The sequence below is a fragment of the Notamacropus eugenii genome, chromosome 1 (assembly GCF_028372415.1).
Source record: "Notamacropus eugenii isolate mMacEug1 chromosome 1, mMacEug1.pri_v2, whole genome shotgun sequence".
Taxonomy (NCBI): Eukaryota; Metazoa; Chordata; class Mammalia; order Diprotodontia; family Macropodidae; genus Notamacropus; species Notamacropus eugenii.
This window is the reverse complement of record NC_092872.1, coordinates 250,074,942-250,147,030: the sequence shown is the minus strand read 5'-3', so window position 1 is coordinate 250,147,030 and position 72,089 is coordinate 250,074,942. Positions and strand designations below refer to the sequence as shown.

General features: G+C 38.9%; 1 protein-coding gene and 1 long non-coding RNA gene across 3 annotated transcripts; both read left to right on the top strand.

The window, feature by feature from the left end:
- The first annotated feature begins 834 nt into the window (after window positions 1-834).
- On the top strand, window positions 835-10,601 carry LOC140525008 (uncharacterized). The gene is made up of 3 exons (XR_011973890.1): window positions 835-903; window positions 8,710-8,791; window positions 10,509-10,601. It is a non-coding gene; the product is annotated as an uncharacterized lncRNA (long non-coding RNA).
- A 26,616-nt stretch (window positions 10,602-37,217) lies between these two features.
- LOC140517353 (beta-microseminoprotein-like) lies at window positions 37,218-63,862 on the top strand. Of its 2 annotated transcripts, none has more exons than XM_072628527.1 (4): window positions 37,218-37,284; window positions 61,194-61,299; window positions 62,137-62,242; window positions 63,390-63,862. In XM_072628527.1, the coding sequence occupies exons 2-4, from the start codon at window positions 61,200-61,202 to the stop codon at window positions 63,517-63,519; spliced, it is 336 nt and encodes a 111-aa protein (XP_072484628.1). In that variant the 5' UTR covers window positions 37,218-37,284; window positions 61,194-61,199; the 3' UTR covers window positions 63,520-63,862. The 2 variants fall into 2 exon arrangements, 1 of the variants encoding a protein (XP_072484628.1); XR_011971553.1 differs by lacking the exon at window positions 37,218-37,284 and adding an exon at window positions 53,297-53,539.
- The last annotated feature ends 8,227 nt before the right edge of the window (window positions 63,863-72,089 follow it).

Below are 72,089 nucleotides of genomic sequence, written 5' to 3'. Positions count from 1 at the left end.
AGCTATGTACAAACAACACATGTATAAGATAAACTAGAGATAATCAACAGAGGAAAGCATGAGCATTACTGAGGACCTATTAAGTTAAATGTAAATTAATGAATTAGGATCTCTTTGTCACCTTGCTTATTACTCATACTTTGTTAAATTATGTCCATCTGAGGCCATATGCATTTTTACTGGTACTTTTCTTGCTTTTGTCACTTGTGAATTTCTGGGTGTCTCTAATATTCCTCTTCTTATAGTACGGCTATGCTTTATGGTATCTTTATGGTGGATATTTACTGAGAGGACTGTGTGAACTGCCTGAACCAAACTGACTCCATCTTGTAAAACTGACACCATTTTGAGACTTAGATGTCAATTTTCCTGTAAATTCCACCTGCTTGCTAATCAGGAATTGAGTGATATACTGTTTCACATCCTGGAACATCCACCTGATCATTCTCCCACCTCTCAGCTCCTCAAACTCTGCAAGTGCCCCTCCCAACTCAGAAAGTACCTAATCTTTCTTCCAATTACAGATCAGATTGCCTAATCTTGTATCCTGGTTGACATCCTGTTAATTGGTCACTTTTAATCCATAAACATGTATCTTCCCCTGCATATGGGGTCTTGTGCCAAGCTGAGGAGGCCTGGTCCCAAGTTGTTATACAATTGGCATGTACTGCTTAATAAATTGATATGCTTGGAAGCTTGAGCCTTTGTTTCCTTGGTTATTAGAGATTTCACCCATCACAGTTTTTGGCAAAGTCATCTAGGATGAGTAAGAACTCCAAAAGGAAGACCTTATAAAAAAAAAACTGCCTTGAGCACTCTGGACATTTCTCTGGGGGATTTCTTCAAGGAAGACTGTCCTCAGAGATTTAACTCCCCTCAATCTCAATTTCTCACTGAGCAAAGGTAAGCCTTCATTTTGTTGAGGCCAGGAAGCCTTTCTAAAGGAAGTGCCTAGAAGGAAATAGGTTAAAGTAAGCTTTCTTAATGTAGGCATTATCACCTTAGTGGAATAAGCTAGGTTAAGCTCCTACATTGTTGGGGAAGTTGCCTTGGGAAAATTATAGGATCTTAGAGTAGCATCAAAATGGGAACAGATCTGGAAAATTTTCTTTTATTCTGGGACCAAGGGAAGAACACACTAGCTAAAACTGACATTAAAGAAATTCAGATTGCTCTTAAATATATAAACATAAAAGTGGATCCCAAATTTGGCCTGAAGAAGGGACTTTTAATTACAACATATTAAAGGCCTTGAGATTAGACTTTCAGTAGGAGATAAGTAGGCTAACAAGTATGTATTTCTCTTATTGTTTTGTCCAGGTTTTTGTTTCTTTGTAAAATGCACAGAAAAAAATCTGCATCTTGGGTCACGTTTATTAATGTTTGTAGATTCTGCTACCTTGAAAAAATTCTAAAGAGAAAATGCAACTAGCCATAAAGAATATTATAAAAACAGGCTGCTAAAGAGTTTAGAAAGATTAGGTAGAAAGATGAATGAAGATCCATAGTTTTATAATTGAAACAGTTCTCCCAGCTTTCTGCAATTTTATGCTCAGCTCTCTGTCTAAGTAAATAGAAATGATTCCCACTTTAGTCTTTTAACAGGAGATTTATGTTAAAAAGAAGATAGTTTCTCTCTGTCATTTCAGCCCTAGCCAGCCTGAGTTTGCAGAAATTAAACTTAGAAACGAAAGAAACAAAACCTTTTTCCTGTTTGGTAAAACATTTGTGGCATTATAAATATATGAGAGATGGAATTTATCACTTTAAATAATATCGGTACTTGTAAGTTTCCAAACTGTGGAAACTGCTAAGAACATTTTAGTAAATTCTGAAGGTTTACAGATCAAGCTTAAGTACCTGTCTCCCCTCTATGGACAGAAGGATTTGAAGTTGGGAAAGAGGTCTGAGATGGTTTGATTCCATTAGGATAAGTAGATTTGAGGCAAGATTACTCATTTGCCCTCAGGGCAAACAACTGAATCCTTCATCCCAGTTCCACATCTCATGCCAAAATCTTCCCTATCACTCAAGTACTGGAATGACTGTATGATGAACACATCCAACCCCAACTGAGCTAACAATGCCACAAGCATTATTCCTACCTGTTGAACTGAAAGCTGGTTCACTTTCAGAAAGACATACAGTTTGGTGACTGGAAAGAGTGACTCCAGGTACACTTAGTCTCCATATTCCTGGCATGTATTCTCTTCCAGGGTATATCCTACCTGAATCTGAGGAGTCAACCCCAACTATAGCTTCTAATTTGGGGAAATTTTCCCCTTTAGACCACAAACGTGGATGCTATGAAATTTGCTTATTCTCTATTTTATGAACTTTGAAGGTGATTTTTCTGAATTCTTTTTTTGGGCTTTGATACCTTTTATGATTCCCCTAACAAAGACATAGAAATCTAAGAATTTAATATTGTTGGAAGCACACATGTGACTCATGTCCTTCTTTTCCCTGAAAATAGTGGGGGAGAAAGAAGGAAGATCCTGAGGCCTCTACCCTCAAGGGGGAATAATAATAATGATACCCTATAGTTGAACAGTGATTCATAATTTTCAAAGTACTTTCATATGTATCATCTCAACCAAATTATAATTAGGCAGGTATTTTTACTCCCATTTTATAAATGAAGAAACAGAATCTCAGATAATTTAAGTGAGACCACCAAGCAAATTTAAAGCAGAGCCATGGTGGGCTAGTGGCAACTGACCATTAGCCAATGGTACTGAACCATAACACCACTATGATATCTGCATGATACAAGTAAACAAAACTGCCCCATCGCTATACAATTACCATTGTCATGTAGGGTATAAGAACAGACAGATGTTATCATTAAGACTCATAGATACTGTGAAGGATGTTCTGGAGCCAAGGTAAACCACCGTTGAAGTCCTGTTCTTAAAGATTCAGTGTGGATATTTACGCCTTGGAAATTGGCAAACACTACAAATCAAGGCTTGAGTTATTATTTCATTTGTTGCCTAGACTTCAGAAAGTAACAGAAAAATGCTAATCCTTCAAATTAAACTCTAAAAGTGTTGCAATAACTTTTCTTCCCCTTGAAAGCTAAATGTTAAAAATATCCCAGCACATCTATGCACTGAGGTAGCTTTGAACTGTGGAAGGACTTGACATGGGAGGCATAGTTCGGTGTGGTATGGTCTAAGAAAGTGGCAGATTGTGGTGACCCCAACATGCCAAGCTGAATGTAATCCTGGGCAAGGGAGGCTCATTGTAGGTTTCTGAACAGGGAAAATCTCCTTGGAAAGACTTTTTTTGGCATCCATATGGAGACAGCAGTAGATGGAGAGATCAGAGGCAAGGAGACCAATTAGGAGGTCATATTGCAATAGGTGAGAGGCAATCAGTGCCTAGACAGGAATGGTGGCTGTGTAAGTGGAGAATTAGAGAATTCTATGGAAGTTGGAAGTGACCTCAAGGGCCAACTGGTCTTCCACACAGAGGAAGGGATTCCCACAGAACATATATAACTAATGGGTATCCAGTTTCTCCTTGATGACCTCCAAGACGGGAGACTGTACCAGCTCTCTAGGCAGCCTCTTCCACTTCTGGACAGCTCTAATTATTAAGGGTCTTTCCTGACATCCAGCCTGAAGTGTTTGTTCCTTTGCAATCTCACTCAATGTGATTGGTCCTTTTCTGCCTTCTCCTTTCCCTCATCATGTATATCTGACCATTCAGCAAAGCGGCAGATTCATAGCTTGAGATGGAAGGAACTCTTGGATCGCATCTCATTCAATTTCTAACCTCATTTAGGAATGACCTCTACAACACACCTGATGACTGCCCAGCTTCCTAATGAACACCTCTACTGCTGTGGAGCTTATGACTTCCCTAGTCTCTGTTTGGAAAAGTCTTGGTAGGAACTCTGTCCAACACAATCCCACAGCAGCTGTGTGGTTGAGGCTTCCTTCAGCTCTCATGCTGCTCCCAGATTATCCTGCAAATAAACTGAGGAATAAGGATAAAGGGTGATGGAGGCAAGGCCTCGGGATATGTTCACTGACCCTTCCTTATTTTATAGCTTTGCAGGGACAAATTTCTGACTTACATGTTACATTTTGTGTAATACAAATCACATTGATTTCCCTATATCTCCTTGTGCCTGGATGATCTCAGCAACCTCCTAGCTCTTCCCCTTACCTTCAGTTCTGTGTCCTCCAACCAATCTTACCTGCCAGATTAATCTTGAACCTCATCTTTCATCATGACAGTACTCTGCTCAATAAGCTTCTATAACTTTCCTTTGAAGGCTAAGTATGAAATCCAAATGCCTCCGCCTGCCTTTCTACACTGCAGAATCTAGCTCTACCTGATCCTTTCCAATTTTTTTCCCAGTAATCCCCAACATTCACCCTCTGACTTAGTCAGCCTGATTTCCTCCCTGTGCTTCACCTAGACCATGGTCAGGCCCACTTTTGTAAGCTACTGCCTTGTTCCCCTTAGATAGGGTTCTGCCCTTTCTCTCCTCTGTTAAGTTCATTATACTCAAACTTCAAAGCCCATTTAAATCCTTCCTCCTTGACCAATCTGCCTCTAATTGTGCCATCTTTCACTGAGATCCCTTCCTTTCGAATATCTCTGGAACATGCAGTCTAGCCCATAAAATTGAGGCTATAATTATTTACTCAATTGTGAATATAATCAACTTTGTCACATGCCTTCCTGAAATCCAGATGCATTGGGTCTGCCATATCTCCCTGCCATACCAGGCTAGGACCGCTATTAAAAAGGAAATGGTGTGACTGGGGTAGGATCACTTATTGAGTCTTGGCCCAGCACTTTTCCCATGGCCCTTCACTGAGGCAGGTCTCAGGTGCCTTCCAACTATGCACAGATGACTGTGATGATTATTCTTGTTTTTCTCCCTATATCAGTAGGGACCACATGTCCTAATGATATATCCCTATTCTGTGAGGCAGCTTGGTCTACTGGGGGGAACCAGAAAGATCTGGGTTCAAGTCCCATGTCTAAGATATACTGGCTCAGTGACCTCTCAGTGTTCTAGGCCCCTTACTAAGACTATACATAGGGCTTAACTGCATTGGTAGAGGGGATTTGCTCACTGTAATGCCATAGCAGCTACTATGAATATACATGTGTATCTCCATGGTTGGTTTGCAAAATATAACAAGCTCTCTTCCTCTAAGACAAAATCAAAATATTTATTTGAAACATCCCTATTGGGACACCAGAAGGTGAGATTTACTAAGGTACTCATCACCAATCCAAGGGTGGGCTAACATTTCTCTCTGACAAGCCTCCCTCTACTTGTTTCTCCCTCTACCTGTTTCTCCCTCTGCCTTCTTCTCTCCCCACCCATACCTTTCCCTCCAAGCAATACGATATATATTGTTTCCAGTCAAAAACTTGGCACTTGATTGGCTAAGTATAAGAAGCTTGGAAATTAGCACTTAATTGGAAAGGTGTGAGAATCCCTGTGACCCAGAGCCTAAATTGGCTCCATGCCTTTGAGGTCTATTAATGGTCAGGGAAGATCTTATATCCCATTAACATTACACTTACCTATGAGCTCCCTATCCCAAGGAAATCAGTTCCTTTCCCCTAGCCCACATTCTATCTACCATAGAGCTAGCTAGATCCATGGACAAGACTCACTGAATTCTTATTGACTGAAGGAGGGCTTCTACAGAAATCCAATCTTGATGCCTCACTAGGGCATGGAAACAGGGGTATGCTGGAACCAGTTCAAACAAACTCCTAGGAGTCAATTGTTAATTTTTCTCTACATTCATTTACACCTTGGGAACTGCAAAAAGTACAAAGTAGGACTGGATTTATTGTTTGGTTGATGGTCTGGGCTTAAGAAATGAATACAGAAATTATAAATAATACAGAGTAAAAATAATAATCAATAATGACTACATAAGTGGCAGAAAACTTCTCTAATGGAAAAAACATCTATATAGGCACTCAATGAATATTTGCTGAGGGAATGAATGAGTTAGAAATCTGGTGAGTGTGAGTGCCTCTGCTCAGCACACCAAGGGGACAAGCTGTTCACATGAAATCATCATCAGGCTTATTTTAAGATTAAAGCTGCTAGGGAGGGAATCCTTTCATCATTGCATAGAAAGGCACCTGACTTCTAGGTGAAAAGTTATATATTTAACATACTAGAGGAGTCTAAAATGGTGTCTCTGAAATGATTCATTTACTCAGAAGTTAAAAAGAAAAAAATCAACTTTCATGATGAATTAATGGAAAAATATTCCTCCCTGCTCATTTTTCAGACAGTCTGACTTTAAACAAGTCACAAGACATAGAGAGTACTCAAAGTCCCAAAGTTGGAAGGGACCTCAGAAGCCATCTTCTCCCATCTTTCCCTGAGCAGGAATGTGCTGTAAACATCTTCTATCTAGCCTCCAGTGAGGGGGAGCTCACTCCCTCTGGAGGCAGCACAATCCATGTTGGGATAGTTTGAAGTATAACTAAATTTTTCCTTCATTGAGTCTAAATGTGTCTCTCTAAAACTTCTGCACACTTCTCCTAGTTTTGGCATCTGGGGTTAAACAGAAAAAAATCTAATGATTAATAAATATATTAATAACCCCTCTTTTTTATAGCATCACATTGAAATACATGAAGAACTATAATGTCCACACTTCTCAACTTCAGATTAAACACCACTAATCCCTTCAGCGGATTCTCATGTGACATGGGTTTACATCCCTGTGCATATCTCACGACATACCATGAGGTTTGACCTTTAGCTGGGCCCTAGTTGGCAAGGGGAACTCCATGTCTGACCACAGGTTGGCCTGCCTGTCTGACCACAGATTAACCTGGGAAGTTCCTATGTTCCCAACAATTGCCTTGATTGGCTACTCTTAGAGTTAGGAATGTGAGCTTAGTAAACTTCATCTAATCCAGGTGTGTGAGGTTAGCAAACTTTCCTAGTCACAATGTTCTTGTCATTGAGCAAGTGGGTATCACTCCAAACCACCTGCTGGATGACTGTTCCTCAGGGCCCCCTCCCCTCAGGCTCTGTGAATTAGCTCAGCAACAACAATCAGCTGTAAAGACAGTGACCTAGAGGATGCACCGCCCAAGCCCCTGAGGTGTATCTATGGGACTGAAGATGGGGGAGCCACCTACATACCTGGGAGTAATAAACCACCTGAATTGTGATCTTTCCTTCTTGGTACTTCCTCACTATACCATGATTTACTCTGAATTTAGCTGAGACCCAGGAAAGAAAGCTTGAGGTCATTGTTGACCCTGATACTATGGATGTTGCCCCAGTTTTCCACTGCAGTCAAAATTGTCAACAGATACTGGGCATAAAATGTTTGTTGTAGAGGTACCAAACAGATGCAATCATTCAAATCAAAAAGGGCACAGGCAGGGTCAGCCCCAAGGAACCTGTGACCTAAATGACACTTGTCTATCTGCCTCCATCCATCATCATAGCCTCTCTCTGCCTCCTGCCTCCTCTGAAGTCTCACTTCACACCTGCTACCCAGGGAATCCAACTGTGGTGACTCAACCAAAGCCAGCTCTGGTCTCTTGCTGATGTAAAAATGTTCTGCCCTGGCCCCATTCCCAATGAGCCCTGCTCTTAATGAAGGTAACAGGGGTTAGGGAAGGGAAAAAACACTTATTTAGCAACTAGTAGGTGACAGGTGATGGCTCAGAAGGAGAAAGTGAGGCTGGTGACATTGCACAACTTTCCCTTACTCAAAGCAAAGTCAAGTGCAAGTCATGTAATCATTTCTCCAATATCATGGTTTTCTTTGAAAACAAAGACCAAGCACACACAAAAAAGTAGGTGACAGGTACTGTGCCAAATGCTTTTTATTAACATTGTCTCATTTAATCTTCACAAAAATCTCATGAAGTAGGTATAATTATTAATCCCATTTTAGAGTGTGGAAATTTGAGCAAAAGTTATGTGACTTGCCCAGGGTCACACAGCATTTGTCTGAGACCAAATTTGAACTCAGATCTTCCAGATTAGCACTTTATCCATGTACCACTATCTGCCTCATAAGCAAATGTGACCTAAAATGAGACAAAATTGAGAAAGCTCCTCTCCTCAAAGAGCTCAGATTCTACTAAGGGGAAAAGAAGATACATATGACATGCACACATTCACACTAATAAAGAGAGTCATGAAATGCTTCTGGAGGGAAGAGACACCTCTGACCTTTGAGAAGAAGAGAACAATTTCTAGAGATCCAGGTGGGAAGGGAGAGCATTTCATGCATTGGTGGGGGACAAGAGCCTCATACAAAGGTTTGAAGGCAGAAAACAGAAAACTGTATCCAGGGAACCTTTTCTTTGCAACCAATGGTTGATTATTATGGAGAAGTTCAGAATGTTTAAGGACATGGCCGGAACCTGTTGAGGTGCATATCATGAAGGCTGACCAAGTTCTCAAAAAATATCCCAACTAAGAATCCTGGACCACTTGGGACCATTTCTCTGATCCAATGGGGTGATTCTTACATTTAAATATTCTTGTAGGTATATGGCAAGGTTATTTAGGTAGGGTGGAAATCTAATTCAGCATGCATCTAATAATCATACTGCATCAATTTTTCCAGTTCTCAACCTGCCCTCTGTTTATAATATCTTTTTTTGATGTGATCTATTTCCTCTTGACTGTTATTGTAAAATCATTGCAATCTCTCCCTACTATATATACAGAGAGAGAGAGAGAGAGAGTCCTGACCTGGTTTCCCGTAGGAGCAAAGGACCCTTGGAAAAGACAGGCTGCTAAGACACAATGGTAAGTAACAGGTTCATCTTTGAAGACAAATGAAGATGTTACTCAGTTTTTGTGAGGTAGAGATTTGGGTTTCTCCTGAAAGTTGTCACTTCCTTGTTGAATTTCCTCATGGCTCCCTGTAGAGAGGCAGTATGATATAGTGGGAAGGGAAGAGGGCTGAAAGTCAGGAAACTCAGGGTTCAAGGACTACCTCTTATATATCCTAGATGTCTGTCTTCTACTTCTCTAGATCTAAAAGTGGCAGAGGAGTTATCTGTTCGCCTTGGGAGAGACAATTTCAACCCTGAAATCCCCACTATCTATTAAATCATAGATATGCTATTTTTTTATCTCAGTTGTAAGCTGCCAGTTGTTTCCATACTGCCTTAACAAAAAATCCATTGTCACAATGACCCTTTCCAGGCTACTGCCTTCTACTCATTCTTAACAGCATCAGGATCCCATCTTCCAATATGACTGCACCCATAGTCAGGCAGTAATTTGTGCCAACATCACCAACCCTGTCAATTTCCCCACTTCTCTCCAAAATCTCTTTCCCTCCCAAATGAATTTGTACCAGGTACAAGAATTCAGTCTTAGATGTGGCTTAACCCATGGTGCCATATGAATAGAATGGAACATTATTGTCCTTCAAGAAATGACAAATATGAAGATATCAGAGAAATGTGGAAAGACCTGAATGAACAGATGCAGAGTGAAGAAAGAGACTAAGGAAAACAACGTGGAAAATTAGTATAATGATGTAAAATGGAAAAAAACCCCAAATTTTAAAAATCTCCTGAACTCAAATGAAATGCAATAAACAAATTTGTTTCCAAAGGATTGGAGACAAAAATGTATTTAATAATACTAACAATAGTATTAACGTGCTATTATACAATATGACATATGCAGTAGGAATAGCTCACATTGATCTTGCATCTACCATGTGCCAGGCACTATACTAAGCTTTCCAATTATCATCTCACTGGATCCTCACAACTACCCTGGAAGTAGCTGCTATTATCTCCATTTTGCAATGTAGGAAACCGAGGAGAGCAGAGGCAAAAAGTAACTTTACAAGGGTGACATAGTATTTGTCTCCTTTTGTCAAAAAACTGGTTAGAAAACTGAAATATGCAGAGGTGCAGTGGATAGTTGGAGTCTGTGTGACAAAGGCGTGAACCACCACTCAGTCACTATAGTCTCTGAACAAGCCAGAGTCTTGTTAGGATCTTGTCACGGCCTCAGACTTCTTATCTGTAAAATGAGGGTGCTCAATGACCTCTAAGTTCTTTTATAGCTCTTTATCAATGATCCTGGGATACTATGAGGCATAATTGTTTGACTGTGTTGGTTAGTTTTGTTTAAATATTTTATGTAATAATAGCACTTTTCCAATATTCTCTCATTTGATCCTCATAACAATTCTGGAAGGCTATCATTGTCCCCATTTTACATATGAGGAAACTGAGGTAGATAGGATAAGTGATTTACCCAAGATCACATAAGTAATGTCTGAGGCCAGATTGAACTCATCTTCTTGACCCTATGTCCATTGCCTTATGCCCTGTACCCCCTTGTAGACTTTGTGGTCGATTGCCAGGAAAAGTAACTGTACATCAGGCAGTGACTGGAATAAAATGGCAGAGGAGCTATAAAACTTAAAAAAACAAAAACTCTAACCATTTTCCCTCTCCAATCACTCTTAATCTTTCTATTTTCTCTTTTTAAATAGAACACTATGCTAGGTGTTCTTGCTTTGGCTATCTTTGGGACAATTTGCGATGCTCAATGCACATTTACTCCATTGGAGATCACTGGAGGGCGTCAACCAGATGGTAAACCTTTATTTACAACTGTTTCCTGTCTCTAGGGACAGAAGGATTTGTTTATCAGGAAAAGTGACGGGGGAAAGCTTGAGTGGCCTATTGGTGTTCATTGGAGTCAAGTCCCAAGGGAAGGGAGTAGTGAGGAAAATGTGGAAAAAGTAGATTTAATCTAAAGATGTGCCAGAGATGGAGGAAAGAGGCAGATGTCTAAATAAACATGCAAGGTCCTTTCCTCATCATCTCCCTTCTATCACATAACTAAAAGTCAGTACTTATTATCTACATGTGATATATTTCTAAGGGGCAGTGTAGAGGTTAGAGAATTAGATGGAAGTTTGGAGGATCTGGGTTTAAAGCCCACTTCTGGAACTTGCCTAGCTTTGTGATACAGGGCAAATTATGGCCTTCTCTGTGCCCCAAGCACTTACCTAATTAGTCACTCAATTCATCAAGCATCTATTAAACATCTACTGTATGCAAAACGTTGCAGCTACAAAGGCAAAATTTATCATAGAAAGAAAACTAAGATGGAAAATAAAGAAACCCTAAAAAAGTCTGCCCTCATGGAGCTTTATGTACTACTCTTGAGCTACTAACACTTATCTTCCAAATTAGCATCTTAGATATTTCCATTTGCCATTGTGAAGGCTAGGGAATGACTTAAGGTCTTTTCTTAATTGAATGGGTTGTGAAGCACTGAGGTGGTTGCCAAGGGAAATGGTAGAACCTCCTTTGAAAGTCTTTAAAAGTGGCCCAGATTTTCCATTGTTACGATGGTCTAGTTTGGTACAAATCACGGTGGCTTTAAGGATTTAGTAAAATGTGTTGTAGGGGAATAAATTGCAATTTAACAGAAGATTTGCACATGTTCTGTCATAGGTTGCAAGGATTTTAAAGGTGTAATACACGAATTCAATAGTGCCTGGGTATCTGACTGTTTCCACTGTTACTGTCAAGCAAGAATTGGACTATCCTGCTGCAGCATGTGAGTTCAAGTCTGGCCCTAAAGAAAAACAAATACAATGACAGAATCCCCTAGCTGGAAGGGCCCTTGGAGCCTACGAAGGAGAACCCATCTGGGAGCCAGAAACCCCTACTCAACCAGTGGTTATTGGGGCATCATTTGAAAGCCTTCAGTGAGGACAAGTCTTTTTCCTTCTTGAGAGTTTTCATGGTTAGGAAGCTTTCTTCCCATTGCACTTAATTAAAAACACTCTTCTGAGCCTCCATTCCAACTCTCAAGTCTGCCCCTGAGGCCAAGCAAGTTGAGCAAATCTACTCCCTCTTCCCTGTGACAGAAGGTTCCCTTCTTCAGGCTGTAATGCTTATATTGATTGATTAATTATATTAATTGATTAATGAAACTGTTTTTCCTTATCTCCATTTTTTTTGTTATTCTGTGAATGTGCCCCCCATGATCACTTTCCTTCCTGGAAAGTTACTCCTTGAATGAGACTTGATTTTCTGGATGTGACCTAAGGAGGAAAGAGTAGAGCAAGACTTTAACCACTCCAGTGGAAACTGTATGGAACACAGGATTTCGTGTTGGAAAAACCTTCCTCAGACACATATATGTTATCTGTGTGACCGTGGGAGAGTCATTAGACTTTTGTGAGCCTCTGTTTCCTCATCCATTAAAGATAAAAGATTTGGACCTTGATGACTACAAAAGTCCCTTCTGACTTTCTGTATGACCTTGGGCAAATGGCTTGACAAATCTCAGTCTCAGTTTCCTCATCTGTTAAAAGAAGAGGGGTTTGGATTTGGTGACTTCTAATGTCCCTTCCAGTGTCAAATCTAGGATCTGTTATTATTTTTCATTTAAATCCAAGATCAGAAACTTATTAGCTGTGTGACCTTGAGTTTAGTGCAAGCTAACAAGTACCTAGGACATAATGTGTTTTCCATGTATACTTTTGAGTAGATTGACATGGCTCATTAGGTGGTTGGGGAAGACAGGTGATTTATGATCAGAGACTGTCTGGAAGAAAGGTAAGAATTTTAATAAATTTTTCATCAGTTCCCAAGAGCCACTCTAATCTTTGCCCAATTTTCTTTCACCAACAGTGTGAAAACACCTGCTGATTATGACAGAAAAAAATGCAAGGTAATTTACCAACAGGAGTCCTGTAGGTACATCCCTGTACTAAAATCTGATCCCTCTACACCCTGTAAAGCCAAGAAGTATGTAGGTTAACAAGTCCACCTCCTTCTGATGTTGCTGCCAAAGTAATTATATCTGAATGGTTTTTCTCAACACTTGAAGCTTTGTACCTTTCTTGGAATTCAGAGCAGCACGGGCCTGGAGAACCATTTGGGCATTACCTTGGATTTTCATTCTTTGGAAAGCATTGTCAAGTCTTAGACCCACTGATTCACATTACAAAGTGACACCTCTGTGGCTTCTCAGGTCCTCTAGGCATAATGTCCAAACCTCCTGTAAGCTGCTATCTGATGAATGTCTAAGGAAAATAAATTGTCCTATAGCATGATATGGATCTGTTCTTTCCCTTTTGAAAAATCATCGTCCAAATTCAGTAATGAAACAAGATCTTTGTCTCTGGCTTTTTGCTTAGGATGTCCTAGAATACATTTTGGGGTTCCAAAACTCTATGTTTTTTTGCTTCCACTCACCTCTTAAATCTGTGTTTGAGAATTCTGGGACCTCAGTCCTGGAAAAATCAATTACAAGTAACCCAAGAAATAATGGAGAGACACCTAACAGGTACAAGGTGGCGTATTTACCAGTGATGATGAGTTTTAGTTGAGTAAAATCATAAAATACATAAAGCATATATATGTAGGAGAGAAAAGGGAGATTGCTCAGTCACATAGTGAGAATAAGAAATAACAGATGGACAGGCTAACCATTTCATTGGTATCCTTGAAATAATAACTGAATGAGAGTGCATTGCCCCTCCCCCTCTAAGCCTAGGCCACCCTTGAAACTGAGAACGTTCGCATAAGACTTCTACCAAAATCCTGTGGTATTATATAAAAAGTGATGTACTTAGATTCACAGAACTTTAGTTCAAATCTTCTTTCAGTAAACCATCAAAACCATTTCTTACACACTTACTCTCAATCAATCATCAAGCATGGATCATACTCTTGCTAGGGGTCAGGTGCTATCCTAAGTTCTGCAGATAGAAATAAAGGCAACAACACCTGTAGCATTCCCTCTGGAATGCTCTCCAAATCACTCTCCAAACTCACTTGGCACTGAAAGGTTTGCTTCCCAGAGGAAGAACATTACTTCTTCCCTCAGGTTTCTAGGGTTGTCTAAAGGGTTGTAGTTTCTAATGTTGTTCATTAGTCCATATCTAGGGTGTTCTCTCATATCAATCAACAGCAGGCCTATCTACTTATAGACAGGGCATTTACTGAGAAGTCATAGTGGTAACAATAGTTAATAGTTTCTCAATATTGAGAAGAATTAATCTTAAACCAACAGCAAATATTATCAAAATGGAAGTAAGCTAGAAGCCCTCCGACTAAGATCAGGGGTGAAGTAAGGATGACTACTATCAAAATTGTGATTCAACATTGTACTAAAAAAGTTAGCTATAGCAATAAGATATGAACATGAAATTGAAGCAATTAGAATCAGCAATGAAGAAACAAAACTATCACTCTTTGTAGAAGGTAGAATGGTATATTTGGAGAATTCCAACGAATAAACTGAAAAAACTAGTTGAAATAATTAACAGCTTCAGCAAAGTTGCAGAATACAAAATAAACCCACATAAATCATCTGCATTTCTATGTATGAACAATTTAAATCCTGCTGTAAGGAATACAAAGAGAAATTTCATTTAAAATAAGTATAGATATTATCAAATATTTGAGAGCCTACCTGCCAAGAAAAACCTAGGAACTATATGAATGTAATAACCAAACACTTTTCACGCAAATAAAGGCAAATCTAAACAACTGGAAAAATATCAATTGTTCATGAGTAGGGGTAGCCAATATAATGAAAATGACAGTTCTAGCCAATTAGTATACCTATTCAGTGATTTAACAACCAAACTGCCAGAAATATTGTAAAGGACTAGAAAAAGGAATACCAAAATTCATATGGAAGAACAAAAGTTCAAGAACATCAAGGGAATTAATGAAAATAATGTGAAGAAAGGTAGCCTTGCTGTACCAGATGTCAAACTACATTGCAAGGCAGTAATCATCACAACAATCTGGTACTGGCTAAAAATAGAGTGGTGGATCAGTGGAACAGATTGAGTAGACAATACACAGTCAGAAACAACCATAGTATTCTTGGATTTGATAAGTGCAAAGATCCAGACTTTGAGGACAAGAACTCATTATTTGACGAAAACTGATGGGAAAACTGGAAAACAGTATAGGCCAATAATTCACACTGTTTACTAAGTTAAGGCCAAAATGGATTTGGATATCAAAGCATGAGCAAACTGGGAGAGTCTGGTATAGCTTACCTATCAGATCTATTGATAAAAGAAGATTTATTCCCACACAAGATATAGAGTACATTATAGAATGTAAAATGGAATTTTTATTATATTCAGTGAAAGGTTCTGCTCAAATAAACCCAATGCAACCATGATTAGAAGGAAAGCAAAAAACAGGGTGTGGGGAGAATTTTATAGTGACTGTCTCTGATTAAGGCTTCATCTCTCAAATATAGAAAACTGATTCAAAATTTTATTAATATGAGTCATTCCCCAACTGATAAATGGTCAAAGAACATGAACAGGCAATTTTCAGATGAAGAAATCAAAGTTATCTATGGTCAAATGAAAAAATACTCGAAATCATTATTGATTAGAGAAATGTAAACTCAAACAACTCTGAGCTACCACCTCCCTATTAATTTAGTTAACATGTCAAAAAAGGAAAATTTCAAATGTTTGAGGGAATGCAGGATAATTAGGAAATTAAGGCATTATTGGTAGAGTTTTAAACTGATCCAACCATTCTGGGGAGAAATTTGCAAATATGCCCAAGGGGATATAAAACCGAGTATACATTGTGATCCAACAATACCACTACTAGGTCTTTATCCCAAATAAATGAAAAAAAAGAACAGGGCCTGTATGTACAAAAATATTGATAGCAGCTCTTTTTGTGATTGCAAAGATTGGGAAATTAACAATATGCCCCTCAATTAGAGAAGGGCCAAAAAAGTTGTGGTATATGATTGTAATGGAATACTATTGTGCTATAAGAAACAACGAACTGGTACTTTCAGAAAAACATAGAAAGACTTACATGAACTCATGCAAAATGAAACAAGGAGAAACAGGAGAATATTGAACACAGTATTAGCCATATTGTGTAATGATCAACTGTGAATGACTTTGATATTCCTAAAAATACAAAGATCCAAGACAATATTTTTTCTTTAATATTTTAATCTTCATCCAATTTCATTTAAAACCATTTTGACCTTTTTTTGCTAAGTTTTAAATTTCAAATTCTATCCTTTCTCCCCTTCCCTGAGATGATAAGCAATCTGATATAGGTTATAAATGTGCAGTCATATAAAACGTTTCCGTATTAGTCATTTTGTGGAAGAATATGAAAGAGAGAGGGGGGAGGAAGGAAGGAAGGATAGGAAGGAAGGAAGGAAGGAAGGAAGGAAGGAAGGAAGGAAGGAAGGAAGGAAGGAAGGAAGGAAGGAAGAAAGGAAGGCAGGCATATTTAGGTATTTAGAGTGATGGAGATGGAGGAAGATCTAAATTCTAATTTTGCCTCTATCACTCATTAGCCTAAGATAGTTAATAGTGTCACCCTAAGCAAGTCCCTTAACTTCAGTGAACCTCAGTTTTCTTATTTGTAAACTGAGAGGAAGCAGGCTTTGTATCTGTTCACTTCTTTATCCCTCCACTCCAGGCTCTCCAAAATTCTCTCTCCGTCATAACCAGTAATCTCTCACCCTGGAATTCACTCCACCTCAGCACCCTTAGCACTCTGGAAGCTATCCTTTTCCCTGTGTCTCTTTCCTCTAGCCTCCATTTTAAGGAGAATATTCTGACCAGAGGTGTTCATTCCTTAATTCTTCTCTGAGCTTCCCTCTTGACTCTCCGGACTTTACAATGTACCATGCCCCAGAGGAGGTTGCTTCTCTTCCCCATATCCTTAACTCTTTCCAGCTCCCTTTGATGTATTATCTTCCTGCCCCCCTCCCCGACCCTGGCCAATGGAACATAAGCTCACTGAGAGCCAAGACTGTCTTTTTGCATGTATTTGTACTCCCAATTCCTGTACCCAGCACAGAATAAATACTTAACAAATGCCATGTGACCATGGACAAGTCATTTCAGCTTCCGTGGGCCTAAGTTTCCTCATATGAAAATGTAGCTTCTGAGATTTCTTCCAACTCTAAAATCTATAGTTTAAAGGCAAAACTAGTATGAGTCAAAAATAAGGAAAAATCTTCTCATTGGGATATTGTGAGCTGAGCAGAAGGAGAATCATTCCCTGGAGTAGCTGAAAATGAGGCTCAAATTAGGTAAAGCAAGGCAGGTGATGTAAGGTCAGGTTAGTCAATTATAGAAGTGATTATAGGGTGCTAACATCCAAGAAGTGAGAACAATAGCAGACTTGGAATCAACAGGATCCTAAGCTTAGGGTTTCTGCTGATACAGAAGACCAAATTCAAGAAATGCCGTGGAGTTGTTGGTTTATCAAAACTCGAATTGGTCCCTGGAAACTTAAGTTTTTCTGTTTTTTTATTCATCTTATTTAATGTTTTATTTTTCCCCCAGCTACATATAAAAATAATTTCAACATTGTTTTTTAAAAATTTCGAGTTCTGGGGGTAGGGGTGGGGTGGAGCTAAGATGGCAGAGTAGAAGGATGGACTTAGTCTGGTTCTACCTTCACAGCCCATAAAATACCTGTAAAAAACTGACTCTAAACAAATTCTACAGCAGCAGCCGCCACAAAATAACAGTGGAAGAGATTTCCAGCCCAAGAGAGCCTCGAAGGCCAATAGGAGAGGTCTATCACACCGGGTTCAGAGAGGAACACAACCCAGCCTTGGCCACATGATACCGCAAGGACAGGACTAGAGCAGGCTTCAGGGCATGGAATCAGGAGAGGAGCAGATGTGGCTCCCAGATTACTCAGCCCACAAACACCAAAGAGGCTAGTAAGAAAGTTCTTTCACTTGGGTGAGAAGGGAACAGGGTCCAACCCTAGCACCAGCCCTAGAGTAGAGAAAGTCATGGCAGCAATGTTCCCTTTTGGAGCCCTTGGCCTAAAGACCTTGGGGGAATCAAGCGGCCAATCTAGATCTCAGCCCTGTGTGGCAATCCTGGCATGAGGAGGAGTGTTGGTGTGGTGGAGTTGATGGAGGCTCTGAGGGAATTCTACTCACAGATCCTGAGCAGAACAGAGGGCTTGTGGTTGCTCCCAGACCAGAGTGCAGGCCAGGAAAGGAGTAAACTCTTCTCCCTTGATTTTGATACTTTGGAGGAACTGAGAACTTACAGGTCCCTGGAGTATACTCTCCTCTTGACAAAGAACTCAAAAGTCAAATAACTGACTGGGAAAATGTCCAAAAAAGGGAAAAAAATAAGACTATAGATGGTTACTTTCTTGGTGAACAGGTATTTTCTTCCATTCTTTCAGATGAGGAAGAACAAAACATACCACCAGAGGAAGACATAAAATTCAAGGCTTCTACATCCAAAACCTCCAAAATAAATATGCAATGGTCTCAGGCCATGGAAGAGCTCAAAAACTATTTTGAAAATCAAGTCAGAGAGGAGGAGGAAAAATTGGGAAGAGAAATGAGAATGATGAAACAAAATCATGAAAAGCAAGTCAAAAACTTGCTAAATGAGATCCCCCAAAAATACTGAAGAAGATAACACCTTTAAAAATAGACTAACTCAAATGGCAAAAGAGGTCCAAAAAGCCAATGTGGAGAAGAATGCTTTAAAAAGCAGAATTAGTCAAATGGAAAAAGAGATTCAAAAGCTCACTGAAGAAAATAGTTCTTTAAAAATTAGAATGGAGCAGATGGAAGCTAATAACTTTATGAGAAACCAAGAAATTAAAAAAAACAATGCCAAAAGAACACAAAAATAGAAGATGATATGAAATATCTCATTGGAAAAACAACTGACCTGGAAAATAGTTCCAGGACATACAACTGAAAAATTATGGGACTGCCTGAAAGCCATGATCAACAAAAAGAGCCTAGACATCATCTTTCATGAAATTATCAAGGAAAACTTCTAGAACCAAAGGGCAAAATAAATATTGAAAGAATTCACTGATCACTTCCTGAAAGAGAGCCAAAAAGTGAAACTCCTAGGAATATTGTAGCCAAATTCCAGAGTTCCCAGGTTAAGGAGAAAATATTGCAAGCAGCTAGAAAGAAACTATTCAAGTATTGTGGAAATACAATCAGGATAACACAAGATCTAGCAGCTTCTACATTAAAGGATCAAATGGTTTGGAATATGACATTTCAGAAGTCAAAGAAACTATGATTAAAACTAAGAATCACCTACCAAGCAAAACTGAGTATAATACTTCAGGGGAAAAAATGTTCATTCAATGAAATAGAAGACTTTCAAGCATTTTTCATGATAAAACGAGAGCTGAATAGAAAATTTGACTTGCAAACACAAGAATCAAAGGAAGTATGAAAAGGTAAACGAGAAAGAGAAATCATAAGGGACTTCCTAAAACTGAACTGTGTACATTCCTACATGGAAAAACATTTGTAACTCTTGAGACTTTTCTCAGTATTTGGGTAGTTGGAGGGATTATATACATATATATAGACAGAGGGCACAGGGTGAGTTGAATAGGAAGGGATGATATCTAAAAAATAAAATTAAGTGGTGAGAGATGAATATATTGAGAGGAGAAAGGCAGAAATGGAATAGGGCAAATTATCTCTCATCAAAGAGGCAAGAGAAAGCTTTATCAATGGAGGGGGAATGGTGGGGAGGTGAGAGGGAAAAAGTGAAGTTTACTCTCATCACATTTGACTTCAGGAGGGAACAACATGCACACTCAATTAGGTATGAAAATCTACCTTACACTACAGGAAAGTAGGGGAGAAGGAGATAAGTGGTGTGGGGGGATGATAGAAGGGAGGGCAAATGGGAGAAGGGAGTAATTAGAAGTAAACAGTTTTGGGTAGGGACAAGATCAAAAGAGAGAATAGAATAAATGGTGATCAGGATAGGATGGAGAGAAATCTGGTTAGTCCTTCACAACATGACTATTACGGAAGTCTTTTGCACAACTGCACATGTATAGCCTATATTGAACTGCTTGCTTTCTCAGTGAGGATGGGTGTGGAGGGAGGAAGGGAGAGAAGTTGAAACTCAAAGGTTTAGGAACGAATGTTGAGAATTGTTTTTGCATGCAACTGAGACATAGGAAATAAATAATGGGGTATAGAAATCTATCTTGCCCTACAAAAAAATAGAAAAGATAGGGATTAGGGAAGGACATGATAGAAGGGAGGGCAGATTGGGGGAAGGGGTAATCAGAATGCACAGTTTCTTGGGGTGAGGGAAGGGGAGAGATGGGGAGAAAATCTGAAAGTCAAAATCTGGTGGAAATGAATGTTGAGAACTAAAAATAAATTTAAAAAATTTTTAAAAAATTTCAAGTTGTAAATTCTTTCCCTCTTTCCCCTTCCCCTCCCATTTGAGAGGGCAAGCAATTTGACATAGGTTATACATGTGTAGTCATGGAAAACATATTTCAATGTAAGACATTTTGTGAAAAAGAACAGGGACAAATAACCTCAATAAAAACAATGAATGTAAAAGAAAAGTATCTTTTATCTGTATTCAGGCCCTACCAGTTCATTCTTTGGGTATGGAGAGCATCTTTTATCATAAGTTCTACAGAATTTTTTTCAGACCATTGCACTGCTGAGAATAGCTCATTTATTGATAGGAAGTCATCATATAATGTTGCTTTTACTGTGTACAATGTTCTCCTGGATCTGCTCATTTCACTTTCCCTCAGTTCATGAAAATCTCTCCAAGTTATTCTGATAACACCATGCTCATCATTTCTTAAAGCACAACAGTGTTCTCTCATTATCATATATATGTAACAACTTCTTCAGCCATACCCCAATGCATGAACATCCCCTTTGCCACTATTAAAAGAGCAGTTATAAATATTTTTATACACACAGGTCCTTTAACTTTTTTTAAAAATATCTTTGGGATTTAGAACTAGTAGTGGTATTGCTTGGTTGAAGGTTTTTTAAATCCCTTTTGTTCATAGTTGAATCAGTATACAACTTTACTAATAGTACAGTGGTGTTTTAATTTTCCCACATCCCCTCCAGCATTTGTCATTTTCTTTGTGTGTCCAATTAACCAGTCTTAAAGTTGTGAGGCAATAATTGAGACTTGTTTTAATTTGCATTTCTCTCATCAATAGTGATTTAGAGCATCCTTTCATGTGACTATAGATACCTTTGATTACTTTGTCTGAAAACTGTCTGTTCATATCCTTTGATCATTTATCAATTGAGCAATGGCTCTTATTTCTATAAATTTATCTCAGTTTTTTATGTTTGAAAAATGAAGTCTTTATCAGAGAAACTCAATGTAAAATTTTTTTCACACTCATGATCACCAACTATGTATTTGCCTTCATCCTACTTTTCCAGTTTATCCTTCTCTCTCTTTATCCTGTCCATTTTCAAAAGTTTTGCTTTTGACTTTTACCTCTCCCATACTGCACTCTCTTTCTCTCAGCTCCATACCCCCTCTCCTTCCCTTCCCACTTTCCTGCATGACAAGACAGATTTCTACACCCAACTGAGTTTATATATTATTCTCTCTTTGAGCCAATTTCAATGAGAGTAAGGTTCATGTTTCTCTTTTCCCTTCCCCCATTCCCATCTCACACTATAAACCTCTTTAAATCTTCTTTTATATCAGATAATTTATCCAATTCTCATTCTCCCTTTCCCCTTCTCCCAGTGCATTCATCTTTCTCATCCCTTAATTTTTTTATTATTTTAAAACATTTTAGTTTTTTAAAAATTTCAACCAAGAAGTGTATTTAAACATCAAGATCTCTGACTTGAAAGGAAAACTATCTAGGATCAATTTCTTTATAAGAATTTATCCTTACTGAGAAACAGAGTTTGCCTTATTTGTAATACCTACTTATAAAAAAGTTATAAAATCAACCATGATTTTACAATGATAAAAGAAAAACACTGAAATTATCCAACCAAACAAGGTATGCAAGGATTTTTTGCGGGATTTTTTGTTGTTATTGTAGTTAAACAGTGAGAGCAAAATAACTTACTGGAATACAAAGATCAAAGTTGAATGAGCATGCCACTACTGCAGAAAAGGAATATTTTCACAGAACCAGTTTCTTTTTTCCCTTCCCCGTCTCCTTGTGATGCTGATCAAAACAGGTCATTGACCTTTTTTTTTTTATATGCATCATACCAGTTACTGTATGTATAATAAAAGAATGGGGTATGGGAATCAAAGAAGAGAGAAAACTATACTGAAGTAGTAAGGATGTGAATGAACCAAATCTTGGTTTTCTAGTTGTGAATGTATTATTTTTCTTGGGAGCACATTTCTGGAGTAGAGTTGTAGATTCTGTTTTTAGTAAGAGCCTCTTGTCTGCTGCTGGAATACATCAATTGCATCTTCATCCTCTATTTCCAACTGTACAAGTGTGTCTGTTTCATTGATTGGTTCCCCATCAAATCAGAATCTGATCTGCCTCACTGACAAATCTTGTAGTTCACTATAGGCTTTCATTAGTTTATTAAGTGGCATGTGCCTCTTAATCTTAAATTATGTGACTGAACCATCTTGCCTTGCCACCTTCAAATTAATGTAGTTGTTTTCACTCTTGACATTTTCCTTTGGTTTTTCAGTGACCATATCCAATCTGTGGATCTCCTCAGCTGCTGCTTCATAAAATGGCTACCAGAATGGTCTACTCCAAGGGAACAGAGGGGAAAAGAAACAGTGGCAGAAGTAGGAGTAGGAAGAAGATGATGGTGATGGTGAGGAGGAGGAGGAGGAGGAGAAGGAGGAGAGGGAGGAGAAGGAGAATCTGGTGGTTTTTTTTAGATAATCATACCATCACATTCAACTCACACCTCTGCTTTCTGTGTATGTATTCTCCTTCTAAGTGGCCTCATAATGAGAAAAGTCTTTAGAGTTACAAATATCACTTTCCCATGTTGGGATATAAACAGCTTAATTTTATAAGAATACTTTATGATTTCTCTTTCCTGATTACCTTTTTATGTTTCCTTTGCATCTTGTATTTGAAAGTAAAATTTTCTATTCAGTTCTAATCTGGTTTTTTCATCAGGAGAGCTTGGAATGTCCATTGAATATCCATTTTTTCCCTTGAAGGATTATATTCAGTTTTATTGGATAGTTTATTCATGGTTGCAATCCTAGCTCTTTTGGCCACCAGAATATCATATTCTAAGCCCTTGATCCTTTAATATAAAAGCTACTAAATCTTCTGTTATCCTGACTGTGACTCCATGATATTTGAACAGTTTCTTGTTGGCTATTCACAGCATTTTCTCCATGACCTGGGTGGTCTGCAATTTGGCTGCAATATTCCTAGGAGTTTTCATTTCCAGATCTCTTTCAGGAGGTGATTGGTAGATTTTTTCAATTTCTATTTTACCCTCTGGTTCTAGAATATCAAGACAGTTTTCTTTGATAACTTTTTTAAAAATGATGTCTAGGTTCTTTTTTTTTTTTGATCATGGCTTTCAAGTAGGTCCATAATTTTAAAATTGTCTCTCCTGGATCTATTTTCCAGGTCAGTTGTTTTGCAATGAGATATTTCACATTTTCTTCTATTTTTTCATTCTTTTGATTTTGTTTGGTTGTCTCTTGATGTTTCATAAAGTCATGAGCTTCCACTTGTCTCATTCTAACTTTTAAGGAACCTTTTTCTTAAGTGAGCTTTTTTACCTCTTTTTCCATTGAGGCAATTGTACTTTTTAATGAGTTCTCTTTCTGGTGAGTAAAAGGTATATTCTTTTCTATTCTGTAATAGTAATTTAAAGGGAAAGCTTTTTCTCATTAATTAATAGGCCCATGTGACCTGCCTGAATCATCTGAAAGTCTAAGTCACATGTGATAGGAGGAGCTTGCTGAAGAGGAAGAACAGGAAGGGTGGAGCAGAACCGGGAGGAAATGAATGAGTGGGGTCAGATCAGAGGGGAAAAAACACAGGCCAACTAACACATTGTGACAGTTGAGAGTGAGAAGGCCCTCACTGAAGGAGGAGAGGTTTGAGAATGGCTTTGTCCTCTTCTGTGATCATATTTATTAACTTCTTTGTCACCATGACAGATTTTGCTTTCTGGCTCTGAAATTTGGCTTTCTGGTATTTAAATAAATGTTTTCTTCTGCTGTCTATTTGGAGAGTCTTTTATATTTTGTGATTGAGAACTATGCTGGCATATTTATAGTCACCACCAGTGCCATGAATACTGCCTTGGTGATTCATATTCCCATTCAATTTTCTACAAAGATCTTTCATATTTAACTTTTCCCAAATCTTATTCACCTCCTTCAGTACTTTCTTATTTATTTTTGGTAATATTTATCTAGTTCTGTGAGGGGAAGATGGGAGGAGCAGTATGTTAGACACAGCATAAACCTTATTCTCATCAGAATTTCCTCAAATTGAGAATAACATACACACTTGGTTGGATACAGAAATCTATCTTACCTTATAAGGAACTAAAAAGGGGATAATAGAAGGAGGCACTGATAAAAGGGAGGGCATATTTTTTTTTAATTTAATTAAATTTATTTATTTAACTTTTAACATTCATTTTCACAAAATTTTGGGTTACAAATTTTCTCCCCTTTTATCCCCTCCCCCTGCCAAACACCAAGCATTCTAATTGCCCCTATGACCAATCTGCCCTCTCTTCTATCATCCCTCTCTGCCCTTGTCTCCGTCTTCTCTTTTGTCCTGTAGGGCCAGATAGCTTTCTATACCCCTTTACCTGTATTTCTTATTTCCTAGTGGCAAGAACACTACTCGACAGTTGATCCTAACACTTTGAGTTCCAACTTCTTTACCTCCCTCCCTCCCTCTCCACCCCTTCCTTTTGTAAGGCAAGCAATTCAATATAGGCCAAATCTGTGTAGTTTTGCAAATGACTTCCATAATAGTTGTGTTGTATAGGACTAACTATATTTCCCTCCATCCTACCCTGTCCTCCATTACTTCTATTCTCTTTTGATCCTATCCGTCCCCATGAGTGTCGACCTCGAATTGCACTCTCCTCCCCATGCCCTCCCTTCTATCATCCCCCCCACCCTGCTTGTCCCCTTATCCCCCACTTTCCTGTATTGTGAGATAGGTTTTCATACCAAAATGAGTGTGCATTCTATTCTTTCCTTTAGTGGAATGTGATGAGAGTAGACTTCATGTTTTTCTCTCACCTCCCCTCTTTATCCCTCCACTAATGAGTCTTTTGCTTGCCTCTTTTATGAGAGATAATTTGCCCCATTCAATTTCTCCCTTTCTCCTCCCAATATATTTCTCTCTCACTGCTTGATTTCATTTTTTTTTAAGATATGATCCCATCCTCTTCAATACACTCTGTGCACTCTGTCTCTATGTATGTGTGCGTGTGTGCATGCGTGTGTGTGTAATCCCACCCAGTACCCAGATACTGAAATGTTTCAAGAGTTACAAATATTGTCTTTCCATGTAGGAATGTAAACAGTTCAACTTTAGTAAGTCCCTTATGACTTCTCTTTGCTGTTCACCTTTTCATGGTTCTCTTCATTCTTGTGTTTGAAAGTCAAATTTTCTTTTCAGCTCTGGTCTTTTCATCAAGAATGCTTGAAAATCCTCTATTTCATTGAAAGACCAATTTTCCCCCTCAAGTATTATACTCAGTTTTGCTGGGTAGGTGATTCTTGGTTTTAGTCCTAGTTCCTTTGACTTCTGGAATATCCTATTCCACGCCCTTCTATCCCTTAATGTAGAAGCTGCTAGATCTTGTGTTATCCTGATTGTATGTCCACAATACTTGAATTGTTTCTTTCTAGCTGCTTGCAATATTTTCTCCTTGACCTGGGAACTCTGGAATTTGGCCACAGTGTTCCTAGGAGTTTCTCTTTTTGGATCTCTTTCAGGCGGTGTTCTGTGGATTCCTTGAATATTTATTTTGCCCTCTGGTTCTAGAATCTCAGGGCAGTTTTCCTTGATAATTTCATGAAAGATGATGTCTAGGCTCTTCTTTTGATCATGGCTTTCAGGTAGTCCCATAATTTTTAAATTGTCTCTCCTGGATCTATTTTCCAGGTCAGTTGTTTTTCCCATGAGATATTTCACATTATCTTCCATTTTTCCATTCTTCTAGCTTTGTTCTGTGATTTCTTGCTTTCTCATAAAGTCCTTAGCCTCCATCTGTGCCATTCTAATTTTGAAAGAACTATTTTCTTCAGTGAGCTTTTGAATCTCCTTTTCCATTTGGCTAATTCTGCTTTTGAAAGCATTCTTCTCCTCATTGGCTTTTTGAACCTCTTTTGCCAATTGAGTTAGGCTAGTTTTCAAGGTGTTATTTTCTTCAACATTTTTTTGGGTCTCCTTTAGCAGGGAGCTGATCTGCTTTTCATGCTTTGACTTCATGTCTTTCATTTCTCTTCCCAGCTTTTGCTCTACCTCTCTAACTTGATTTTCAAAATTCTTTTTGAGCTCTTCCATGGCCTGAGCCCATTGGGTGGGCTGGGACACAGAAGCCTTGATTTCTGTGTCTTTGCCTGATGGTAAGCATTGTTCTTCCTCATCAGAAAGGAAGGGAGGAAATGCCTGTTCACCAAGAAAGTAACCTTCTATAGTCTTATTTCTTTTCCCTTTTCTGGGCATTTTCCCAGCCAGTGACTTGACCTCTGAATATTCTCCTCACACCCACCTCGCCTCCTGATCCTCCCAGCCAGCGTTTGGGGTCTGAGATTCAAATGCTGCTTCCAGCCTTAGGGCTTTTGGCAGGGGCAGGGCTGCTATTCAGTATGAGATTATGTTCAGGTGGTCAGGTAGGGGCAGGGCCGCCTCTCAGGCTCAGTTCCCTCAGGGGGGTTATGCACAGACCTTCCACAATGGATTCAGGCTCCTGCCCCCTTGGGGAGCCCCGGTCTGCAGCCACCTCTCAGCTTCTACCTCCTGGGGGGGGCCTGAGTTATGGGGGAACCCCACTCCCCTCTCGACCCGCCAAAGAGACTCTCTCACCGACCCCCATCACCTGTGGGTGGAGGGACTTGTGCGGCCGCTGGAGATTCCGTCCCCGAAGCCTGCTCAGATCTGTACCTCTCGGTGCCGAGGCCGCGGCAGGTCTGAGCTGGGCTCCGCGTCTGCAGCGTGACGGACCTTTTGCGAGAGGTTTGCAGGTCCTTCTGTGGGTGGAGGGACCCACGTGGCCCCTGGAGATCCCGTCCCTGAAGCCCGCTCGGATCTTTTCCTCTCAGTGCCGAGACTGCGACAGGGCTTCACTCAGCTCCCAGTCCCGGTGCCCAGTCCGCAGTGCAAAGGACCCCCCGTGAGAGGTTTGCAGGTCTCTCTGGAACAGAAATCTCCCTCGCTCCAATGTTCCGTGGCCTCTGGGTGCAGAATTCTCCGTGAGTTACTTCCCTGTAGCCGTTCTATGGGTTGTGGGTTCGGAGCTATGTGTATGTGCGTCTTTCTACTCCGCCATCTTGGCTCCGCCCCCAAAAGGGAGGGCATATTAAGGGAGGAAGTGAGTAGAAGTAAAACACTTCAGAGGAGGGAAAGTGTGTGGGTAAGAGAGGGAGAGGTGGATAAAGAAGTGAAAATAGCATGGAAGGACATGTTTATATGGTAACACTTAGTTATCATGACATTAAATTTGAATAGGATGGACTCACCCATAAAATGGAAGCAGATAGCAGGATGGATTAAAATACAGAATCTTAAAATGCTTTGTTTACAAGAAACACATTTGAAGTAGACACACAGAGACAGAAAAAGGTGATGGAGCAGAATCTCTTATTCTTTACCTGAAAAGACAGGAAAGCTAATAATCATGATTTTAAACAAAACAAAAGCAAAAATAGATATAATTTTAAAAGGTAAAGATGGAAACTATAACTTGCTGAAACATACCACAGACAATGAAGTAATAGCAATATTAAACATCTGTGAACCAAAAGATATAGCATCTAAATTTTTGAAAGAAAAGTTGAACAAGTTACAGGAAGAAATAGAAAATAAAACTGTACTATTTGGAGACACCTCAACTTTCTTCTCTCAGAACTAGATAAAGGTAATTAAAAAATAAATGAGAAAGAAGGTAAGGAGGTGAATAAAATTCTGGAAAAGCTAGATATGATTGATCTCTGGAGAAAACTGAATAGGAGTAGAAATGAATATAGAGGAAGAAGAGAAGAGAGCACAGGACAGAACCCTGAGGCACACTTATAGTTAGAGGATGTGGTGTGGATGAAGATCCAGTCAAGGAGACTGAGAAGGAGTTGTAAGATAGGTAGAAGGAGAACCAGGAGCAAATGGTGTTCTGAAAACCTAAAGAATATCAAGGAGGACAGAGTGGTCAACAGTGTCCAAAGCTGTTGAGGTCAAGGAGAATATGGACTGAGAAAAAACCATTACAGCTGACAATCAAGAGATTGTTGATAACTTTGAAGAGAGCAGTTTCAGTGGAACGATAAAATTGGAAGGATTAAAGGATTAAAAGGATTAAAGGATTAAAAAGAGAGTGACAGAAAAGAAAGTTAAGAAAAGAGAAAAGAAAAATGTACCCATTTATAATGGTAAGTTAAATGGGAAGCTCTTTCCTCTTCAGTAATAGTCCCATGTGACCTACCTGGGTCACATGGAAGTCTGAGTCACATGGAGACTGTGGTGGGATGAGTTTGCTGAATGGGCAAAGCAGAAAGTGGTGGATCAGGAAGTGAGTCAGAGCTGGGAAAGAGAGAGCAGGCAGCAACTAGCATGAGTGGGAGAGCTTGTTTATGATTTTGTTTAAGGAAGCTGGTTTGTGGGAATTCTAACAGAGGGAACACTTGGGGACAATAGTGCCCCCTGCTTTGTTATTGTGTGTGGATTTCTTTGTTGCTATGGTGGATTTGGTTTTCTGGTGTTGGGATTTGGCTTGCTGGTATCTGAATAAATGTTTTGATTCTGTCTCCCATGTGGAGGATCTGTTATATTTTGCAATTCAGAATTACACTGGCATATTCATAGCCTCCACAGGCATTAAGAATATAACATTGTCACTACAGCTGGTGATGAGTTTGGGATCACAAAATATCAGACCTCTCTTTGAAGGCAGGAAGGCTCTAGAGAGAGAAATGGATATCCTAGGACAGGAGGATTTAACTTATTAATCCTAGCAAGAGAATGGGCTAAAAGCATAGGGTTCTGTGAAAACATAGAATGAGGCTACAGAAGGAAGAATTTAAAGATCTGGAAAGATGTTTGCAAGGAATACCAATAGCACCAGGGAAAGAACTGGCAGGGGTGTGTAGGAAAGAATTATTGACAAGCTATCGCCTTACATGTAGGAGCAGAGACAGGTTGCTGGAAGAGAAAATTCAGATAGAAAATGAATTAATTGGGTTGTACGAGAAGCTTTCTAAGGTACAGCATTCAAAATTTCCTTCAGAGGAGAAAGCTAGAAGATTTCAGAGAGTAGAATAAATGTTTCTTTAGTTCAGGAAAATAAACAAAAGGGGAACAAGAGGAAGGTACATACAACTTTTGCACAGGCTGAACTTAATTGGGTCCAAACACCTGCCAGGAAGATGCATGGTAGGAAAATGAAACAAAGTTAGATGAGGAGACTGAGTTTCTTCCAATACTAAGAAGAAAGGAGGAGAATCAGCGGGGCCATGCAGTGTTTGGAGAGGTAATTGAAGATTTTACTCAGCAGGAGGTCACAGATATTTTTAGGCAATTCATCCAAAGGATGGGAGAAACATTGGTGTTTTGGATGGTGAGAATCAGTCAAAAAGAAAAATTTCCTCAAGAATGAAGAATAAATAAATACCCAGTGGATTCAAAGTCAGACTAGAATGATAAAAAAAAGAATTGTTTACTGTTCCATTGAGAGTAGTAGCAGATTTTGGAAGAATTGATGGCATTCTAACTAACAAACTATACAAAATGTATGGAGAAAAAGGGCTTGGTATTAGACTGAGTGGGGAAACAAGAACTGCCGCTGAAGGTCCTCCTGAAACATTGTATCCAAGTTCCTCCTGCCTGCAGGCAGAAAATTGACCAGGACCCTGCTCAGATTAGAGATAGTATATCTCTCGCCAGAATTATGAGCCCCAAACTGCAAATTACATAGCAGTAAACAACAGCGAATAAGGCTGTGACACTGGGTATGTGGACTCTAAAAGTATGGCTGACCCTATATCTACCCTGCTTCTGGTTACTGTCTCCTTGTTTCTTTTTGGCTGTTTGTCTATTCACCTTGTTTGTCAGATTTCTTTTCTGCAGGTTTAATACCCTCCACTTGCAAATGCCTAATCACTTGAGCTGGATATCAACCACTGTCCAATGTTCTGTGTCACCCGTAAACCTGGAGACGACCAAGCTCTGGATGATAACTGAGGAACTGACTCCTTGAATGACATCTCATGGGGCAGAGACAGCTGTACATACAATTTCTGCAAGAAGTGGTTATGGAAGAAGACATCTTCACCCTTATTCCAAGGAATTTCAGGCCCTGTTTGTTTGAGGAGGGAATAATGGGGTACTTATGCTCAAGTCCCACCCTGAGATATTGTTTTATATGCTTTTTTTCTCTTATCCCTGTTAAAGTTCTGTTGACATCAGGCTGACATATGAAATGAATACAAGGGATCTTGGGGCTGAATGTAATGGTAATTTAAATGGGAAGATCTTTCCCATTCATTAATAGGCCCATGTGATCTACTTGGGTCACATGGAAGTCTGAGTCACATGGACACTGTGGTGGGAGGAATTTGCTGGACAGGTGGAACAGAAATGGTTGGAAAAGGAAATGAGTCAAAGCAGTCAGATCTGGGAAAGGGAGAGCAGGCAGTAACTAGCATGAGTGGGAGAGTTTGTGATTTTATTTCAAGGAGCCAATTTGTGATTTGTTTAAGGGAAGTCTAACAGATGGAAGGCTTGGGAATGGTAGTACCTCCTTCATTGTTATTGTGTACAGATTTCTTTGTTGTTATGATGGATTTAGCTTTCTGGAGTTGGAATTTGTGTCTGAATAAATGTTTTGGTTCTGTCTTCCATGTGTAGAATCTGTTATATTTTGTTATTCAGAACTGAGCTGCCATAGTCATAGCCACTGTAGGTGCTGTGAATATTGCATTGACTCTACACTATTTTAGGTGGTCTTTTTTAGGGGTTTACCTACAAAGAACTGAAGATATATAAGACAATAGTTAACAGGCATGGAAGGATTGAGTGAGGGTTGTTTTTGAGGATATTGGAGACATGAGCATGCTTGTAGGTAGTAGAAAAGGAGCCAGTAGAGAGGGAGAGATTGAAAGCAAGTGAAAAATATTCATCTCTATTACATCCTCTAACTATACATGTCCCACAGCATTCTGTCCTGTGTTCTCTTCTCTTCTTTCTCTATACTAATTCATTTGGTGATCTCATCAGCTAACATGGATTTACCATCTCTATGCTGATGATTCTCAAGTTTAGCTATCCTTCCCCAACCACTCTGCTGACCTCCAATCTCACATCTCCAACTATCTTTCAGGCTTCTTGAACTGGCTGTCTTAAACTTAATTCACTATCTTTCCTCCTAACCCCTCCTAACTTTTACTTTCCTCATTACTATGGATGAAAGCATCATTATCCATATCGTACATATCCATATATCATCCCATATCATATCATATAACAATATCCAAATCATAACCATACATACATAGAATCCATATCATACAAAGTAAGTACCACCACTTAATTATATGGAAGAAGGGCAATGGTGGGGAAAGGACCTTACATGTATTTTTTAGACAGCTGCCTATTTTCTCCATCTCAGGTACATTTTTAGATTAAATCCACTTTTCCCACCTTTTACCCACTACTCCTATCCAATGAATCTTGGCTCCAGTAGACACAGAAAGGCCATTCAAGTTTGCCCCAGTCACTCTTCCTGCTAAACAAATCCTCCTGTCCTTAGAGACAGAAAACAGTTGTAAACAGAGAATTATCATTGAGATTACTCTCTCTAGTGACCTCCAAGGGCATCATGCAGCTCATAACATCACATAATGTCACAAAGATAGTCAAAGCAAGGAAAAAGCTTAGCATACTATTCTCTTTTTTTTTTTTAAAGAAAAGATAAATATTAAAAGAGGGAGGGGAGGGAGAGGGTTTTATATCTGGTTCCCTTTTTATTCCATAGTCACTGACCAATATAAAGTCCTGCTTTCCAGCAATGGACAATTATTTTATGATAACAAAATCTACAAGGAGATTTAGTGGTTAGAACATTGCACATGGAGTCAGAAATACTTGAGTTCAAATCTGGCCTCAGAAACTAACTGTGTGACCTGGGGCAAGTCATTTAGTCTGTCTGCCTCAGCTTGTTCATCTGCAAAACAGGGACAATGATAACCTCCCAAGGTGGTTATGAGAATCAAATGAGAGAATATTAATTCATTGTATATGAATTCAGAAACTTTTTAGGGTTCTTTTTTCCTTTTCATTCGTATCTCTATACTCATTTTGTACATTGTTTCTCTGAAATTGTTTTCTTCTTTCTGCTTCAGTTCATATAGGACTTGCCAGATTTCTCTAATCTCTTATTTATCCTTTTTTAAAGGACAATAATATTCCATTCTTTGACACAATTTTTAAGCCAGGTCAAAGGCTAGGAAATCTTGGAAGTGGGACAAATTCATTAGGAGGGTAAAGAGGTAAAAATATTTGGGATAGTCTTTTGTTTTAAAAAAGAAACAAATAAAGAATAAAGGAAGGTGCAGAGGGAGAATTTTTGGAATTTGTGGGGTTTTTTTTAGGTTTTATAGTTCAACTGTGAATGAATTAGGTATTCTGAAAAATACAGTGATGCAGGACAATTTCCAAGCCCTTATGATGAAAAATGTTATCCACCTCCAGAGAAAGAATTGATGAACTCTGAATGTAGATTGAAGTATATATTTTTTTGCTTTTGCTTTCTTTGTTTTTCTTGCTATTTTTTTTTTTACAACATGACTAATATGGAAATGTTTTGCATGATTTCACATTTATAATTGAAATCACATTTCTTGCCCTCCTAATGGGGAATGGAGGAGCAGGATGTAGGGAGAGAATTCAGAACTCAAGAAAAAAAATTTAATGAATGTTAAATTCTCATCAATTGGGGAATGACTGAGCAAGTTGTGGCATATGATTATAATTGATTACTACCATGCTATAAGAAATGATGAACAGGCTGGTTTCAGAAATCTGAAAAGACTTACATAAACTGATGCAAAGTGAAATAAGTAGAATCAGAATATTATACACAGTAACAGAAATACTGTGCAGCAATTAACTGTGAATGGTTTAGCTATTCTCAGCAATACAATGATTCAAGACAATTCTAAAGGACTCAAGATGAAAAATGCCATCCACCCTCAGAGATGGAACTAAGGAAATCCAAATGCAAATCCAAGCATACTATTTTCACTTCATTTTTATGAATTTTTCACCCTTTGGGGTTGTGTTTTCTTTCATAACAAAACTAATATGGAAATATATTTTGAATTATTGAATATATATAATCTATATCAAATTGCTTACTTCCCCAGAGAGAGGGGAGGTGATGAAGGAAAGGAGAAAATCTGGAAATTAAAAGTTCAAAAAAATTGTCCTTACATATAATTGAGTGAAAATAAAATATTATTTTTAAAAAAGAATATTTTAAATGAAAGTTAAGACAAATAAAATAAAAAATAGCCCAAAGAGTAAAATATATTTCCCTTTCAAAAAAAAAATTGCATAGTTGCCTTCCCTTTTTATTGCACAGTCACTGCTGAATACACAGTTGCTCTTCCCTGCAACTAACAATTCCTTTGTAATAACAGAGGCAGCTAAGGGTGCAATGGAGGAAAGGGGAGAAGTTGATGGGGATAGGGATGCTTTGTTGACATAGGGTACTGTATGATTGTGGGTGTAGTTATATAGGGAATGGGAGTGACCTGTTACAAGGTAATTGAACATAAGGCAGTGCCTAGGGGGAAGCATTATGACAGAGGGATTTGGGAGGGGGTAGCAAAAATAAGTCCAAGATAACCTAACCATATGGAAGTTTAAAAGTGCATTTTTTTAAAAAAATCAAATCTGTGACTATTTTTAATAGTTGAAGGAAGGTAGAGAGGCCTCTAAAGATAAAACTGTCTCCACTAAGGCAGATAAACAAATACCCTGCCACTTTCAGCCTGAAAGTTAAGTGGGAGACTGATAACTAGAATACATGGGAGCTAGGACCTGAATTCTGACCATCCTGACTCTGGGGCTGCTCCCTGCCCCCTATATCAGGCTGCTTCTCTATAGGAAGCCTATGAAGAAAATAGCCAAGCAGCTTCGTTGAAGACTTGATAGGTTTGAGTAGAATCTCAAATTCCTACTTCAACAAAACAGAAACAAACAAAAACAAAACAATAGAGTTCACTGTCTTTCCTTCCAAAGAGGAACATGTTACTTACCATTGTGTCCTAATCGTGTCTCTCATCCAAAGGGCTGTTGCTCCCTAGGACATCCATGTCAGGCCTATATATGTGGTAGATTTTTCAATAACGGTCAAGAGGAAATAGAACACATCAAAAAAATGACAAATGCTATTCTATAAATAGAGGGCAGGTTGCCAACTGCAAATTTATCCATTAGGTAGTTTGTTGGTACACACGTGTTTGCCTGTTGTCTCCCCATTAAAATATGAAATTCTTGACAGTAGAGACTGAATTTGCCTTTCTTTGTATCCCCAGAGCTTAACATAGTGCTTAGTACATAGTTAGCATTCAATAATTGCTCGTTGACTTGATTTGACATCCACTTGAGCAGCAGACATCCCTTCTTTGATTGTCTTCCCCAATATAATTTTAAAATTTTCCACCTTTTAGTTGTATTTTGTTTTCTTCACCAGCATGATTCTGAGCTTGAACATTGCTAACACTATTGTTACAGGACCATGACACCCTTTGGTTGTCTCCCATGCCTGGAAGGTTCTCCCTCCATACCTTTACCCCATGGTTTCCTCAATTTCATGTATAACTCAGTTCAAATCCAAATTTTTGGAAGAGACTTTTCTCAGCTTCTTCCCCAACTCCCCAAATATTATCATCTTCCTTCTGTGATTTTTGCTTAGTTATCTTCGTGATCCCGTTTGTGGTTTTCTTGGCAAAGATACTGGAGTGGTTTGTCATTTCCTTCTCCAGCTTATTTACATATGGGGAAACTGAGGCAGACAAGATAAAGTGACATGCCCAGGGTTACACAGTTACTAAGTGGGTGCAGCCAGATTTGAACACAGGAAAAAGAGGACTGAAGACCCAGTGGTTTAATCACTGCATTGAACACAGGAAAAGGAGGACTGAAGACCTAGTGGTTTAATCACTGCACCACCTGCTGCTTTTCCTTCTGAGATTTCCTCCCATTAAAATGTATGTATTTTGATTTTTTTTTGCATGTTATCTCCTATGTTAGAACATAAACCCCTTAAAGACAGGGACTGTATTCTTGATTTTCTTGGTATCCTCGAAACTTTACCTGGAACAGAGAAAGTGCTACACAAATGATTTCTATGGCCTTCCTTTGCTGGGATCTTCTATACATATTTTCATCCAACCTCAATTGATTAATTAGTTCTAGAGGTATGCATTTTGACAAGTCTTACTTTTCCTTTTGTTTTTCTTTGTGGGTTCCGAATTTCAGTCTTCAAGAGTTCAACTGCTCTCATGGGCCATAATGTGTCTATAGATATTTCTATTATGATCTACAATCCTTACTCTGAGCACCCTGACATCTGTTCTCCCTGAATTTAAGGCATAGGTCAGACTACTTCAAGCTATCCTCTTCTCTGTTTATTTCCCACCAAGGTACTCATCATTTCTATCCCAGCAACCAATACCTCCTTGTTGAGAAAAATCTGATTTGACATATTAAGCTGCCTTCATTGATCCTTCTACCTTTTGAAGAATGAGATTACCATTGAAGCAAGTCAAGGAATCATTAACTGTTTTGGTTTTGGCAGAAGGAGGACTCCGAAAAATTTCCACATCATTGACATAATCACACTAATATATAGTATTTCTGTTCCAGAGTATCAGGCTGCCAGGCTCATGCTGCACTTAAAAGTTTGTGGGTTAATTATGATTATTTTCCTGAACTGCTCTTCTACATCTTCTTTCTGTCCTGGCGGTCTATAGTATACTCCAATCAAGGTTTCTGTTTTTGTCTTTCCTGATCTTCATCCTAAAGCTCTCATTAGGTTTCCATCTTCTCTGATTTCTGAATTTCTTCCCTGAGTACACCTTCTAATGTGCAATGCTCTTTTGAACCTCCCCTGACTTTTGTCTATTCTGTTCCTTTTGAATAAGGTATACGTATCCTTTCAGATTTATTTCCCAGTTCTGTTCTCATCCCACTAATTTTTAATCAAGTCAACAAGCATTTATTAACCACCTACTACTATATGCCAAGTACTGTGCAAAATAGTGGGAATATAGAGTAAGGCAAAAAATAAATAAAACTTTCCCTGTTCTTAAGAAACTCACAGTCTAATGAGATTGTTGGCATGTTGCTCAAACAACTATGTATGAACAAGATATGTACAAAACAAAGTGGAGATAATCAACATAGGAAAATATTACTAAGGACCTGTTACATCAAATGTGAGTTATTGAATTAGGATTTTTTTGTCACCTTACTTATTACTCACACTTTGGTCAATTGTGTCTATCTGAGGCCATATATTTTATTACTGGTTCTTTTCTTGTTTTTTGCCACTTGTGAATTTGTGAGTGCCTCTGATTTTCCTCTTCTTATGTTATGACTCTTTATGGTATCTAGCTTGTCAGATATTTACTGAGAGAACTGTGAGTATTGCTTGAACCAAACTGATTCCATCTTGTTAAATTGACTCCATTTTGAGACTTAAGTTTCAGTTTTTCTGTAAATTCCACCTGCTTGCTAATCAGGAATTGAGTGATATACTGTTTCACATCCTAGAAAGTCCACCTGCTCATTCTCCCTCCTCCCTATTCCTCAAACTCCCCTAGTCCCCCTCCCAACTCAGAAAGTACCTAATCTTTCTTCCAATTAGAAATCAGATTGCCTAATCTTGTGTCCTGGTTGACATCCTGTTAATTGTTCACTTTTAATCTATAAATATTTATCTTCCCTTGTATTTGGGGTCTTGTGCCAAGCTGAGGAGTCCTGGTCCCAAGTTGTTTATACAATTGACATGTACTGCTTAATAAATTGATATACTTGGAAGACTGAACCTTTGTTTCCTTGGTTATTACAGATGTCATCCATCACACTTTTTGGCAAAATCAGCCAGGGTGAGTAAGTACTCCAAAAGGAAGCACTTATAAAAAAACCCGCCTGGAGCAGTCTGAACATTTCTCTGAGGAATTTCTTCAAGGAAGATTATCCCTGGAGGTCGAACTCCCCTCAATCTCTATTTCTTTCTGATTAAAGGTAAGTTCTCATGTTGTTGAGACCAGGAGGTCTCAAGGGAGGTTCCTTTAAGGAAATAGTTAAGGTAAGCTTTCTCAATGCAGGAAATATGCCCTTAGTGAAATAAACTTGTGTAAGCCTGAACACTTTGGGGGAAGTTCCTTTGGGGAAATTATAAGATCTCAGAGTAGCATCAAAATAGGAATCTCCCTGGAAAATTTTCTTTTATTTTGGTACCAAGTGAAGAGCACACCAGTTAAAACTGACATTAAAGAAATTTAGATTGTTCTAAAATATATAAACATAAAAATAGATCCCAAGTTTGGCCTAAAGAAGGGACTTTTAAATGCAACCAATTAAAGGCCTTGAGATTAGACTTTCAGTAGGAGATAGGGAGACTATCAAGTATGTATTTCTCTTATTGTTTTGTCCATGTTTTTATTTCTTTATCAAATGCTCAGAAAAAATACTTCTCTTGGGTTGTGGTTAATGTGGTTTGTAGCTTCTGCTAAATTGAAAAATTTCGAAGGACAAAATGCAACTGGACATAAAGACTGCTGTAAAAAGGGGCTACCAAACACTTTAGAAAGATTAATGAAGATCCACAGTTTTATAATTGAAGGAGCTCTCCAGCTTTCTGTAATCTTGTGCCAAAGCATCTCTCCAAGTAAGCAGGATTAATTCCCACTTTAGGTTTTTACCCGCAGATTTAAGTTAAAAAGAAAAAACCCTCCAAGATAATTTGTCAGTCATTTCAGCACTATCCAGACTGAGTTTACAGAAATTAAACTTAGAAATGAAAGAAACAAAAACTTTTTCCTGATTGGTAAAACATTTGTGGCATTATAAATAAATGAGAGATGGAATTTATCACTTTAAATAATACCTGTACCTATAAGTTTCCAAATTATGGAAGCTGCTAAAAACATCTTAGTAAATTTTGAGGGTTTGCATATGAAGCTTAAGTGCCTGTCTCCCCTCTAGGGAAGGAAGGATTTGGAGTTGGGAAAGAGGTCTGAGATGGTTGGATTCCATTGGGATAAGTAGATTTGAGGCAAGTACTTAATAGGGAACTCACCCCTTTCTCTTTGTTCTATCTGATAAAGCACTTAACAGAAGCTTAACAAATGCTGAAATGTCTCAGTGAGTTTTAGGGTAGAATTTGTTTTAAGGAAAATAAGACTGTGAAAGTCAAAGTTACAGAGACTTAACACCCTTTCCCTAGAGACTGAGAGCTACTGTTTTAGGGGAATAAAGGAAAGCAGTTTCACTGATAAAAGAAAACAAAAAGAGCCTAAATCTTCTGTAAGCAGTTTAAATTTAATCTGGTACATAATCCTTCCTAGACCATGAAAAGAGGAAACATGTTCAGATCAGGAAGCAACTTAAAAGTAAATGAAATTTGATTAAGACATGTAAAGGGAGATGTATAATGAAGAGAAGCCAATGAGGCAGGATCATCTACTCAACCCCCATGTTGCCTGGGTCTACACTCTGTAATGAATAATAGGGAAAGACATTCACAATAAGGGGAAGTGGCTGGTTGAGAGGCCCAGAAAGTAGAAATGTATTTGGGGAAGCCTTAAGTAGAATGTTCAAAGCCTTTTATAATAGAATTAATTGTTTAAGTAAATTAGAAGCAAGTTCACCATAGAAAAGGAAAAAGAAACCATGAATTTGTAAGCTCTTAGAAACCCCCAAAAGTATTGCAATTAATTGGATTATTTAAAATTTTGTGTTAAATTACAAAGGAGGAATATGAGTGAAGATTAGTTACTCAAATAATCTGGGATACAATTAGGAAAGATGGTACTCTACCCCTGAAAGCCCATTCTAAGAATATATCCCAATCTTTTGAATCCTCTCAAGCTCCAAAGCAAGGAAATGGGAAGGCAAGGCTGATACTTGGAGCCTCTCCCCACCTTTCTCTAGAATTGAAACTGCAAAGCCTCAGGGAAAGGAAAGAGGATTAGGCTATTTTATGAACAACAACCTTTGCTGTGATTTAAGAGAAAACTTTTTAAAAGTTTATGAAAAGCTAAAACTGTTTCCATGAACCTTTGAAAATGAACAAGTTGTTAACTCTAGGCTCTAAAATTAAAGCACAGGTACCTAATAGACCAGGAAAATGAAGATTTTAATTTTTTGGTTGGAAATTTAGATTTGATTTGATTGAGATTTGTCCTATAATTAAATTATAATATGGTGAAATGTGTTCTCCTATCAATTGTGGCATCAAATGCAAAAAAAAAAAAAAAAGGGGGAGGAAAATGAATAGATCAGGAAAACTTGAGTTACACTCTGCTCTCAGAAATTTATTATCTCTGTGACTTAAGCAAGGAATTTTACCTCTGTTTTCCTCTCTTTCCTAATTTGCAAAGGGGATAGAATGTGTATCTACCTTCCAGGGTTATTGTGAGGATTAATTGATGTAATGATTGCGAAATGCTTAACAGGACACTTGGCATATGGTAAGCAATATGTAAATGTAGGCTACGGCTATTATTATTTCTTTAATTGAATGTAGTTTCTACCTACAGGATAACTCTATGGCAAGTTTCAGAAGTAATTAGCATAAAATGCCAAAAGTGATAAAATGAATGATATTCTGTGTAATATAATTTGGAAGTACTTTTGACTGAATTTATATCATCTAAGAATACATTTTGTTTCATGTTTTAAATAAATGATTATTGTCAATTAAAAATTTTTTCTTATATTGTGAAATTTGAGAAATTATTGTCAGAAATGCTATCAGAAAAATATGTTCTCTATTGATCTAATGCTGTCCTTTCGTGTAGGGCAAGATAAATTTCTATACCCCATTGCCTGTATTTTTTATTTCCCAGTTATATACAATAATAATTCTCAACATTCGTTTCTAATACTTTGAATTCCAACTTCTCTCCCTCCCTCCCTCCCTACCCATCCCCACTGAGAAGGCAAGCAATTCAATACAGGCTCTCTATGTGTCATTTTGCAAAAGACTTCCATAATAGTCATGTAGTGTAAGACTAATAATATTGCCCTCTATCCTACCCTGTCCCCCCCCTTTTTTTTCTATTGTCTCATTTGACCTTGTCCCTTCCCAAAAGTGTTTACTTCCAGTTACTCCCTTCTCCCATTTGCCCTCTCTTCTATCCCCCACACCCCACTTGTCCCCTTCTCCCCTACTTTCCTGTAGTGTAGGATAGATTTTCATACCAAATTGAGTGAGCATGTTATTCCCTCCTTAAGCCATATGTGAAGAGAATAAGCTTCACTTTTCCCCTCTTACCTCCTCCCTTTTCTCCTCCATTGAACAAGATTTTTCTTATCTCTTTTATGAGTGATAGCCTGCCCCATTCCATTTCTCCCTTTCTCCTCCCAGTATTTTCCTCTCTCACCCCTTAATTTTATTTTTTATGGATATCATCTCTTCTGATTCAACTCAATCTGTACTCTCTATCTATATATGTGTGTCTTTGTGTGTATGTGTGTATGTGTGTGTATGTATAATCCCTCCACCTACCCAAATATTGAGGAAAGTCTCAAAAGTTACAAATATTATCTTTCCATGGAGGAATGTAAACAGTTCAATTTTAGTAAGTCCCTTATGATTTTTCTTTCCTGTTTACCTTTTCATTCTTGTCTTGATTCTTGTGTTTGAAAGTCAAATTTTCTATTCAGTTCTGGTCTTTTCATCATGAGTGCTTGAAAGTCCTCTATATCATTGAATGACCATTTATTCCCTTGAAATATTATGCTCAGTTTTGCTGGGTAGATGATTCTTGGTTTTAATCCCAGTTCATTTGACTTCTGGAATATCTTATTCCAAGCCCTTCGATCCCTTAATGTAGAAGCTGCCAGATCCTGTGCTATCCTGATTGTATTTCCACAATACTCCAATTGTTTCTTTCTGGCTGCTTGCAATATTTTCTCCTTGACCTGGGAACTCTGAAATTTGGCCACAATATTCCTAGGAGTTTCTCTTTTCGGGTCTCTTTCAGGAGGTGATCAATGGATTCTTTCAATATTTATTTTGTCTTCTGGTTCTAGAATCTCAGGGCAGTTTTCCTTGATAATTTCTTGAAAGATAATTTTCTTTTTTTGATCAGAGCTTTCAGGCACTCCCATAATTTTTAAATTATCTCTGCTGGATCTATTTTCCAGGTCAGTTGTTTTTCCAATGAGATGTTTCAAATTATCTTCTATTTTTTCAATCTTTTGGTTTTGTGTTCTAACTTCTTGGTTTATCTCATAGTCATTAGCTTCCCTGAACTCCTCTCTCTTTTTTAAAGAACTATTTTCTTCAGTGAGCTTTTGAATCTTCTTTTCCATTTGGCTATTTCTGCCTTTTAAAGCCTCCTTCTCTTCATTGGTTTTTTGGACCTCTTTTTCTAATTGAGTTAGCCTCTTTTTAAAGTTGTTATTTTCCTCAGCATTTTTTTGGTTCTCCTTTGGCAACCTGCTGACTCGCTTTTCAAGCTCTTCTATGGCCTGAGACCATTTCATATTCATTCTGGAGGTACCAGAGGCAGAAGCCTTGACTTCCTCTGACAGTATGCCTTGTTCTTCCTCAACCTAAAGGATGGAAGAAGACATCTGTTCACCAAGAAAGTATGATCTTCAATGATCTTATCTTTTTTCCCCTTTTTTGGGGCATTTCCCCAGCCAATTACTTGACTTCTGAATCCTTTGTCAAGAGGAGGGTTGTAGTGCTCCTTCTCCCCCCAGTACCATGCTCAAGGCTGATATTCAGATCAACTGCCCAATTCCCCCAGGGGCTTTGAGTGGAGGAGGGGCCACCACTAAGGGCAGAGGTTCAGATCAGCTGCTCAATTCCCCCAGAGGCTTTAAGCTGAACTGCCTGGACAATGGACCCATGCTGCCTCCATGGCCACTATAGCCACCTGCAGCCTGCTGCTGCTGCTGCCGCCACTGCTGCTGCTACACTGCAGCCTCTGCCACCACCTGGGGCCACGGCTGGGGGGACCCTGTTCCCCTTGCACCCAGCTGGGAAAGCCTTCCCACACTGACCTTTGGAGCTTTCTTTGTCGCTGGTGGGTTGAGGGATCTGGGACCCTCCCTGCTGGGAATTATGCCCTGGAGGTCTGTTCAGGTCCTGCTCCTCCAAGGACCATGCAGCCAGCGCTGGGCTCCACTCCATTCAGCATCCTGTGAGATAGACCTTTCTTGTCAGTCTTCCAAGTTACCTTTGACTGGAAACCTCTTTCACTTGGTTGTTCTGTGGCTTCTGCTGCTCTAGAATTTGTTGAGAGTCATTTTTTACAGGTATTTGTGGGCTGTGGGGGAAGCTCTAGAGTATATGCATCTTTCTGCTCTGCCATCTTGGCTCTGACTCCCTATGCAGTTGATCTTTATCCAGTATATAATCCATAAAGACCTGAAAATCTTTTATAAAGAAGCTATTGATTAGCCATCTCTCCCCTATCTTGTATAGGTAAAGCTAATTTTTCTAGTCTATGTAATACAAAAATGAAATTCCCATTATAACCTACCTGGCAAGTAGGTACCCATTTTGTAGCAACTCATTCTACCTTTGCATGGCCCTCATTGTTAGGGAATTTTTCATAATGTGAAGACAAAATTGAATTTCTTTTAAACTTTCACCCACTGCACCTGGTTCTTTCCTCTAGGGCAAAACAGAATGAGTCTAATCCTGTTTCCATGTGACAGCCCTTTACCTGAAGAAAGATCTTGTGTTGTCATACCCCATTCCTACCTCAGGTTCTTTATCTCCACCTTACATCTCCAGTTCTTTCAACTGTTGATCTCAGTTTCCTCACCTATAAAACGGGAATATTAATAGCACCTACCCTCCCAGGCTTATTGTAAGGATCAAATTAATTAATATTTGACAAGTGCTTAGCACAGTAGGCACAAAAGACATGTTTGTTTCCTTCTATCTTATATTTTCCATAAAAATGGTCTGAAACAGCCCAAGGCAACTGACATACCTCTATGCCATTCACTTCATGTTCCAAGGAGTGGATTCTTCCTCCTAGTTTTTCCCACTGCTTCTGATATTCCTTCTGTGGCTACAATATAGCTTTGTGCCTGACACCATGATATTAAAAGGATACAGCAGTGGAAGAAGCCCAGGAAACACTTCCAGAGAAACAAAGGGATCATAAGGTTACTGTTATCATCAGACAGGATATTGTAGGGGAAAGTGCCCTGATTGGGTCAGAAGATGTAGAATCCATTTAGGGATTTACCACTTACTAACTCTGTGACCTTGATTGGGCAAGTCACCTCACCTCTCTGAGGCTCCATTTCCTCATCTGAAAAATGGAGATAAAAAATGCCTGCACCACCTTCTTCACAGAATTGTTATGAGAAAACCTTACAGTACCATGATCAGAATTTAACAAATACATCTTCTAACATGGGAATCCTGTGTGTGTGTGTGTGTGTGTGTGTGTGTGTGTGTGTGTAAGCTATGTGTTAAAGTTAACCTCTTTCTCTCTGCTGATTTGTCAGTTTCTGTGGTTTGTACGAGTTTCAGTTAACTAAGCTGAGAAAAACATTCAGTCATCTAATGAAGATGGGGTCTCTCACAATGCATTTCCATTAAGTTTTTCTTGATATGTATTAATGTTCCATGGAAAGCTACACTTATTTCTAAGTTTATAATGAGATAAAAGGGGGAAAACTTTGCAACAAATTTCTATCATAAAGGTCTGATATGCAGAATATATAGGAAATTGAAAAAGATACATAAGAACATGTCATTCCTTGTTAAATCTGATCAAAGAATATAAATAGGTTGTTCTCAAGAAAGAAAGGTATGCTATAAATAAACATGTGAAATGATGACCCAAATCAAAGGTGTGAAACACACAGTCCCATATTATGCAAACCACACCTTCAAATTTGACCAGAATCAGATAAAATATAGTTGAGAAATATTTTAAAAGTAAATTAAAATATAATAAAACATAGATAACTTTAATGTGTGATTTTTAAGTCTACATGTGAATATCCTCTCGTAAAGTTTAATGATCTCTGCTTCTGTTTGAGTTTAACACCATTTGCTCCAATTAATAGTTAACTTCTAATAAGTATTCATGAAGTACATATTATATGCTGGGCATTGTACTAAGCACTGGAGATACCCCCACCAAAAAAGAAAAGGACAAAAAACACACTCTGCCCTCAGATCTGATGAATTAATAAGAAGGCTCTAAATTTAAACAACTCTAAAGTGCTGCTCACACCTCTCAGATTGGCAAAGATGACCAAAAAGGACACTTGATGGAGGGGCAGTGGAAGATGAGGTGCAGTAATGAGCTGTTGGTGGAGTCAATCATTCCAGTCCAACATTCTGGAAAGTACTTTGGAACAAAACCAAAAGAGTCACTAAACTGAGGAAAAGTTTTGATCCAATGATACCATTACTAGGTGTAGTCACCCCCCCCCCCCAGTGCAAAAACCCCAAAACATTAAAAGCAAGGAAAGGATCCAAATGTTCAAAAATATTTATAACATCTATTTTTGTCATAACAAGGAGCTACAAATACAATGTATACCTATAAAATAACAAATGGCTGAACAAACTGTGGTATGTGTACCATGTACTTTATTACACCATAAGAAATGATGAACCTGGGAAGATTTGCATGAACTAATGCAGAAGGAATTGAACAGAACAAGGAGAAAAATTTTTACAAAGGGATACCACAATGTTGAAAAGGAATACAACTGTGAAAAACTTTGATCAATGCAATGACTGCTTAGAACTCCAGAAAACTGATGGCAAAGCATGCTTTCCACTTCTTAACAGAGCAGTGATATAGTGCAACTACAATATAGAAACATAAGCTATTATCCTTATATTTGGGAAATTATATTTCATTAGTCATTTGGAAAGAAAGGATTGCTATCATAGTATCATAGGAAGATAGTTAGCATCTATGTCAAGAGAGGATTGGCTTTGAATTCTACTTCCAATATTTGTTAGTTATGTAAACATAGACAAGTCACTTTTTCTATCAGTCTTGGTATTATCAACTATAAAATAGAAATAATAATAATAATTATTATTATACTTATCACCCAGAGATATCATGAGGCTCAGCTCAGATAATGTATGTCAAAAGTGTTGAACTCATGGATCTCAAAACTCCCCAGTGTGGTCAGAACCAGTGTAAAATGTAATTGTGATATGTTTATTAACATGAATAATAATATAATACAACCTAGATAATAATTTGTGGTTTTCTAAGCCAGTATGTGGTCTGCAGAGATCGACTTCTCTTTGAGTTTAACATTACATATATGTGATGGGTTAATGGAAGAGCTCTCCCAAACTATTTGATGAGCTTACAGGATAGGATGGTGAGCCTTTGTTTGGGACTTTTGAAAGCATTTCCCCTATGGATGGTATAGGCATGTGCAATGGCTCTTTGTTGAGAGGACTAAAGACATTTTCTGGAAAAGTCTTGATAAGTAGGGTTGTCACCAATAAAAAGTGGTGTGTTTGAAGCCTCCATTCTCCAGAAGAAAGGATTTCAGTGATGGGGGATGCCATTGAAATGAATATGTTTGCTCAGACTCTTGGGATGACAGACCTCTCTGTTGGGAGAAACTATCTTTCATAATGGGGCAGCTAGGTGGCACAGTGGTTCCACAGCATGCCGGGACTAAAGTGAGGAATACTCATCTTCATGAGTTCAAATTTGGCCTCAGACACTTAATAGCAGTGTAACCCTGGGCAAGTCACTTCATCCCACTTACCTCAGTTTCTTCATCTACAAAATGAAGTGGAGAAGAAAATGGCAAACTACTCTAGCATCTTTACTAAGAAAACCTCATATGGGATCAGGAGGAGTGGAACATAACTAAAACGACTGAACAACAACACCTTTCATAACAATCTCCTTATAAAATGGAGTGACTGCTTTCTTTGCTTCAGCTTAAGTATAATAGATTCGCTCCAGCCCCTTACCTTTACCCTGCGTATATCTCTCAGATTCAAATATGTTTCTTGTAAAAAAATATGTTGTAGGATTCTGATTTTTAATCCATTCTGTTATCCACTTCTATTTTGTGGGTGAGTTCATCTCATTCACATTTATAGTGATGATAACTCCCTACTTCTCTCCATGCTCTTTTCCCCTTGTTTATCCTCCACTCTTATTAAAAAGAAGTTTTCTAAGGAGACCCAAGTGAGTTTCCTAAAAAGATGCTTTTTTCCCCCCACTAAACTGCTTTCTATTTTTCTTCTATCTTTGAATTTTGAAATTTGTTCACTCGTTACAAAGGATAAGTTTGGAGGTAGTGGACTTCGTGAAGAAAGGAAGACAATGTAAGAAAAAATATGTCAACAAATATTTAAAATATCTTTAAAGAAATAAAAAAATCTTATATGCTTTCAAGGCAGAAATTCTTAACCACAGGTCCATAAATTTTTTTAGATATATGTTTGTAAAATACTTCTATATAATAAATGTATATATAATTGTATAATTGATTACAAAATATAATTTTTATTAACAATATTTACAATGTTTTGCTTTTATTGTTCAGTCATTTGTTACTCATGTCAGACTCTTTGTCAAGGGTTTACCTGGCAAAGACACTGGAATGGCCTGCCATCGGGGTCATAGAGATAGCAAGGGTCTGAGACTGGACTTGAACCCAGAAATAATTGGTTTCAGTATAAATGATATATAAATATATACATACATACAAAATGTTTTTTATTTCTATATGATGTTTTTTTACTTATATTATATTTAATAGCAAATAAGAAAATCAAAAAGTAAAAAGTGGTTTAGTAAAACTAGCCAACTTATCAATTGAGACTGATAATATCTTCCATACCTCAACATTCCTCATGTTGAGGAATGAAGGAAGAGAGAGAGATACATTTTCTCATTTCTTTTTCTAGGACAAGCTTGGTCATCGTAGGAACATAGGTCAAATATTTTATATGGCATGTGCAAATATACATTCCATATACTTTTCTATAAATTTATTCCAATCATATGTAATTATATACATAAGAATTATACATAAATGTAATTGATTTATAACTGGTTTTCTCTGTAATCAATCCACTGCTTTCTATGCATTCAAAAAATTTATTCTAAGATGGGGTCCAAAGGCTTCACCAGATAGCCCAAGGGGTCCATGACACAAAATGATGAACAACCCCTCCTTTAAGCAATCCCTCAAGTACTTGTCCTGCTCCTGACTTGACTTCTTCACTTTCCCCTCTACTCTCTCTAATCCGTCCCTCTGGTCCTATGACTCTAAGGGCCTTTCTGGTTTTAGAATCATGATGCTAAGATCCTATGAACTCTCTCAGAGCCCCCTGAAAAGACACAAAGGGAAGGTTGATTACTTCTGCGTTTGTCAGCCTTGCTGGGGCTGAGACTCTGGACATCAACAACATCCCACATGTATCATTAATTTTGAGAGGGGCAAACATTAATCTGGAAATGGAGAAGAATTGTGAAGCATTACAATATTAAATGGAGCAAAGTGGGAAGATATCAAATCGAATGTTGGAGACCTTGAAAAAGCTCCATGTACAGCCAGAACAAATGGTAGCAACAAGAAGGCAGAAATAAATAGAAACTAAAATTGTGTACACAACCTTTCCCAGTCAAAGGCAGGTCTGCTGTTTATTGGAGGAACCCAATAAGAATTTTAGCATCATAAACAGTGATTTTAAGGATTGTGACAAATTTTTGCCTCTGGTGAATAATCTATTCCTCCCTAAAGTAATGGGCATGGATGAAATAGACTCAAGATGAGAAATCATTATAATAATGGGATTTGTGGAACTCAACAGTTTTGATAAGTTATCATGAATCAAAATACAGATGTGAATTTCTGGAAAATAACAAGCAACTGAAAGTAGATTGGTGGCAAAATGGATAGAGAGCTGAAGCTGGAGTTGAAAAACATGTGTTCAGATTATGCTTCAGGTACTTCCTAGCTGTATGACTTTTGGCAGGTCAGTTAGTTCATTTTTCTTACTTATAATAAGAGAATAGTAAGAGCCCCTATCCCTCAGGTTTGTTGTAAGGATCACATGAGACAATTTATGTAAATAACTTTGAAAACCTTACATTTCTATGTAAATGCTATTTATTACAAAAATATCTATAGTGCATCTGTATGATAATATTATTATATGTAGTGCTGGCTATATTATTATTGTCTTCCAAAACTATTAAGATAATCTGGGAAGCTCATTTCAGCATCTCCCCATATCCTCCAACTCCTGCCACCAACTTATAAATATGAACCATCTTTCTCAGCCCCTTCAAAGGTTAAAAGCACCTGACAAAATCTCCTTGCTCCAATACACCAAAGAATCTCACTAAATCATCTTATCATGTATAGACCCAACAATTACTCACCTTGTCTCCCACCAGTAAAGTCATACATCAAATTGACACCCAGGAGATTAAAAGTGTACCCCCGGAACCATTAAATTTAATTTTTATGGTACTGAAACTTAGTTGGTGGAAAAGAAATATTGAAATGTTGGCAGTCATGAATAAAAGCCTAAGTCTCTCTAGATTAATAAGTGAGATCTTAAGGATATACTGACCATCTTACTCACTCTGTTCAACTGGATTTTTCTTGAGAGAAAAAAATGATTAAGGACCCAGTTATATTGCCATATTATATTATACCAAATTAGAATGAATGGGAAAAACTAAGAAGATGAATAAAATAAAAGTCACCCAAGTTTATCTCTCTTTTTGATTGAAACAGTGGGGGACTAGGTGACAAAGTGGATAAAGTATGGACTTAGAGATAGGAAGATCTCAGTTCAAATCAGACCTCAGGTACTTCCTCACTATGCAAGTCTGGGCAAGTCACTTAACCTCTATTTTTCTCAGTTTCCTCAACTGCAAAATAGGGATGATAATAGCACTCATCATCTCATCTAGGGTTGGTGCAAGTATCAAATGAGATAATATCTATAAAGCACTCAGCAAAATGCCTGGTATGTAGTAGGTGCTTAATAGATGTTTCTTTCTTTCATTTGTGCTAAGAATATTGAATACTGTATAGACTGTCAGACTCAGTCTCTGTGCCAGTTCTTTTTTGCTTAACATTTTTTTTTCACTTTTGGGTAGGAAAGTGGAAAAGGAGAGAAATATGCAAAAAATGACTATATTAAAACAAAGGTGTAAAAATCTTTTAAAATATAAACGAATTTTACTCTAGTTACCTGCAATGGACACCAGGGCAGCTCCTTTTGGGCATGAGCCATTCAAAATGCACATTCTCCAGTTGACCGACATTGCCATCTGCCTGCCCAAAGCTAGGAAACTGGGCCATCCCAGACATTCTGTGAATCTTGACTTCCTTTAGACTGTGTTTGGGCCTATTTTGGAGGGCAGAACTAGGCACAATGGATAGAAGTTGAAAAGAGGCAGATGAAAGAACTGCCTAAGAACATAGAGCTGTCTAAGAGTAATGGGCTGGCTGCCTCAGGAGACAAGGACCTTCCAAATCACTGTTAGGATATTCAGCTTCAAGTAGAGGGGGAAGAAGTACTCATCAATGATGGTAGAGACACAATTTCTTCTTTTTAGCATAAGTTGGTCTAAAAGTTTCTTAAGATCCATTCTGGTTGCTCAAACCTAAAAGTCTATGAGTTGTGAGATTAATGTACATTGGCAATTGATTTCTTGACACAGGAGAGATTCTTTTAGTCCTCTCCTGTTACCATTGCATTTTCCTCAGAGGAAGTATTAAAAGTTCACAGCTTAGATCATTAATATTTCTAAAGAGTCTAAAGCATATCATAGATATTTCTTTCATTCTCATATCATTTTTCAGAGGTGTCACTAGCTCTAGGTAGAAAGACTCAATGATACATGATGAGGGCACCTAAGTAGTTCAGTAGATGGAGTGCTGAGTCTGGAGTCCAAAAGACCTGAGTTCAAGTCCAGCCTATGACACTTACAAGCTATATGACCCTGGGAAAGTCACTTAACCTCTGTTTGTCTTTATTTCTTCATCTGTAAAATGGAGACAATAATAGTATGTACCCCCCCAGGATGATGCAAGGATCAAATGAGATTATGATTTTAAAGTTCATAGCACTGTGCCTAGCATATGGTTGGTTGGTTGGTTGGTTGTTGTCCTTTGTTCTCAGAGGACCAAAATGACATCACCATGATAAAGTGAGGTTTCAGTGTCTCCAACTGTGGCTGGTCAGACCAATACAAGCTCAGAATCCTCTACCACAGATTGGGCACAGATAGTCCATGTGAATATTTGGGGTGGATACTCCAAATTTGCACATCCTACATTTACTTTGTGCTGTCTCAATTCTGCTTTGCTCATAGAGTGTTGGGACTGGAAGCTCAATTCCGTGTGGACAGTCTCGGGCAGGTAAAAGTGGGACTTCTAAATCTTAGAGTCTTACGAGGCCCTCCATGAACAGCGGGGGTTCGAGAAGGTCAGACTGAGCTAGCTCGGCTAGCTCGGGTATTTCCGCCTCTCCCCCGGAGATACCTGATGGGTGGAGTCTCCCTGCCCTCGAGGTCGTCCCGGATTGGAGCACACCTAGTTACCTAACAGCACGGTATTGAGATGCAAACTGTGTGGCTGAAGATTAAGTAGGATTGAGGAAGCCTAAAAGCTCTCTTAGCACGTGTGGAGCCAAAGAGAAAAGTAGGGCTCCGCTTCTTTTCTTTCCTCTCTCCCCTCCCCCTCTCTCCCCGCTTGTACTTCTACTTCCAATCCCTTAAGCTTAGCCTTCTTAGGAAATCTCCCCCTCTTCATCCTAAGAAAGAAGACCCCCTGCACTTGTAACCGAAACCCTGTAATAAAGCTCAACCCCTGTTTGACTCTGGAACGTCCTTTCTCTCATACGTGCATCCGGCGTGGCCAGCCGAAGACCTGGACAGGTAAGAAAGACTCGGGTAGCCCAATACAGGCCTCTAGGCTTGGCAATAGAGCACAGCACCCTTTTTGATATGGGCATGCCATGCTAAGTGGTGCTGTGCCAGTGTCTCCCATGTTGCAGAATCAAATCCGAAGAAAAGTTTTGAGGAGAACTAGTATTAAACTGACTACTAAACTGAAGGTCTACAGACCCATTGTGCTGACCTCATTGTTGTATGCCTGTAAAACATGGACAATCTATCAGCGCCATGCCAGGAAACTGAATCGTTTCCATTTGAACTGTTTTAGGAAGATTCTGAAGATATCCTAGCAGGATAAGGTACCAGACACTGAAGTCCTTGTTCAAACTGAACTGCCATTCAAACTATGCTTCAGAGAGCGCAACCCCAATGGGCTGGTCACTTTGTTTGAATGCAAAATGTACGCTTGTCAAAAAGACTTTTATGGAGAACACACATGGGCAAGTGGTCAGAAGAAGCTATACAAGGACACTTTGGCACATGATAAGCACTATATAAATGTTAACTATGATGAAGATGTGAGCAGCTAGGTGGGGAAGTGGATAGAACACTGGACTTGGAATCAGAAAGACTTACCTTCGTAAGTTCAAATCCAGGCTCAGGAACTAGCTGTGTGTGACCCTGGGCAAGTTACTTTTTGCCTCAGTTTCTACATCTGTGAAATAAGCTGGAGAAGTGAATGGAAACCACTCCAGTATGTCTCCCAAGAAAATTCCAAATGAAAGACTCAGAAAGACTTAGAAACACCTGAAATTACTGAATACCAACATCAAATGATGATGATGACGATTGATGATGAAGAAGAAGAAGAAGAAGATGATGATGATGGTGGTGGTGGTTGTGGTGATGATGACAATGATGATGACAGAACATTCACCTAAAGTCACACATTGAATTAGAGGCTCCCTTCTCTACAAAGGGAAATGGGGATCTTAGGGAGTTCTTGCTTCCCTACATAATTGCCTATTTTGAGCCCCTATGCTGTCCAGCACATACCTGTGTGTGCTGAAAGGCAGGGACATCAGCCTTGCTCCCATGCTCAGGATTTCTATAGGCAGCAGACAAAAGCATGGAGAGTATAGATTTCTGCTTCTATTTACCAGTGTGCATGGAGATACCCAGTTCACACTGTATTCTAACTAACCCTGTGCATAAATACCATGAACTGGCTCTTCTATTGAGACTATAGAATGGAGTTGGTTGATAGAAGACACTTCTTTAGAGCAAAGCATTACAGTTCTGAGGAAACTGTCTCTTGGGGACTTCCCCCCATTTGTATTTCTCTGTGTTGCATATCCCTACAGAGAGGGTGATGCTTTGGTTGAGGCTATAAGGATAAGGTATCTCTGAAATGATTCATTTACTCATGGGTTAAAAAGAAAAAAAAAATCAATTTTCATGATGAATTAAGGGGAAAAGATTCCTCTCTGCTCATTTTCAGAAAGTCTGACTTTATTTAAACAAGTCACAAAACTTGGAGAGTGCTCAAAGTCCCCAAGTTGGAAGGGACCTCAGAAGAACTATTGTGCCATCTGTCCCTGAGCAGGAATGTGTTATAAACATCCTTCAGCTTCCAGTGAAGGGAAGTTCACCGCATTTCCAGGCAGTCCAATCCATGTTGAGACAGCTCTAAGTATAAGTAAATCTTTCCTTCATTGATCCTAACTCTGTCTCGCTGCACTTTTTACTCAGTGCTCCTAGTTCTGGTATCTGGGGCTAGCAGAAAAAAAAAATCTAATGATTACTAATTAGATCGCTAACCCCTCTTTCTTATGGCATCACATTCAAATACATAAAGGGCTATCATGTCCTTCTTTCTCCTTCAGATTAAACACTACCAGTGTCATGTGACATGGGTTTATATCCCCATGCCATGCATATCTCAAGAAATAGCATGAGATTTGACCTGTTACTAGGCCCTAGCTGGCAAAGGGGACTCCATGTTTGATCACTGATTGGCCTACCTGTCTGACCACTGATTGACCTGGGAAAGTCCTATGTTCCCAACAACTGCCTTGGTTAACTACACTTAGAGATAGGAATGTGAGCTTAGCAAACTTCATCTAATCCAGGTGTGTGAAGTTGGCAAATTTTCCTAGTCACAATGTTCTTGTGAATGAGCAAGTGGATGTCAATCTAGACCACCTGCTTGATGGTTGCTCCTCAGGGCCCCCTTCCCCTCAGGCCCTGTGAATTAGCCCAGCAACAAAAATCAGCTATAATGACAGTGACCCAGGAGACATGGGGTCTTGATGGGGATGTACTGCCCAATCTCCTGAGGTGTATCTGTGGGACTGAAGAGGGCGGAGCCACTTACTGACCTGGGAGAAATAAACCTCCTGAAATGTGATCTTTCCTTCATGGTAAGTCCTTACCAAACCATGATTTACTCTGAATTTAGCTGGAACACAGGAAAAAAAGGTTGAGGTCATTATAGACACTGATGCTGTGGATATTGGCCCAGTTTTCCACTGCAGGCACAATTGTCAACAGATGCTGGGCCTAAAATGTTCATTGTAGAGGTAGCAAACAGATGCAATAATTCAAATCAAAGAGGGCACAGGCAGGGTCAGCCCAAGGTAACCTGTGACCTAAATGACACTTGTCTCTGCCTCCATCCATCAGTATAGCCTCTCTGCCTCCTGCCTCCTCTGAAGTCCCACTTCATACCTGCTGCCCAGGGTACCCAACTGTGGTGACCCAACCAAAGCCGGATCTGGCCTCTTTCTGATATAAAAATGTTCTGCCCTGGCCCCATTCCCAATGAACCCTGCTCTTAATGAATTGTCCTGCTGGGAAGCAGTGGTAGGAAAGGGAATAAGCATTTATTTAGCAACTAGTAGGTGACAGTAACTGTGCCAAATACTTTTTGTTAACATTATCTCATTTGATTCTCATAAATATCTAATGAGGTAGGCACAATTATTAACCCCATTTGAGAGTTGGGGAAACTGAGCAAACAAAGGTTAAGTGACTTGTTCAGGGTCAAATAGTATTTGTCTGAGACCAAATCTGAACTCAGATCTTCCAGATTAGCCCTTTATCCATGTACCACTATCTACCTCATAAACAAATGTGACCTAAAATGAGAAAAAAGTGAAGCAGCTCCTCCCCTCAAGGAGCTCAGATTCTACTAAGGGGAATAGAGGATACATATAATGTACACACATTCACACTAATTCGGGGAGTCATGAAATGCTTCTGGAAGGAAGAGACACCTCTGAGCTCTGAGAGGGAGGGAAGGATTTCCAGAAATTGAGGTGAGAAGGGAGAGCATTTCATGCATTGGTGGGGGACAAGAGCCTCATGCAGAGGCCTGAAGGCAGAAGATGTGAAACTGCATCTAAAGAACCTGTTCTTTTAACCTGTAGTGGATTATTATGGAGAAGTTCAGAATGTTTGAGGACATGCCCTGAAGTTGTTGATGGACATGTCGTGGATGATGACCAAGTTCTCACCTAAGATCCTTTCATTGCATTGTCAGAGCCAGAAACCTGGACCACATGACACTTGTCTCTGGACCATCTCTCTGATCCAATGGGGTGATTTTTATATTTTTGTTTTCTTGCAGGGATGGAGCAAGGTTATTTAACTGGTTTAGAGATCTAATTCAGCATATATCTAATAATTCATACTGCACCATTCTTTCCAGTTATCCACCTGCCCTCTGCTTATATAATAGTGTTTGTCATTTTTTATGTGTTCAATTTCCTCTTGGCTGTTATTGCAACAACTTTCAATCTCCCTCTACTATAGAGAGATGATAGATTAGATAGATAGATAGATAGATAGATAGATAGATAGATAGATAGATAGATAGATGATAGATAGATGATAGATAGATAGATGATAGATAGAAGGATGGATGGATAGATAGATAGATATAGAGTGGAGTCAAGATGGCGGAGTGAGAGCTTGTACTCACCTAAACTCTAAGACAAATTCCTTCAGATACCTCTAAAAAGAGAATCTGAACAAATTATAGAGTGGTAGAATCCACTAGGAGACAGAGTGTGGCAAATTTTCCAGCCCAGGACAGCCTTAAAGGTCAACAGGAAGGATCTGTTGCATGGGGCTTGGAAGAGCGCACAGCACACAGACTATACCAACTCAGACCTTGTCATAGCAAAGCCAAGCAGGAAGCACCTGGAGGTCTGGAGCAGAGGCAGCAGAGCAGATTCTCAAACATATCAGCCCAGGACAGGAGTCCAGTGGAACTGAGTCAGAGAGAAGCACAGAACACTAGGTAACAACAGTAGTTGCTGCTGAGACTATCAACCTACAAATAAAATGTCTGTAAGTCACCTACTTGAACTTCCAGGAGTCAAGATGATGGAGTGATCTGTACATGCTATTCCCCTCCCCTTAATGACCTTGAAGAACTCATAGAATATTTCCCCAGGAAAAATCCTGGATCAGTTGAAGGGGTAAGCAGTCTTTTAGACAGAGAGGTTAGCAAAATTACAAATGGAGGCCCTCTTGCTGTGGCTGAAGGGGACCAGTGCAGGACCAGACCTGTCCCAGACATCCCCACCTCAGTGAACCAGGAGGAGATCCTGAGCCCTAGAGGGGTGGAGCCCATAATCTCCAACACCAGGATCCCAGGTGTGCCTCAGCACAGCCAGGGAAATTGGGAGGACACTGGTGCAGACAAGGTTCACCAACCACTGAGCCTGCCTGTGCTCTAGCTCAGGAGAGGAGACCTCCTATGACCCCATCCCCCACAACTTTCACAGAGAGTTCCAGGGTAACTCTGGAAAACTCGGAAAGACTTAACCTGGCCTCTGCTTTGGTACACCAGTCAGCTCAGCACCATGTAAGCTGCAAAAGTTTAGCTTCTAGCTGAAAGAACCAGAGGCCACAATACAGAAAGCCTCAAGTTCTAAGTTCTAAGCACAAGAACCATGGGATAGAGTCCCCTGTGCCCCAGAAGTAAAGATCCACTCTAAAAGCCAGAAAAAATGGTGATCTTCATAAGCAAGAAGCAAACCAGAAAAGAAAAGACTATAGAAGCTTACTCTGGGGACAAGGACCAAAACACAAATACTGAAGAGATCAGCACAGAGACTGTCCTTCCATCTGAAACCTCAGAAGGGAATATGAACTGGTGTCAAGCCCAAAGAGCATTCTTAGAAGAGTTCAAGAAGGATTTTAAAATCCAAATTAGACAGGTAGAAAAAAATTGGATAATGATTTTTAAAATATGAAAAAGGATGGATAGATATAGAAATAAATGTCTATTACTATATCTGCATATATATATGGATACATATCTATATCTACATATAGAGAGAGACCAAAGGACACAGAGAGATAGAGACAGAAATGGAAAAGGAGAGTCAGTCCTGATCTGGTTCCCTTCAGCAGCAACAACCCCTTGCAAAAGAGATGCTAAGACACAATTGTCAGTAACAGGGCTCATCTTTGAAGGGAAATGAAGACATATTACTGGGTTTTTGTGAGGTAGAGAAATGGGCTGCTTCTGAAAGTTGTCAAGTCCCTGTAGAATTTCCTTGTGGGCTCCTTGTAGCAAGGTGTAGTGGAAAGATAAGAAGGCTAGCAGTCAGGAAGCTCAGGGTTCAAGTTCAGCTGCTCATATTTCCTAGTTGTCTGTTTTCCACTTACTTCTCTAGGTCTAAAAGTGGAAGAGGAGTCATCTCTCTGCCTTGATACAGGCAATTCCAACCCTGGAGCCTCAATTGTCCATTAAATCACAGATATGTCAGTTTTTTTTAATCAATTGTAAGCTGCCAATTGCTTCCATACTGCTATACCCAAAGTCCATTTTCATAATGCCCCTCTCCACGTTATTGCCTTCTAGTCAACCTTCTCCAAGTATGACTGTACCCATAGTCAGTCAGTACTCTGTGCCGCTGTTATCATCCTGATCGATTTCTTCCCAGCTCTCCAAAACCTCTTTCCTTCCCAAATGAATTTGTCCCAGGTAAAAGAATTCAGAGTCTTCAATCTGGCTTAACAAATGGTGGCATATGTATAGAGTGGAACATTATTGCCTTTAAGAAATGACAAATATGGGTGGAGTCAAAATGGCAGAGTGGAAAGACACACCTACTCTAGCTCTCCCCCCATAGCCCATTAAATACCTGTAAGACATGACACTAAACAAATTCTAGAGCAGCAGAAGCCACAAAATGACAGAATGAAAGAGATTTCCAGCCCAAGACAGCTTGGAAGACCAACAGGAAATGTCTATCACACAGTGCTCAGAGTGGAGCGCAGCCCAGCATGGGCTACACAACATGGCAGGGAGAGGACCAGAGTAGATCTCAGGAGGCAGAATCCCAGGCAGCAGCTGCAGTTCCCACATTACTTGACCACAAAATGCCAAAGGCAGCTTCAAAGGTCAATGAGAAAGTGTTTTCACCTGGGTGAGAAGGGAACTCAGTCTGGCCCTGGCAGCCCCAAGACAGCAGCAGTCACTGTGGCACAATATCCATTTTAGTAGCCCTCAGCCTAAAGACTCTGGGGGAATTGAGCAGCTGATCTGAATCTCAGCCCTGAGTGATAGTCTTGGGGTGAGGAGGAGCGCTGTCATGGTGGAGCTGGTGGAGGTTCTGGAGGGGGAATTTTACTCGCAGATCCTGGGCAGAAAAGCTTGTAGTTGCTCCCAGAACAGAGAGAAGGCCAAGAAAGGAGTAAATTCCTCTCCTGTGACTGTGCCACCTTGGAGGAACTGAGAACTTACAGGTCCCCAGAGTAGACCCTCCTTTTGACGAAGGACTCAAAAGTCAAGTAACTGACTGGGAAAAGGGCCATAAAAGGGAGAAAAAATGACTATAAAAGGTTACTTTCTTGGTGAAAAGGTATTTTCTTCCATCCCTTTGGATGAGGAAGAACAAAGCATCCCATCAGAGGAAGACATAAAAGTCAAGGCTTCTACATCCAAAACCTCCAAAATAAATATGCAATGGTCTCAGGTCTTGAAAGAGCTCAAAAGGGATTTTGAAAATCAAGTAAGAGAAGTGGAGGAAAAATTGGGAAGAGAAATGAGAGTGATGCAAGAAAATCATGAAAAGTGAGTCAATAGCTTGCTAAAGGAGATTCCAAAAAATGCTGAAGAAAATAACACCTTTAAAAATACGCTAACTCAATTGACAAAAGAGTTCCAAAAAACCAGTGAGGAGAAGAATGCTTTCAAAAGCAGAATTAGTCAAATGGAAAAGGAGGTTCAAAAGCTCACTGAAGAAAACAGTTCTTTAAAAATTAGAATGGAGCAGATGGAAGCTAATGACTTTAATGAGAAACCAAGAAATTACAAAACAAAACCAAAAGAATGAAAAAATAGAAGACAATGTGAAATATCCCATTGAAAAACAACTGACCTGGAAAATAGATCCAGGAGAGACAATTTTAAAATTATGGGGCTACCTGAAAACCATGATCAATAAAAGAACCGAGACATCATCTTTCATGAAATTATCAAGGAAAACTACCTTTATATTCTAAAACCAGAGGGCAAAATAAATATTGAAAGAATCCAGTGATCACCTCCTGAAAGATATTTAAAAGAAAACTCCTGGGAATATTGTAGCCAAATTCAGAGTTCCCAGGTTAAGTAGAAAATATTTCAAGCAGCCAGAAAGAAACAATTCAAGTACTGTGGAAATACAATCAAGATAACACAAGACCTAGCAGCTGTTACATTAAGGATCACAGGGCTTGGAATATGATATTTCAGAAGTCAAAGGAACTAGGCTTAAAGCTAAGAATTACCTACCCAGCCAAACTGAGTATAATACTTCAGGGGAAAAAATGTCATTCAGTGAAATAGAGGACTTTCAAGCATTCTTGATGAAAAGACCAGAGCTGAATAGAAAATTTGACTTTCAAACACAAGAATCAAGAGAAGCATGAAAAGGTAAACAAGAAAGAGAAATCATAAGGGACTTACTAAAGTTGAACTGTTTACATGGAAAGATAATATTTAACTCTTGAAACTTTTCTCAGTATTTGGGTAGTTGGAGGGATTACAAACACACATACACACACACACACACACACACACACACACACACACACACACACATATATATATATATATATATACAGAGAGAGAGAGAGGGAGAGGGAAAGAGGGTGAGTTGAATAAAAAAGAATGATATCTAAAAGTATATAATTAAGGGATGAGAGAGGAACATATTGGGAGGAGAAAGGGAGAAATGGAATGGGGCAAATTATCTCTTTTAAAAGAATCAAGAAAAAGCTTTTCCAATGGAGAGGGAAAGAGGGAAGGTTAAAGGGAAAAAGTGAAGCTTACTCTCATCACATGTGGCTCAAGGAGGGAATAACATGCACGCTCAATTTGGTATGAAAATCGAACACTACAGGAAAGTAGGGGAGAAGGGGATAAGTGAGGTGTGGGAGGATGATAGAAGGGAGAGCAAATGGGAAGAGAGAGTAATTAGAAGTAAACAAGTTTGGGGAGGGACAAGGTCAAAAGGAAGAATAGAATAAATGGGGGGGCAGGATAGGAAGGAGGGAAATATAGTTAGTCTTTCACAACATGACTATTATAAAAGTCTTTTGCATAACTACACATGTATAGCATATATTGTATAGGTTATCATCTCATTGGGGATGGATGGGGAGGGAAGAAGGGAGAGAAGTTGGAACACAAAGTTTTAGGAATGAATATTGAGAATTGTTTTTCCATGCAACTGGGAAATAAGAAATACAGGTAATGGAGTATAGAAATCTATCTTGCCCTACAAGAAAAGAGAGAAGATGGGGATAAGGGAAGAGAGGGGTGTGATAGAAAGGAGGGCAAATTGGAGGAAGAGGTAATCAAAATGCACAGTGTCTTGGGGTGGGGGGAGGGGAGGGATGGGGAGAATATTTGGAACTCAAAATTTTGTGGAAATGAATGTTGAAAACAAAAAATCAATATGCAAATAAATAAATGAAATTTAAAAATAAGTAAATAAATAAATAAAAGCAGACAAAAAGAGAAATGACAAATATAAAGAAATCAGAGAAACATGGAAAGACCTGAATGAACTGATGCATATTGAAGAAAGCAGGCTTTCTTCCAAATTAGTATGTACCAAATTAGTATAGTGATAGGAATGGAAAGAAAAAAATAAAAAATCTGAACTCAGATGAAAGGCAATAAACAAAGGATAGAAAACAAAATGTATTTATCAACACTAAGAATAGCATTAATACACTATTATTCAATATGATACATACAATAAAAATAGCTAGCATTTATATTGCATCCCATATGTGCTAAGTGCTTTCCAATTATTATTTCATTTTATCCTCATAACCCCTCTGGGAAGTAGCTGCTGTTATCTGCATTTTGCAATGCATGAAATTGAGGGAAGCAGTTGCAAAAAGTGACTTGCCCAGAGACACACAGTATTTGTCTCCTCTTGTCAGAAAAGTAGGTGACTATGGAGGCAGAAACTAAAATATGCAATGGTACAGTGGATATTTGGAGTCAGTATGACAAAAGTTTGAACCATGACTCTACCACTAGTTTGTCATCTCTGAACAAGCCAAGAGTATTATTAGGGTCTTGTCAATGGCTCAACTTCCTCATTGCAAAATGAGTGTGCTAAACTCAATGATCTTTATAGTTCTAAATCTATGATCCTGGGATCCTATGAGACATAATTGTTTCACTGTGTGATTGACTTTGCTTGACTGTTTTTTGTAATAATTAGCACTTTTCCAATATTCTCTCATTTCTCATTTCCTGGGAGGCAAACATTGTCCTACTTTACAAATGAGGAAATTGAGGCAGTATCTGAATATCTTAGTATCTGAGGCCAGATTGAACTTAAACCTTCCTGACATCAAGTCCAGGGCCTTATGCCCTGTGCACCTTTGTAGACTACGTTATTACAAAGGAAGGGTCCATTGCCAGGAAGAGGGACTGTATATTGGGAAGTAACTGTAGAATAAAAGTGAAAAACAGGTATAAAGCTTTAAAAAACAAATTCTCTATTCATTTTCCTTTCCCATCCATCTTTATTTTTCTTTTCTTAATAGAATACTATGTTAGGTATTCTCCCAGCCTTGGCTATCTTTGTGACATTTTGTGATGCTGATTGTACATTCAGGCCCTTGGAGATCATTGCAGGAGTTGTACCAAAAGGTAAATCTTTCTTTGCTCCTGTTTCCTGTCTCTAGGGAAAGGAGGATTTGTTTAGGAGGAAAAATGACTGAGGCAAGCTAGAATGGCCTATGTCCACTGAAGCCAAGACCCATAGAATGGAAATAAGGGGCAAAAGGTGGGAAAAGTAGATTTAATCTAAGGATGTGTCTGAGATGGAGAAAATAGTCAACTTTCTAAATATACATGGAAGGTCTTTCCCCCATCATCACATAATTAGGAGTTAGTACCTATTATCTACATATGATATATTTCTAAGGGACAGTATGTGTTAGTGGTTAGAGAGCTAAGATTGAAGTTTGAAAGATCTGGGTTTAAATCCTACTTCTGACACTTGATTAGCTTTGTGATGCTGGACAAACTATAGCCCTCTCTATGCCTCAAACACTTACCTACTTAAGTCATCAAGCATCCATTTTATATCTACTGTGTGCAAAAGGTTGCAGCTACAAAGGCAAAATTAATCTTGGAAAGGAAATTAAGAGGAAAAGTAAAGATACCTTAAAAAAAAAAGTCCCCGCCCTCATGGAGCTTATGTCCTACTCTGGATCTGCTAACACTTATCTTGCAGATTAGCATATTAGATGTTTCCAATTGTCACTGTGAAGGTTTGGGGAATGACTTAAGGGCTGTTCTTAACTGAATGGGGTGTGAAGCAGTGGAGGAGATTGACAAGGGAAATGGTAGAACCTCCTCTGAAGGTCTTTAAAAGTGGCCCAGATTTTCCATTCTTAGGATGGTTTAGTGTAGTACCATTAAATGTGGCTTGAAGGACCTAGCTGCAATTTAACTGAAAATTTGCTACATGTTCTGTCTTAGGTTGCAAGGATGGTAATGGTGCATTTGTCGAATTTGGTACTCAATGGGAATCTAATTGTGTGCGCTGTACATGTTATTTAGGACTTGGACTAAATTGCTGCAGCACGTGAGTACACAGTTGACACTAAAAAGACAGATGGAAAATGACAGAATCTCTAAGCCAGAAGGGACATCAGGGTCTATGGAGTAGAACCCATCTGGGAACTAGAAATCCCTATTCAACAGGTACCCAATGGGCCTTTGTTTGAAGGCTTTCAGTGACGGCAACTCCTTCTCCTTCTGGAAAGTTCTCATTGCTAGGAAGCTTTCCTCTCATAGCACTTAATTACAGAGTCTTCCCAGCCTCCATCCCCAGCTCTCAGCTCTGTCCCCTGAGGCCAAGCAAGCTGATCAATTCTATTCCCTCTTCCCTGTGACAGAAGGTTCCCTTCTTTGGGCTGTGATTCCTGTATTGCTCCTTTGACAATGATTTTCATTCTCTCCATTTTTGTTATCCTGTGAATGTGCCCCAGATGATCAGTTTCCTTTCTAGAAGGTTACTCCCTGAACTAGACATGGTATTCTGGATGTAACCCAATGAGGAAAGAGTAGAGCAAGACTTTAACCTCTCTAGTGGAAACACTGCATGGAGTACTAGGCTTGGTGTTGAGAAGACTTGAGTTCACAACCTTTTTCAGACCCTTATACATTATCTGTATAACCCTGGAAAAGTTTATTTGACTTCTGTGAGCCTCTATTTCCTCTTTCACTAAAAAAGAGAGGATTTTGACCTTGATTACTTCTAAAGTCCCTTCCAGTTTGAAATCTAAGATCTGTGATACTTTTATATTGAAATCTCAGCTCAAAATCTGATTATCTGTGATCAAGTCAATTGAACAATCTTAGCTTCAGTTTCCTCCTCTGTTAAAGAAAAGGCAGGTGGTGAGGGGGGCCGTTGTTGAACTTGGCAACTTCTAAGGTCCATTAGTGTTTGAAATCTAGGATCTGTTATACTTTTCTGCTTAAATCCAATGTCAGAAACTTATTAGCTGTGTGACCCTGGCATTCAGTGCCAACTAGCTAGTATCTAAGACCTAATGTGTTCTCTCCTCCATCTCTACTTGTTGGCAGTTTGAGGTGACTTATTCAATGGTTGGGGAGGACAAATGGTTCATAATCAGAGGCTGCCTGGAATAAGGAAAAGAGACTTAATAAATTATTCATCATTTCCCAAGGACCACCCTAATCTCTGTGCAATTTTCTTTCACCAACAGGGTGATAAGGCCTAAGAACTATGACAAAGTCAAGTGCAAGGAAATCTTCAACAAGTTCACCTGTAGCATGTATGCTGTACAGAAAGCCAATCCCAGTCTAGCCTGCGAAGTCAATCAGTATGTAGGCTAATAACTCTACCTCTTCCTCCTGATGTTGCTGCCAACGTAATTGCATCCCAGTGGACCTTGTCATCACTTGAAGAATGGGCCCTTTCCTTGAAATTCAGAGCACCAGGGCTCTCATAAACTTGTAGGCATTACATTGGATCTTCATTGTACTGAAAGCATTTTCAAGTCTTAACCACGTTGATTCAAACCACAGATTGACACCTCTCTGGCTCCTGAAATCCTCTACATATCTAGGTTGTACCCATATCGCCTGCAACCTGCTGTCTGATGAATACCCAAGAAAATACATTGTCCTATAGCATGAAATGGATCTGTTCTTTTCTCTTTAAAGAATCAATGTCTAAAATCAGTATAGAAGTGAAGTCTTTCCCTGGGACAATTCCTAAGACATATACTTTGGGGCTCAAACACTCTAAGCTTTTTTCTTTCTACTCACCTCCCAAATCTATGTTTGAGAATCCTATGACCTTAATCCTAGAAGAATCAACATAACAAATAATCCAAGGAATAATGCAAAGGTGCAAGGTGGCATATTTACCAGTGATAATGACTTTTAGTTGTGTGGTATCATAAAATACGAGAAGCATATATGTGTTAGAGAGAACAAGGAAGTTGCTCAGTCATATAGTAAGAATGAGAGATAACAGATGGGCAGCTTAAGCATTTCATTGATATCCTTGAAATGATAACTGAATGAGAGTGGACTTCCCCTCCCACTCTAAGCCTATGGCAGCTCTGAAGCTGAGAAAGTGTGTAAAAGACCATTACCAAGATAGTGTGATATTATATAATAAGTGATATTTTAGATTTATAGAACTTGTGTTCAAATCCTCCTTCAGTAATCAATCAATCAACACCATGTCTTACGCTTACTGTCAATCAATCAACAAGCATGGATCATACTCTTGCTAGGGGTCAGGTACTTTCCTAAATTATGGAGATGGAAAGAAAGGCAACAATACCTGTAGCATTCCCTCTGGACCTCACTCTCCAAACTCACTTGGCATTGACAGGATTGCTTTCCAGAGGAAAAAACATTATTTCTTCCCTCAAGTTTCTAGGGTTGTCTAAAGGTTTCTATTGTTGTTCATGAGTCCATATCTAGGGTTTCTTCTCATATCAATCAACTAGTAGACCTATCTGCATATAGAAAGGTCATTTACTGAGAAGCCATAGTAACAACAATAGTTAATAAAATATTTTACCAATGATGAGTAGTATTTATCTAAAACCAACAGTAAATATTATCTAAAGTGGAGATAAGGTAGAAGCCCTCCCAGTAAGATCAGGAGGGAAGCAAGAATGCCTACTATCACAACTATTATTCAACATTGTACTAGAAATGCTAGGTATAACAACAAGACAAGAAGAAGAAATTGAAGGAATTGGATTTGTCAATAAGAAAACAAAACTATCACTCTTTGCAGATGTATACTTGGAGAATCTCAGAAATAATTAGCTGAAATAATTAACTTTTGCAAAGTTGCAGGATACAAAATAAAACTACATAAATTATCAATATTCCTATATATTACCAACAAAGTCCAGCAGTAAGGAATAGAAATGGAAATTCCATTTAAAATAACTATAGACAATATCAAATACTTGGGACTCTACCTGCCAAGACAAACCCAGGAACTATATGAACTCAATTACTAAATACTTTTTGCTCAAATAAAGTCAGATCTAAACAATTGGAAAACTATTGATTGTTCATAAGTAGGTAAAGTAAAAAATAGAATCCAATCCAAATTACTATACTTATTCAGTGCTTTACCAACCAAACTACCAAAAATATTATATAATGCTAGAAAAAGAAATAAAATTCATCTGGAAAAACAAATGTTCAAGAATATTAAGGAATTAATGAAAATAATGTGAAGGAAGGTACCCTGGCAGTATGAGACCTCAACCCAAATTGCAAAGCAGCAGTGTAATAGATTAGGTACACAGTACACAGTAGGAGGTGACCACAGTAAACTTATGTTTGATAAAAGCAAAGATCCAGACTTTTGGAACAAGAACACACTATTCAACCAACCTGCTGGGAAAAGTGGAAAACAGTATGGTAGAAAACAGGTATAGATCACCACCTCACACCATATACCAAGATAAACTCAAAATGGGTTTGGAGGTAAAGGGTGATACCATGAGCAAATTAGGAGAGAGTGGAATATTTGACCTGTCATATCTATTAATAAAAGAATTTTTGCCAAACAAAAGTCAGTGTTACAAAATGTAAATTGGTTTATTTTTATTATATCAAATTAGTTTTCCTCAAGCAAAACAAATACAATCAAGATTAGAAGTAAAGCAGAAAAATGCAGAAATTTTTTAAAGCAAGTATCTCTAATGAAGACTTCACCTCTCAAATGTATAGAGAATTGGGTCAAATTTTTATTAATATGTGTCACTCCCAAATTGATAAATGGCCAAAGGATATGAATAGGCAGTTTCTAGATGAAGAAATCAAAGTTATATTTAGCCATATGAAAAATACTCTAAATCACTGTTAATTAGAGAAAATGCAAATTAAAACAAATCTGACATACCACCTCACACATAGCAGCTAAACTAATATGACAAAAAAGGAAAATGACAAATATTTGAGGGGATGTGGGGAAATTGGTACACTAATGAACTATTGGTAGAGTTCTAAACCAATCCAATCATTCTAAAGAGCAACTTGGAATGTAAAACTGTGTATACTCTTTGATCCAGCTACACCACTACTAGGTTATTATCCCAAAGAGATCCCCAAAAAGGAAAGGGAAAGGGCATATATGTACAAAAATATTGATAGCAGGTCTTTTCGAGGGAGCTAACTGTTAGAAATTGAGGGGATGCCCATCAATTAGAGATTAATATTTAAACTGAGTCTTGAAAGAAGTCAAGATGGAGGTGAGAAGAGAAAGAATTCTAAGCATATGGGACAGCCAGTATAAAGGTACAGAAACAAGAGAGTGTCATGTATCAGGAAGAGCAAAAAAGATGGTCTAACTGGACCATAGAGAGCATGAAGGAGAGAAAGCATTAGAAGACTGGAAAGTTAGAAAAAGTTCTTGTGTGAAGAGCTATAAGTGCAAAAAAGAGGACCTTCTATTTGCTACTAGAGGAATAGAAGCCACTGGAGTTGAGATCAGAAAGGTGATATGGTCAGAATTGCACTTTTTGGAAAATCCTTTTGGCATTTTAATGGAAGATGAATTAGAACAGAAGAGACGATCCAGGAATACCAGCTGGAAAGTTATTGTAGTAGTCTAGAAAAGAGGTGATAAGGGCAGTTGGATGATTGGAGAGAAGGGTACATGTATGAGAGATGCTATGAAGGTAAAAATGATAGGATTTGACAACTAATTCGATAGATTGGGTGAATGAGAATGAGAGGTTGAGTTCAACCCTTAATCTTGAGAACCTGGGAGACTAAGGAAGCTGGTGGTGACATAAACAGAAATAAGGAACTTCAGAAGAGGAGAGAGTTTTGGGGAAAAGACAATATTACTTTCTGGACATGTTTAAGTATAAGATGTCAGTTTGAAATGTCCAATAGGTGATTGGAGATGTAGAACTGGAGCTCAGAAGTGAGACTAGGGTTAGATATGAAAATCATCTGCATGGAGATGATAACTGAACCTACAGGTGAAGATGGCATCACCAAACAAAATAATATAGAGAAGAAAGAGAAGAGGTTGCTAGACAAAGCCTAGGCAGATACCAACAGTTAAGACAGGACAAGGATGAAGCTACAGAAAAAGAAGGGTATTCAGACATGATGAGATGAACCAGGAGACTGTTACAAGAACCTAGAATGGTGGGTGTATAAACTTGAAGGTAATCAACATTTCAAAGGCTACAGAGAGGTCAGGAAGGATTGATAAAAGGTACATTAGATTTGCCAATTAAGAGACCATTGATAACTTTGTAAAGAATATTATCAGCTGAAAGATGAAGTCAGAAGACTTAATGCAGAGGGTGTAGAAGAGAGTGACAGAAGAGAAAGTTGAGACACTGAGTGTAGATGATTTTTTCAAGGAATTTAGCAGAGAAGGGGAGATATGGAATGACAGCTAATACGAATTGTAATATCAAGTGTAGAGATTTTTGATAGTGGGGTAAATATATGTGAGTTTGTAGGGAGCAAGGAAGGAGGCAGGAGATAAGGAGGGAGAGTGATTATGGGGGGCAACATGCTTTAGAATAGAGAAAAGGATGGGATCAGGGTGCATATAAAGAGGATGGTTATAACAAGGCTCTAGCCATTTCTGGCTTCCACTAATGCCTTCATCAGAGACTAGAGCAAAGAAACAGATGGAGGATCCTATCAGGGGATGTGTGAGAAAAAGAATAAAAGGAGAAAGTGAGAAGATGGAGCTCTTGACCTATGACCTCAATATTGTTTGTGAACTCTAAGGTGAAGTCTTCAGCTAAGAGGGTAGGGGCAAGGATTTCTGTGGGAGGCTGGAACAAACTGAAGGAAGTGGGTTAGAGAATGGCTGAGGGAAGGTTAGAAGGATTGCTCTGCTACTCTGATGACTCAGTTGAGAGTAAATAACATAAATGCTACCCAATAAACATGATATTGTGACTTCCATCAGACCTGTTCAGTAACACATAAAAACCAGAAAAGGAGTTAGATGATGGGAATAATCCAGGAATGATGTCTAGCAAGGTATTTATAATAGAACAAAGGGGCAAAGGATTCAAGAATAAAGCAAAAGGGTCTAACTGGTTCACTAAGAAATTGAAATTGGGAAAGAGGGAGCATGTGAAGGCTTAGGAAAGTATTGAAGGGCATTGAGAGATTGTAGGTTCTGGTAGGGATTAAATACAAGTTGAGAGGTCAAAAGACATAGGGAGAAAGGGAATTAATTATAAGGGACTACCTCTTTTATTTGTGGACAGTTTGGACATTAAAAGAAGGGGGAGGCCTGCAGAGCGTGGAGCACAGCCCAGTGTGGAGCACAGCCCAGCACGGAGCGTAGCCCAGTGCTGAGGGTGGGACACAGCAGGGACAGTATCCAGAACAGGGTCCAGGGAGCCGTCAGCAGCAGCAGTTACCAGATTGCACAACCCACAAACGTCACAAACAGTTTCAAAGGTCAGTGGGAGGGCTCCTTCACCCAGGAGAGGGGAGCGAGGTGTGGAATACCCGCAGCAGCCATTGCAGTAGCAGCTTCCATTTTTGGATCCCTCTGCCTTAGAGCCCCTGAAGGAAGTGAGCTGCTGTTCTGAATCTCAGCCATGAGCAGCAGCCCTGAGGTAAGAAGGACCATTGGTGTGGTGGAGCTGGAGGCAGGTATGTTGAGGAAATTCTAATTGCAGATTCTGGTCAGAAAAGTTTTGGTTGCTCCCCAATTATAGTGCAATCCAGGAGAGGAGCAAACTCCTCTCCCTTGATTGTGCCACCTTGGAGGAACTAAGAACTTACAGGTCCCCAGAGTAGACCCTCCTCTTGACAAAGGACTCAAAAGTCAAGTAACTGACTGGGAAAAGGGCCATAAAAGGGAGAAAAAATGACTATAGAAGGTTACTTTCTTGGTGAAAAGGTATTTTCTTCCATCCCTTTGGATGAGGAAGAACAAGCATCCCATCAGAGGAAGACATAAAAGTCAAGGCTTCTACATCCAAAACCTCCAAAATAAATATGCAATGATCTCAGGCCTTGAAAGAGCTCAAAAAAGGATTTTGAAAATCAAGTAAGAGAAGTGGAGGAAAAATTGGGAAGAGAAATGAGAGAGATGCAATAAAAGCATGAAAATTGAGTCAACAGCTGGAATATCATACTTCACTCCCTTTGATACCTTAATGTAGAAGCCACTAGATCTTGTCTTATCCTGATTGTATTTCCATAACGCTTGAATTGTTTCTTTCTAGCTGCTTGCAATATTTTCTCTTTGACCTGGGAACTCTGGAATTTGGCCACAATGTTCCTAGGAGTTTCTCTTTTTGGATCTCTTTCAGGAGGTGATTGGTGGATTCTTTCAATATTTATTTTGCCCCCTGGTTCCAGAATATCAGGGCAGTTTTCCTTGGTAATTTCATGAAAGATGATGTCTAGGCTCTTTTTTTGACCATAGCTTTCAGGTAGTTCCTTAATTTTAAAATTGTCTCTCCTGGATCTATTGCCCAGGTCAGTTGTTTTTCCAATGAAATATTTCACATTATCTTCCATTTTTTCATTCTTTTGGTTTTGTTTTGGGATTTCTTGGTTTTTCATGAAGTTATTAGCCTCCATCTCTTCCATTCTAATTTTTAAAGAACTATTTCTTCAGTGTTTTTTTGAACCTCCTTTTCCATTTGGTTAATTCTGCTTTTTAAAGCATTCTTCTCCTCGCTGGCTTTTTGAACCTCTTTTGCCAATTGAGTTAGCCTATTTTTAAAGGTGTTACTTTCTTCAGCATTTTTTGGGGTGTCTTTTAGCAAGGTGTTCACCTGCTTTTCATGGTTTTCTTGCATCGCTCTCATTTCTCTTCCCAATTTTTCCTCCACCTCTCTTACTTGATTTTCAAAATCCTTTTTGAGCTCTTCCATGGCCTGAGCCCATTGAATATTCATTTTGGATGTTTTAGATATAGAAGCCTTGACTTTTATGTCTTTCCCTGATGGTAAGCATTGTTCTTCCTCATCTGAAAGGATGGGAAAAGATATTTGTGCACCAAGAAAGTAACCTTCTATAGTCTTATTTTTTTTCCCTTTTTTGGGCATTTTTCCCAAACAGTTACTTGACTTTTGGGTCCTTTGTCAAGAGTAGGGTATACTCTGGGAATCTGTGAGAGCTCAGTTCCTCCAAGGTGGCATGATCAAGTGTGTACTGGTCTGGATTCAGAGAGGGATTTTTGTGCCCAGAATCTTAGCAATTAACTCTCCACAGCCACTTGGCCTCCAGTTCCCCCAAGTCAGCACTGGGGGCTGATTTTCAGATAAACTGGATGGTCAGGGCCACCATTCAGTGTGAGACAAAGATGAGCTCCTCCAGGGCCTCCACACAGGGCAGAGGCAAGACTCAGCTCCTCGGTGCCCCCAGGGGTTTTTACACTCCAACAATGAAGCAGTCTGTATGAGTTGCTGTGCAGCCTCTGTGGCTGCTGCCTGCTGCTGGAGCTATGGAAAGCCCTTCTCCCTTCCTGGACAACTTAGAAAACTCCGTCACTGACCTTAGGTGCCTGTGGGTTGAGGGATCTGTGAACCTGCTGCTGCTGGGACTGGGTATTCTGCGACTAGAGATTCTGCCCCCAAGGGCTGTTCCCAAGTCCTGCACTGTGGCCAAGGCTGGACTGGGCTCTGCTCTGCACCCAGTGCAACAGATGTTTCCCGTGGGCCTTTAAGGTCACCCTGGGCTTGAAATCTCCTCCACTCTGTTGTTCTCCACTTCTTCTGCTCTAGAATTTGCTGAGAGTCCCTCTCTACAGGTATTTTGTTGGCTGTATGGGGAGACCCTGAGTATGTGTGTCTTTCTACTCCGCCATCTTGGCTCCCAAATTGCTTTTTTCTTGCTGCTTGTAGTATTTTCTCCTTGATCTGGGAACTCTGAAATTTGGCCACAATATTCCTAGGAGTTTCTCTTTTTGGGTCTCTTTTAGTAGGTGATCAATGGATTCTTTCAATTTTTATTTTGTCTTCTGGTTTAGAATATCAGGGCAGTTTTCCTTGATAATTTCATGAAAGATGATGTCTAGGCTCTTTTTTTTTGATCATGGCTTTCAGGTAGTCCAATAATTTTTAAATTATTTCTCCTGGATCTATTTTTCAGGTCAGTTGTTTTGCAATTTCTTGATTCTCATAGTCATTAGCTTCCATCTGCTCCATTATAATTTTTAAAGAACTGTTTTCTTCAGTGAACTAATGACTTTATGAGAAACCAAGAAATTAGAAAGCAAAATGAAAAGAATTAAAAAATAGAAGACAATGTGAAATATCTCATTGGAAAAACAACTGACCTGGACAACTGCCCTAATATTCTAGAACCAGAGGGCAAAATAAATATTGAAAGAATTCACCAATCACCTCCTGAAAGAGATCCAAAAAGAGAAACTCATAGAAATATTGTAGCCAAATTCCAGATTCCAGGTCAAGGAGAAAATAGTGCAAGCAACTAGAAAAAAACAATTCAAATATTGTGGAAATTCAATCAGGATAACACAGGATCAGGCAGCTTCTACATTAAGGGGTTGAAGGACTTGGAATATGATATTCCAGAAGTCAAAGGAACTAGGATTTAAACCAAGAATCACCTACCCAGCAAAACTGAGTTATTATATGTTAGGGGGAAACATGGTCATTCAATAATATAGAGTACTTTCAACCATTCTTGATGAAAACACCAGAACTGAATAGAAAATTTGACTTTCAAACGTAAGAATCAAGGGAAGCATGAAAAAGTATACAGGAAGGAGAAATCATGAGGAACTTTCTAAAGTTGAACTGTTTACATTCCTACATGGCAAGATAATATTTGTAAATCTTGAGACTTTTCTCAGTATTTGGGTAGTTGGAGGGATTATATACACACACACATATGTGTATATATATATATGATATATATTATATATATACATATATAGACAGAGAACA

Bases quoted from the DNA above. Each gene is read 5' to 3' on its own strand.
- LOC140517353 (XM_072628527.1), top strand. From the start codon at position 61,200: ATGTTAGGTATTCTCCCAGCCTTGGCTATCTTTGTGACATTTTGTGAT. The intron at 61,300-62,136 runs GTAAATCTTTCT...GTTCTGTCTTAG, and splicing joins TGCAGGAGTTGTACCAAAAG to GTTGCAAGGATGGTAATGGT. The intron at 62,243-63,389 runs GTGAGTACACAG...TTTCACCAACAG, and splicing joins GGACTAAATTGCTGCAGCAC to GGTGATAAGGCCTAAGAACT.